This window comes from Arachis ipaensis, chromosome B3 (assembly GCF_059453495.1).
Source record: "Arachis ipaensis isolate K30076 ecotype BB chromosome B3, ASM5945349v1, whole genome shotgun sequence".
NCBI lineage: Eukaryota > Viridiplantae > Streptophyta > Magnoliopsida > Fabales > Fabaceae > Arachis > Arachis ipaensis.
In genome coordinates, this window is record NC_142438.1 from 144,970,556 (window position 1) to 145,042,644 (window position 72,089).

Below are 72,089 nucleotides of genomic sequence, written 5' to 3' on the forward strand. Positions count from 1 at the left end.
TTTGCATTGGTTTGTCCCTTTGTTTCTTCTTCCTACAAGTTGATACATTTCTCTTATTGGAGTTTAATTATTCAGCTCAATTAGTTCTCTCTTAAGCTCTGAAATAATAGAAACTTTAATTTTGTATATAAAGAGCGTTCAACGCATGTGCACATCCAAATGATAGCATGCGGCGACAACTAGGCACAGAACTAGGGCTTGAACCCAGACAAGTCAAATTTTGGTTTCAGAATAGGAGGACCCAAGCAAAGGTCAGATCTATAGATATATCATATATATGTATACGATTATATGCATTCAACATGTTTAACAATTGTGTTAGTTACTTTTCAGGCTCAAGCTGATAGATCAAATAACTGTGCTCTTCGGCGAGAGAATGAGAGAATGATGGCAGAAAACTTGATGTTCAGAGAGTCCTTGAAGAATGTAGTTTGCGTAACTTGTGGTGGTCCAACCGTAACGGAGGATGATTGCCAAATTCGCTTGGAACAATTCAAGTTGGAAAATGATTTTCTTGTGCAAGAGGCTAGTACTTCTAATTAGTTAGATAATTTAACATATTTTATTTAATATGTCACGTTTATATCTTATATTTGTTTTCTTACGACTCGTTTGCAATACATACGCCACCTCATTATTAATGAATGGGATTAATTTCAGTATAGGAAAATGGGAGAGCTTCTTGCAAGTTACAACATCATAGGTGCAGATCAAGTAGTGTCCCCTGTGCAATTATCATCAGTGTTATCTTCTCTGGCCAGCAGTGGTAGCATTACTACTCCTACTCCTACTCCTACTCCTACTCCTACCCCAACAGCTGCAATACCATGTTTGATTGATCCTCAGATTGAAACTTCTCTCTGCCAACGCTTCCATTCACTCTGCCGCCAAAACACTACTCCTACTCCTCCTCAAGGAGCTCAAAGTAGCAATAGTATTATTCGTCCTTTTAATGGCGATCGTGATCATCAAGATATGATTCCTGCTCAATCTGCTGCTGCTACTCCGAGTGCCGTCGCTGTTGCGGAGGTAGTGAGCTTCTTCACAGAGGAGGAGATAGTAAGAATGAAAGAGGCGGCGACTAAAGCCGTGGACGAAGTAGCGAGGCTTCTGCGGATGAACGAGCCTTTCTGGTTTAGGTCAACAGTTGATGGAAACTTCATTCTTCAGCGTCAAAGCTACGACGGCGTTTTCCACAATGTTGGGTTGAAGTGTGAAGCACGCAGAGAGGCATCAAAAGATTCACGAGTGGTGGCTATGAGCGGCAGGAAATTGGTTGATATGTTCTTAGATTCGGTACGCTACATCAATTAATTAAACCCTTATTGCGTTATTTATTCATTCATTATCGATCCAACTATATCTATTATTCTATACTCATAATAATTAACAAATTTTTTTCAATAATAGAAAGTGTTACATTTAGAATTACAATCCTGCTAGGAACGAACAAGGTTGTAGCCAACTTTTTTTTTTTCTTTTTTGAATGATTTGTTTTATTTTTTTTAATGGCTTTTATTTATATATATTTTTTAGAAAAAACGTGAATTCAAAATTTTAAACTATCATTAAAAATATTTAAATAAAATTAAATAAAAATAAACATCTAAAAACAAATATTTAAAAGTATATGTTAAAAATATCTAAAACTATAATAAAATTCAAAATCTAATAAAAAAGACACATCAAAATATAAGACAAAGAAACATTCAAAAACATATATAAAAATACATCTAAAATTTAGGAAAATGATACATTCAAAATCAGTTAAACAAATCATCTAAAATTAAACTAAGAAAAAGAAGAAGACTGTGTGTGGGAGAGAGAACGATGGCCAGGAATCGCGCGATGATGTGCGGCTGCAAATGACGGGAGAAAGGACGCCAAAGGGAGCCAAATCGTGCACTGATTTCACGGGTGAGGTATGAGAGAACTCCGAACATTGCAGCGGCAGCGCCACGGTGGGTTTGATCGCTTTTGTGTGAACAGCGACGCTATGGGGAGAATGACGACGGCATCAACGCGCACCTACGACCTCACAATGGAGAGGACGACCATGCGATGGATGCTGGTGACACGGAACGGCTGCGAGGGAGGACGCGCGGGGAGAGGCGGCTGCACGCGACGGAAGGCCGGAGAGGGCGGGAGCTGATTTGCACGACAAATGTGGCGCATCGAAGACACGACTACGGCGGGATAGACGGAAAGAGACAAATGTCAAATGCACAACTGATAAGAGGAGGAGCGGGAGAGAAAAGAGGCGGGCATATGTAGTGAATGGTTTGTGACTTAGGATTGTATGATACGAATACAGAACAAGCGCAAAACTAAATTTTTTGAATTTTAAAATCAGAATTAGAGAAGAGTTAACTGAGTTGTCTACAATTATAATTAGAAAAAGTACACGTAGAAAATGAAAATATTAAATAATATGAATAATAATAAATATATTAGATGTTTAATTTATTAAGTGTACAAATAATTATTCTAATATTAAAATTTATGTAAGTAATTTAAGAGTGTAGTGTATTTTTGTATAGTTTTTCTTAAAATTATGTTAAGAAAACTTAGATTAGATAGAATGTGATACACATCATGTCGGATTATCAGCACAACAATATGCAAAATGCAAAGAGGACGTGAAAATGGATCCTCTCTATTTTTTTAACACTTAGAGAGAATAAAGTGTGATCTCTCACTTTTAATTTTATAAGTGGGATCAAAAATAAATAGGAGAGAGAGAATAATGAAATATGAGATTAAACACTCGACATCATCTATTTTTTTTTTCATTAGAGAGAATCTAATCCCTACGTAGTGTTTTATTAAAAAAATATCAATTAAATATTAATGTTAAAAGTAGGATTAAGTACGATTTTAATTTCTAAGGTATAGGCTAAAAAAATTTTTTGTCTCTAACTTTTTTTTACATACAAAATCGTCCCTAAGGTTTAAAACAAAGTTTTAAAATAGCCATTTTTACTTAAATACTAAAATTTTGGACCAAATTACCTATAACAAAAAAAATTATAAAATAAAATAAAAAGAGTGTTTCTACTCTTGCAAAGTGGGAGGAAAGAAGGAGAGGGAGGAAGGGAAGAAGAAGAAGTTGTTCACAATCTACTTCTGTCTCTACTTCCGCCGCCTCCTCTATACAATTTTGGTCCTTAAGGTAAGGACGATTTTAAAACTAAGTTAAACTTTAGGAAATATTTTGTATATAAAAAAAAATTTATAACAAAAAAAATTTTTAATTTATACCTTAAGAACTAAAATTGTACTTAATTCTTAAAAGTAACTAGAGTCAGACAGTATAGAGTTATATGTAGGGTTTAAATAAATTTTTTCTTGTATTGTCTATAAGTAATATATCACTTTTTAAATAGTTTTCTGCAAATAAGGAGAAAATACTTATAGAAAAAAATCTAATACAGATACATATTTTAATTTCTTTGAATTTTTTTTGTGCTATAATATAATATTATAGTACATCAATAAAATTAAGAATAAAGTGACAATTAGGTCTTCGAAGATTTTGATTTTAGACTAATTAATTTTTAAAGAAAAAAAGTACCAATTTAGTCCTTCAGGATAGTAAACGGTGGACATATCATATCTTTCTATTAATTTATCAACTAAAACTTAACGGTGATACTTATATATACTGTTAATTACTATGACATGTCTATATATAAAAGATAGTCATATAAATAATAACTTTTGGAACAAAATTTCACTTGTTTTTATAGGATATGTGATAAATAGAGAATAGTAGATAATGAGTATATGAAAATTCAAAAGATAATAAATCCTTCACTGTTTAAAATTAAATCGTTTTCATGCTCATGTGATAGTAACAAGATATGCACCACTGTAAATAACGAAATACATGGACAATTCTATTTCGTTTTGTACTATTTATTTACAGACCGGTCACTATTTTGGAAGACCTAATTGGTACTTTTTTTTTCAAGAACTAATTAGTTCAAGGTCAACATTTTCAAAGATCTAATTGTTACTTTACTCTAAAACTAATATCATTTAAAATTAATATAACATCGCTACATCAATTAAAATTAAAATTATGCAAAAGTTGATATATCAATGACGATAAAAATTTATATGCAGTTCTTTTTATAGAAAGTTGCTTGTTAAAAATCGTTAAATTGTTTGATATGTTTGACTAACTTATTATTTAATAATTCTCAACTATTAACCTAAAGATAACTATAAGTGAGTTTTCACCATTTAGGGATAGTAATGAGGCGGGTAGGGGCGGGATTTTGCCCTACCTAACCCGTCCCGTCCTACAATAATCTGTATCGAACCCGTCTCACTTCTATTCGCGGATAGTAAAAAGTTAAATCCTAACCCGCTCTTGTGGGTATTCGTCCCGCCCTTATCCATTCCTATAATTATTAAAATCTAACAAATAAAATTAAATTTTAAAATTGATATAACCATCATTGTATACATAACATAAATTAAAGTAAAAATTTAAATATAACATTATTAATTATTTTACTAATTATTTTATATATATTATATATTAAAAGTATATATATTAGATATATTAAGAGGCGGATTTAACCTAAATTCGATCCCGTCCCACCCCGCTCAAGAACCCACCCCACACTGCACGGATAGAGACGGAGTTAATACCCACAAATTCAAGTAGTATTATCACTTCTAACACCATCACTAATAAAGACAATATAATAAAAAATAATCTAATTCTACATCTAACTCTGCTATTTACTTTGAAAATACTGGTGTTAATTAATAATTTTTTAATAGTATTTTTTGTACATAAATTCTATCTAATTCTCTCTAAAATAAGGGATAAGATATTCTTTATGACATGTCTAATTATTATTAGATAAAATAGATTAATTTATTATAATTAATATTAACTCTTAATTTAATAGTTAAAAATTTTATTTTAAATTATAGATATAGTATTAAATATAAATCATAAGCTTCTATGATTTTATTTTACAATATTATGCACATAAAAATAATTATTAAAATAACTTCTAGTGATAATGACCAAAAATAGATCAAATAACTTATAAACTAATTGTTACTGATGTCAAAATATATTCTCATTTTGGGAATTTCACCACTATTTTTTGTCTTTATTTTGACTTTGAAATTAAATTTTAAACGATTCTACACTTGAAAATATTGAAATAGAAAATTTTAGCCTTATGTAATTACTCTTCATCATCATAATTATAAAATAAAATTTTCTAATGATTCTTTATAAATTAAAAAAAAGTTATACTTTAATTAATTAGTTAGGTTATCATAACTTAAATTAAAAATTAATGTTAACCATGATAATTCATACATTTCATCTAATGATAATTAAACATATTATAAAAAATAATTTATCCATTGTTTTAGAAAAATTTAGATAAAATTTATTTTTTTGTATTTATTGTTCAACTAAATACTACATGATGCGTCGTATTCCTTTATTAGATCGAAAGGATCAGAGCGCAACATTTTGTATGCCTTATATTGTCTTGACAAAGTTTTTAAATATCATATTTTGTAATACTTAAAAAAAATAATTATTGTTGTAATTAATTTTTATTTTCCTTTGTTTTTGTTGTTAAATAATAGGAAAAATGGGTTTCCATTTTCCCAACAATGGTTAAAAAAGCAGATACAATCGAAGTACTCAACACCGGTTTGCCACAGACCCGAAGTGGAGCCTTGCAACTGGTAATTAGTAAGAATATAAAACATTGAATTAAAACCCTAAGTCTCTTTAGGTAATTAACATTAATATTGACGGTGCAGATGTATGCAGATATACATATTCTTTCACCGTTACTTAGATCTCGGGAATTCTTCTTCCTGCGGTACTGTGTGCAAGTTGATGTAGGTGCATGGATCATAGCAGATGTCTCATTTGATTCCTCCAGATTCCTTCATTCCCTCACTTGGAAGCTTCCCTCTGGATGCTTAATCCACGACATGAACGATGGATATTCCACCGTTAGTGTTAATTATTATTACTTACTATCATATTAATTTAATTTATCACATTTTTTATGCTATACTATGTATGAAAACTTCTCTTGAAAATGATATTAAATTAATATTGGCATAGATTACTTGGGTGGAACATGTGGAAATAAGTGACAGTATCCAAACGAATCCGATTTTTAGAGACCTAGTTTGTAGCAACAGTGCATTTGGAGCAGAAAGATGGATTCTGACACTCGAAAGGATGTGCGAGAGAATTGCATTCGCCTCAATGAACATGATGCCTAGTTGTGACAGTGGAGGTTAGTTTATATATAATTGATGATCCACATATATATAGCTAATGAATAATTAAGTATTTTTCAATTGTGGTTTTTTCTTTACAGTGATTGCTTCACCTGAAGGACGAAAGAACGTGATGGAATTTTCTGAGAGGATGGTAAAGCTCTTCTGTGGGTCTCTGGACATGTCAGGTAACATGGAGTTGCAATATGGGAAGAACAACAATGGTGTAAGAGTTGGTATTCGAAGAAGTATAGAGGCTGGTGTGCCTAAGGGCTTGATTGTCACTGCATCTATCTCCCTTTGGCTTCCTCTCTTGCCACAAGCACTCTTTAACTTTTTCAAAGATCCATCAACTAGACAACAGGTAATAATAAATTAAACAATAATAATCTTTAATTTTTCTTTTCTTTTATTTGATAGCCATCCAAAATGATCCTTTTTTCTTTGGGAACAAAAATTGTAGTGGGATGTTCTGTGCCATGGAAATCCAGTGACTCAGATTCAGCGCATCTCAAATGGAACTTTTTCTGATAACTTTACAACAATTCTTCGGGTACGTATTTTCAATTAGGGCTTTTATTTCATATATAAATCGTCAATTCTATTGTGACTATAACTTTGTTAATAAATTTTGCCTAACTTACTTTTTATAGTAAATTTTGATTTTTTAAAAATTATTTACTGTTATATCTTTTAAATTAAATATTATTTTTTAACATTTTCTAATGGTGAAAACTCATGTGTAGTCGACTTCACGTGAAGTTAATATTTGAGAACCGTTAAATAAGTTGAATGATTTAACTAAATTTTCATCTAACGGCTTTCAGGTGTCAACTTCACGTGAAGTCGACTTCATCTGAATTTTTACTTTTTTTTTTAATAAATAGACACTACCTTTTAGTCACCATAGCATTCACCTATATAAATATCAACTAGGGCTAGCTAGATACCTTTTTATTACTATTGTCTAAATAAGCAATAAAAATAAATTCTAAATTGATGATCCATGATGATGATGATGATGTATGTGGTGCAGCCTTATATTCCTACGGAGAACAACACGCTTCTTCTCCAAGAATGCTGCACGGATTTCTTGGGAAGCGTGGTGGTGTATGCTCCGGTTGATGTTGGCACAATAACTGCGGCAATCAACGGAGAGGACACCACCACGATGCCTATTCTCCCCTCCGGCTTCACCATATGCGGAGATGGATCTCCTCCGCGAGGAGCTTTCTTTGGCTGTGCGCTTCCAGAATCGAGACATTACGGTGGCTCCATACTAACGGTGACCGTACAGGTGCTAGTTAGTAACCAAAATGCGGTGGGGCAGTTCAACATGAACACCGTTGATGCTGTCAATGGACTCGCAGCCACCACTGTCAAGAAAATTAAAGCCGCCTTCAAATGTCCCTGATGATAATGAGTTGGTTTAATTCGTCTTTTTTTCTTTGGACATTGTTTAATTCGTCTTTTAATTAACTGTTATTGTTGTTTAATTTTGGGCCAATAAACCAAGTACTTGTGGCTTTCATTTAAACTTCTTGACAGCTATCATTTGAACTTATAATTTGCTTGCCAAGTTCGATGAATGTGGAACCAGAAATTGCAATCAATTACTTTCTTTAAATTCCCTAGCACATGGATGACGGAAAATAATATTTTATGAGTTTAATTTTAATATATTAATAATTTAAAATATTTTTTTTATTATTTATTTGATGATGTAATGTTATGATTGAATATGTTTGTAAAAATATTTTATATTATTAATATATTAAAATTAAATTTTTATTTTAAAATAATACTTTTTATCAAGAGTAATTATGTCAGAAGAAAATATTCAAATATATTTTAATATTTATTAATTATCATATAAAAAGACCTAATGTTTTAACGGTCAATAACGGTTAAAAAGAATGTATTTGAGTGTATTAATAGGTCCCTTATTTTTTGCTCCGCGAACATTTTCGTCCTTGACCATTGAAAAATACTTTTAAGTCACTGACCTTCACAAAACTTGGACAGACCAGTCCCTGACGGAGACATTTGGACGGATCAGTCCTTGACGGGAACATTTGGACGGAGGGACTGATCTGTCCAAGTTTTGTGAATGTCAAGGACTTAAAAGTATTTTTCAATGGTCAAGGACGAAAATGTCCGCGGAACAAAAGGTTGGGAACTTATTTATCATTTTCTCTCTTTTTAATTAATAGTTACTTAATTATAAAGAACAAACTTATTGATAATATTTTTATTAATTTCCAATTATTATTGATTGTAAAAAAACAGCCATGCCAATAAAACATTATCAATAAAGCCTTTTTTTGATAATTAAATGCCTGTCAAAAATGCTTTTAAACCATCTTCTAATCATTTTAGATTTTTTTTTTACAACTAGCAATGGTAAAATGTACCTTATTAAAATAATTACTTTTAATGGCTATTAAAATTATTTATTTTTCTTGTATAGATTATCCTAACATTGGAAACATTATATTAATGTTGTTATACGCCTATATATTTTTTCTAAAATCTAATTACCTTTGGTTGTCTATCTATAATGCGATACCACTTGTGCATACGTATATCTTTTGCCCAAGGTGTGGTGGGGATTTTTTTTATTGGAATAATTTTTAGTAGATACAAAACTTTGAGAATTTAATTTTATAGACACACTTGTAGTTGGAATAGAAATACATGAATCAATCCGTTGAAATAAAGAAAAATCAAAATTTGAATAGTAGTGTTTAGTTGCAAAATTTAAAAGCTACCGAAGTACAAAATACAACCTAACTATATATGCAAGACTCTCAGATTAATTTTAATCAATTATATTATGTGTATAAAATAATTAGTTATTAAATTAATTATTTATTTAAAAATAAATTAAATAATATATATTTATACATAAATATATAATATTTAATTTAATGATTAATTTTGTACGTACAACTAATAATATGTTTAGATTTTAATAAATTAATAGTATAATATTATCAACCGATTAGATATCTCATCACATGGATTATTTATTGATGAAAGACAACGACTAACCACTTCACAACCTTGCACACTAAGCTTTTAATTATTGATTCTTGTGTCTCATTACTACTACAACATAAACATTAATATTATGTATGCGTTGTCCGATTAACTATAAGAGGAATGATTGGTGAAGTAGATGGTATTAGGTATGTATAATTAAGAATTTTGTTATTATGTGACTTAAGGATATAAATTAAACATATCATAAAAAAAAATTATTTTTGTAATAAATAACATTAAAATATTTTTTTATGATACGTTTAATTTATGTACTTAAGACACATAATAATAAAACTTTATAATTAATAATAAATTTAATTATATCTTGATCCTGCTGCCGATTGGTCGTGCTTTACACATGGCCTCCAAAGGAATTAGTTTTGGTGTGGCTGCTCCTTCATCCTCCCTCATATCAATCTCTTCATTCTCTACTAATGTTTTCCATTCAAAGCACTGAATCAATAATCCCAAAGTTAAGCCCATTGTACGATACGCTAACCCTAATCCAGGGCAAGCTCTCCTTCCCAATCCAAAAGCAAGTAGCTTATTAGCTTCTCCATCTTTTTCAAACCTCTCAGGGTTAAAACATTCGGCATCATCACCCCAAATTTTAGGATCTCTATGAATAGTCCATGCACTAGTCAATACTATAGTGCCACGTGGAATTGTGAATCCTTCAATGTTGCACTCATCTGAAGATACATGAGGCAATAGCAATGGGCCTGGAGTGTACAACCGAAGTGTCTCATAGATAATGTTTTGAAGGTATGGAAGATTTGGAATGTCTGACTCATCTATTAAACGATCGCTGCCTACCATGGTATCTAATTCATTCATTGCTTTCTTGAATATTCCCGGATGATTTAATAGAGCAGCTAGTGCCCACTCCATAGTCACAGCTGTTGTGTCCGTTCCACCAATCAGCATATCCTACACACAATTCAAATCAAGTTGACTAACATTTACTTATTAGCTAGCAAGATTTATTTTAATAGAAATATTTGGTAACAAGAGAAAGTTAAAATCAGTTATTAATTATTGTAATAATTAATGAATGATAAAATAAAATAAATTTTGGCTATTTTTTTTATCTTTTTAATATTATCATTATTTTAATAAAATAGAAAGATCGTCATCAAAATATTTTTTATAAAAAATAAAAAATCTTAAGAGTTAATATTGCATGATTAATATTACGGTCAATATTTAATACAATAAAAAAAATTCAGAATTTTTAAAAATAAGAACATTCAAAATTCAATTAAAAAATATTTAAAATTCAAACTCAACAAATTAAAAACTCATCTTTAATGTGTTTTGTACTAAATTTATTTAGCAATTTACTATAGTATTAGTTGAAATTAGTTGCTATAGTATTAATATTTTAGTGATACTTTAGTAGAAAAGGCAGTTAAAAATTTCAGGGTTAAAAATTTGTTTGTAAGCAGTTGGATATATTTTGTTAAATTTTATATTTTATATATACGTTCCTATATATACACGTTGTATTCACATTAAATAAAAATTTAAGCACATAAATTGACTGAAAATATACACATTCATATGATATCTTTTAATTTATGAGTGTTGATTACAATACATTATCTAATGCAACTTATTAAAGTCACGTTTGTTCTCTCTCTCTCTCTCTCTCTCTCTCTCTCTCTCGCAACTTATTAATACAATTTATGATCTCTTTTAATGCAACTTATTAAATAATCTAATACAAAACACCTGTCTACATCTCAATTATATATTATCTTTACTTAAAAGATTATTTTAACTATTTTCTTTCGAAAGAAAAACCCTAAACGAATATAGATGTACCTGAATAAGCCCTTTGATGATAATATCAGAGTAGTACTGAGGCTGCAATTTTTGCTGAGTTAGGAGATTCCCAATCATGGTTTTCTTATTATGCTCCCCATTACGGTGCTCATCAATTAGACCCTGCAAGAATTTATCGGCACTCTTGTTAACCCTCTTCAGCCTTTTCTCCAAACCGTCGAAGTCAAACCACCGTAGTAACGGGAAAAAGTCAACCACCTTGCTTGCACCTATCAACGACAGTATCTCCGCGATGGTCTCCCTGAATTTCATGGCTTCCTCGGTATCCGCCACGTCATTGCCGCTATCATCGTCCCCGTAGTACCTCTTCCCGGAGATCATTCTCATCATGCTGTTGAACGAGATCTTGGAAAGCCATGGCCTCAATTTAACCCTAGTGAACTCCGTGCAGGTTTGCTCAACCAAATTCTTTATCACTCTCAGGGTTTCATCTTTGCGTGTTTCCGCGAAGGAGTTGATGCGATGCGTGGAGAGGATCTCGGTGGTGGCAATGCGGCGAAGGTTCCGCCAGTGATCGCCGTAGGAGGAGCAGCCCAAGCTGGTGCAGTCGTAAAAGAGGTGCTTTCCAACGAGGTTACGGGCTCTGTTGGCTAAAACGATGTCGTACTTGGTGAAGCATTGTTGAGCTAGGGTTTGGGAGGAGACAACAACAACAAGCTGTGAACCAATCCAAAGGGAGAAAATGTGGCCGTAGGTTTGTGATAGGGCGTGGAAGGAGCGGTGGAATGGGGACTTGAGGTGGTGGAGGTTGCCGATTATCGGAATGGTGGGTGGACAAGGTGGAAGGTTCAAGGAACTTGTTTTTCTGAACAAGAGCTTATTGAGAGTGAATACCAACAAAGCAAGTGAGAGGAGGGAGTAATAGATAAAGTGCAATGCTGCCATTGTTGCTTAATTACTACTATTATTATTAGTTTGTATACTAATGTTTTCTCTTAATTTAGCCTTATATAATCTGCTTGGATTGCCTCCTTGCTCTTTATAGCTATCCAATAAGAGACAAGGACACCTACACAAAGATTTCGGGGGCGCCATAATTATTAATTGGAGAATAAAATTCGGACACTTTATAATAAAAGATTATTCTTTCAATATAGCTTTACACGTATATATATTAAAATTAATCATCAAAATCACTCACCAAAATAAAATACATATTAAAATATAAAATATATATTAAAAATTAATTAAATCATACATATATTATACATAAATATATAATGACTAATTTTAATATATAAATAAAATTTTTATTTATTAAAATATTTGTACATCTTAATCGCAATCGCAAATTGAGAATTATAAATAGCTATTATTTATTTTATTTTATTTTTGTTTGTATTTATTAATTACCAGTAGAATAAAGACATAATATTAAATATAATAAGTATGTAATTATAGATATTATATATATAAAATTATAAATATTAAGTTAAATAAAATAAAAATAAAATATATTTTTTATTTTTAAAATTTATTAAATGTTCTAAAAATAACTCTAAGGTTCGAACTATTTTAATTTTATCCTAAAAATTTTTTATTTGTATTAAATATATTTCTAATGGTTAATTTTTCGAATAAAATTAGAACTAATTCAATAACAATTTTACAAAAATAATTTTTAACACAAGTAAATTAGATATAATTGTCATGTATTATTACTGAATTAGTTTTAAATTTTTTAAAAATTTAGTTGCTAAAAGTATATTTTGATGTAAATAAAAAATTTCAAAAAAAAAATTAAAACAAAATAAAAATTAAGAATATTTTAAAAATTTTTAACAAATTTTAAAAATAAAAAATATACTTTATTTATAAAATAATTTTAAATTATTATTTTTTAAATAGACTTTAGATGTGCACTACTTTTTATTAATTTTGGTAGTGTAAATTTTAAAATTTTTAATGAACAATAGCTCCTAACTAGATCAATTAAATATAATGACTAATCCTTTGGATTTATAGGTACGGTTGGTTTAATAATGTTATATGAAGAAAAAATTTTCAATATAAATATATAATAATTGATTATAGAGCTTACAGTGTCAATTAAATTTCCAGAAGGGGCTCTTGAGATTGACGTCGTGCACCAAAATCATCATTGATATTTTAATTGCATTAATTATGTCCTTGAGATTGGAAAAATTATACTATAGTGGTCTTTGACCCGTTTTCCGTTAACAACGCGCTGACGTGGCTTGATGACGTGAACATTTGGTGACACGTGTCACCTCATGGTTTGGCCACGTGTAACAGTATGATGACGTGTCAGTCAACAGCATGTGGCATGCTGACATAGACATGTATGCCACGTGTCACAATGCTATTTAGTCATGTGTCAGATTATGCCACGTGTCGCAATGCTATTTGTCCACGTGTCATCCACTATATCATCGTTACATGTGCATCAAATTGGTCCCTTACTTTGCATCAAATGACTCATTTTAGTCCTTAAAATTGAATGTCGTGCACCAAATTAGTCCCTTTATCAGTTTTTTCTCATTCTTTTATAAATTTAAAAATTTCAATATTTTTTTATACACTAATTTTAATTATATTTTTTATTATACATATTTTATAATAAATTTTTTAATTAATAATGTTAACTTGTATCATTAGTGTACATGTTAACTAAAACCAAAACTTTATTATTGCCTCTTGTGTTTATTTGTATCTGCTTTAATATTGTTCAAGTCATGGTTATAATAAATACTTATATTAATTAATAGTGTAATATATGAAAAAATCGCCTCACAAGTTATAGATAAAATGAATTATTATAATCGACAGTATAAATCTATCTTTTTAATTTAGTGAAAAGTTAATTATATGGGAAATCGGACATTCTTAAAATGGATGGGAATAATAAATTTATATTAGTTAATAAGTGCCTTATCAAGTATTCCTAAAATATTTATTAAAGTGTTAAATATTAAAAAAATTATATTAAGGAATATTATTAGGCAACTACTCCCATGAAGATGCCAAAAACATTTTCTCATGATGATCTTTGTTTAAAAAGTGTAACTTATTTATTTAGCAACACTTTAAATAAAGGTAACACTTTTACTTCAAATAAAATCAAGCCCTACAATCTATCATCCAATGGTCAAAATGATGTATCTTCACATGATGATAATCATTAAATTTTTATTGGAGTAGCTACCATATTATTATACTCTTAACTTACACTATTTATTAAATCAATATCAATATGTCACATAACTCTTTTAATAAAATATTGTAGAAAAAAATTGTATAATTAAAACTAATATTTTAAAAATATTTTATAAAAATACTTGTATTTAAATAACTTCTAAAAAGACAAAATTAAAATTAGTGTATTCAAATATATAATGAGAATTTTAAGTTTATAAAAAAATGAGAAAAAATTGATGAAGAGACTAATTTGGTGCACGATATTCAATTTCAGGGACTAAAACGAGTTATTAGATGCAAAGTAAGGGGACCAATTTGGTGCACATATAACGATGACATAGTGGATGACACGTGGACAAATAGCATTGCAACACGTGACATAATCTGATACGTGACAAAATAGCATTGTGACACGTGGCATACCCATCCACGTCAGTGTGCCACGTGTCGTTGACCAACACATCATCATACCGTTACACGTGATCAAACTATGAGGTGACACGTGTCACCAAAAGTCCACGTAATCAAGCCACGTCAGCACGCCGTTAATAAAAAACGGGTGAATAACTACTATAGTACAATTTTTCTAATCTCAGAAACGTAATTAATGCAATTGAAATTTCAGGGACGATTTTAGTCTGTCTTATTTTGATATTCACATGATATTATTTTAAAATATTAAATATTATTCGTGTGTGCAGTGTTACTTTATTAGAAGACACAATTAATATGTAACTGCTTTAGGTTTGAAAAGTTAATCAATAAATATATATCAGCCTATGCGTGCATATTTATTATACGTAATTGTTACCACTTTTTTACTCTTTTTTTCCTCTACCTTTTTTTTCGCTTTTTATGTCTTTACTCTTCTATCCATTATAAAAGTAGTAAAAGGAAAAAACATTTGTCTGCCCTTTACGTAACATTCGCAAGACCTTCCTTATTCTCGTATTATTTGGCTTTTCTTTTAAAATTTGTTTTTTATTCTAAGATTTAAACTTAAGACCAATTTATAATAAGGCTAAATAATTTACCATTTTGATCGACTAATCTCGCATTAGTTATTTATTATATAATATTATTTTTCAAATTTAACATTAAAAAATAGAAGAAATTAATTTTTAGTTAGTTAATAATAACATTAGCCAGTTTTTCATTTTTAATTCTAAAAATTTTTATTTTAAAGATTCAGAATTTATAATTTAAAATTTAGGATTAAAAGTTTATAATTTATAATTTAATATAAATAAAATAATTTAAAAATTTTTAGTTGATTTTGATGGAAAAAATTTACCCTCTAATATTAATCTAAAAAAATTAAAAAAAAATATTAGAGGTAAACATTTTTATTAATATTATCCACTCTAAACATTTAAATTGGTTATCAGAACAACATGTAATATATATAAAACATCAGATTGGTCAAAGTGGTAAGCCGGTTCATAATATCCACTCTTAATTATTTATCTAACATAATCTATTTTCCAAGAAAATAACATTTCCAATGGTTGTATAAATATTATTTGCAGTAAAATTATAATTTTAAAGTGGCCATATATCATAAGGGGGTAGTAATTAAGGGGTACGGTGCTTCAGTTGGCAATATAATTTTTCTTATAGTCGGGATCTAACGGTGATATTTAAAATACCACTATGTTGTTCTACTTTTGATCTTGATATAGCAAGTTACCAACAATACTGCCAAAGAGATTGTAAATGTATGTACTTTGTGGTGTTAACTAATATGGTTTTGATTTCTAGGTATGTTTGTTCTTTTATGGAACTGTTTAATTTGTTCATTGTTCATCTCTCGTATTAAAGGTCGTGGTAGAGTTACTGCATGCGACAAGAGTTACAAAAAAGAAAAAAAAGAGAGAGAAGGGGGGATTCTAGAGCCTAGAGTTTGGTTTGTGTTAACATCAAATGTTTAATGAATGGCAGTACATGGGGTATGTTGCATTGAAGAACCTCACACCGACAGTCTATTACTATTCTTGATCAGATTCATATATTAATTGCCAAAAGAATACTGCTATATATGATTTTAAATATGAACATATCCGTGGAGGAGACGGGGTGTTTATTGGCAGGCGGCGGCTAAGAAATAAAGTTTAGATAGATGGCAATTTTTAACCGTCGGATCAGATTGGATATGACCAAAATTTCGATTCAATCTGTACTAAAATCATTAAATCAGATCGGATTCAATATTCAGGATTTTTAAGTTTGAATTTGATCTGCATATTTGTTGCGAATCAGATTAGATATTAGATATATCCGCAAAACATTATTAAACATACTTTTCTTAAATAATAAAAATAAAATAATATATATGATAATTATTAGTTGAAATAAAACATAAATAAATATTTACTTATTTATTTATTTAGCTTTTACGGATTTACGAATATGCGAATATGAAATCTAAAATTTGATATTATTAGTTTGCGGATTGAATTCAATCTAATTTGATAGTTTGCGGATTAGATTAATATCCATAATTTTTTATATCAGATTCGGATAAACATCGCAAATATACAGATCAAATCCGATCCATAAACAATATACCATTTTCGTAGAGGAGTGACACAAAAAAACAAATCAAAATAGATGATAATTTTTAGACTGTCAAAGAGTGAGATAAACTAAGTTGAATTAAACCATATTCTTGAAGAGGGTAGCGAAAGAATGAAGATTAGATGGATAGATAACATATTTTAGATGGCCAAAAGTAAAACAACTTAAGTCACGTTAAATCTAATTCAAATTCCACTCATAATAAAAATTAAGTTTAATTCACAACTCCATTTATTAAAAATCAAACTTATTTGTAAATTAAAATTTAAGTTTGATTTACTAAAAACCTACAATGTAATTTGAGTTCATAAACGAACTCAAATGATATAAAGATATTTTACAATTTTATATAAATAAATTATAAAACTTATAAATAAAAAATATAAACTTTATGTATTATTTTTAAATAAGTTATAATTTATATTCTCTACGAAAATCATATGTAAAAAAGGACTAACTATAACATTTTATATCAAAATATTAATATATAAATACGATAATTATATGTGTATTATTTTTTTGGTGACTGATAATTATATGTATGAAATTATATATTATTATTATAAATTAAAATTATAAAACACATTATATATGCTTAATATAAATAATTTGATGTAGCTTATGAGCCAATAGATTAAGTTTATCTAAATTTAAACTCAAGTTTAGCTCACAAACTTATTAGGTTAATTTATTAAATTGTTAACTACTCAAATTCAAATTATTTCACAAATTAGCTTCGCTTTCCGCCATAAGAATCTCTCTCTCGTTTGATCGTTTCAAACATGTGTAGGAACCGGATGTGTCACTTGGTAGGGCAAATTTATTTATTTGGGAGATGGCGGGTAAAGGTAATTAAGGGGGATGTCACTCAAGAACCGACTTTTTAGTTGTTTAAAAGTCAATCCATATATATAGTATTAAATTTTCCTTTTATTTTATGATATAAAAAATAAAAAAGTATAAGGTGAATGCTATCTTATCCTCTCTAAAGTAACATGTAAGTTATCCTCTTTTATGTGTCATATTTTAATTGAGTGTTTATTTTAACCTGAATTACAACGATGATGAAGGAGTACAATGGGGAGGAGTAAACGTAATTAGAGAGAACTGGAGTACCTTTTTCTGAAAGAATGATTTGGGAAGAGAAAACGAAACACCAATGAGACAATGATGCTTGGGAAACGCAACGACGACAAAAAAAAGTGGAGAAGGTAACTCGGGTTAAAATAAACACCCAATTAAAATATGACACATCAGAGAGGATAACTTACATATTACTTTAGAGCCACCAATTTTGTTTACTGGAAAAATAATACCCACAAATACATGTTAGTTTTGTTTTTGGTCAAGCACAATCATAGTGGTTATGATGCTTAAAAAGTATAAGGTGGTTTCGACTTTCAATCCACTCGGAGTTGAGATAGCCCATGTAACTTGAATACACAATTAGTTCAAGACACCACAGCCCATTTATATTTACAATTGATCATCTACACAAAACGATATGTATAGAGGACTCAAGTGTATAAATCATCTAGTTGTTGGCCCAAAATAAAAAGTCCCTGGTTCCACAAAACCCTGGAAAAGAAAAATAATTTCGTGTAAGATGTGGAGCTAGTCCGTGTATATAAATAGGATCCATTTAATGGGGTGATAAAACCAAAAATGTACACGAAACGTTCTCTCCCAAGCCTCTGCATAAAAAACTAGCCGTTATCAAGATGAAGAAGCTCCCAGAGAAAGAACATACGCAAATTAAATATGGTGACGGGGGACATTCCGGAGATGGAAGATGATGTTTTTTCCTCAGAAGATGAGGAAATGCGCAGCAACCAGGAAGCCATCCCTGAAACAGAACACACCAAAAACAAAGATCAGGAAAATCGGACCGACAAACCAGACATCACAGTGGTTGATGTGGGGGAAGGGCATTTTAACATTATCATCAACGAAGCAGCGAAAACAGAATTAAGAAAACCGTGGTGGAGATCGCTTATAGTTAAACTACTGGGTCGCAAAATTGGTTATGCTGCTATGAAACGGAGATTTGGTGGTGTAGACGTCATACATTTGGGCAACGACTTTTACTTGGCTAAATTTTATGCTAAATTAATCCGATTATACGACTGGGTCATTAGGTTATTGGGTCAACTAGTGAGTCGCTGATTCACCCGGTTGATGCGATCATAAGTAAATAAAAATATAAAATTATAAAAATAAAATTAAAATTATAACGGATTTATTCACCGTTGACCGGATTAACTGCAGGTTTGGTCCAAATCACCAACCGAACTGGCCAGACTACCAATTTACTAGTTTTTCGGTCAAATTGGCCGATCTGGTCCGATTCTGATAACTATGCTCAAGAAGACATGGATCATGCCCTTCATGATGGTCCTTAGAAGATTTATGACCACTATTTGGCTGTCAGAATGTGGGAACCATTTTTTAATCCTCTCTTCACCCTCATTAACAAAATCACAACATGGATTAGACTACTCGACCTCCCGATTGAACTCTAAAACGAAAAATCCTAAGAAATATAGGAGATTTGGTGGGCAAAACTTGAAAAGTGGATTATAATACCTCATATCTCTTCAGAGATAATTTTGCTAGGCTTTGTGTTGAAGTTGACTTAACAAAGTCTCTCATGAGAAAATATATGGTTAATGAAAAATCCTACCAAGTAGAATATGGAAGAATTCACCAAATTTGTTTCACTTATGGGAAGGTTGATCATGAGCAAAAGAACTGTTTGATCTGGAAAAGAAAAGGACATGCAAATAGTGATGAGTAAAATAAGGAAGAGATAAAAAAAAGACAAAGAAGAGCACCCAAAAGGCAACAGGTTTACAAGTAGAAAGATACGAAGGAAGAGAAGGAGCTAAAGACAAAGGGAAAGCTATCCTGGAACAGGAAGACAACTATGGTCCTTGGATGATGGTTTAGAAACAAAGAAGGAGAAGATGAGATGGAGAAAAAGAAGGAGCTGGCCCTAGCAATGCTATCAGTAAAAAAGGCAAGAAAACCAACCAATCAAGGTACAATGTGCTTGAAATTGAAGACAATGAGGAAGACAAAGAAGAGAGAATATTAGAGGAGAACAACACAAAGATTAGACAAGTCTTGAAAGAGTTGATGCATGTTTTCAAACCACAAACTACCGGTAAGTGCACCGCGTCGTATCAAATAATAAACTCACGGTGAGTGAGTGTCGATCTCATGAGGATTAACGAACTAAACAAGCAATAGTTAAATGATTAATCTAGTCAGACAAGTTGAAATGAGAATTTTCAAGCACAAAAAGCATAAACAGTATAAAATCAGAGAATTTAGGAAAGCAAACAAAAAGCATGTGTGAGAAATAGTATGAGAAAAAAGTTAAGGCTTTAGAGATGTTCAGATTTTTGGATTAACAAATCTTGTCAACTACCCTGATCATGCAAAGATTTAATTCATAGCAAACCTTAAGTAATTGAATTCCAATTCCCTGGCAATTCAATCTCTTCTAACCTAGTCAACCGTCATTTCCTTGATCACTTAATTACGTTAGAAGGTTAAATCCAAATTCTGATTTATAAGCTACACAGTTCCTAAATACCCAAAAAATGATTCAATTATATGTCACGCATCGCATTAAATCCAGATAAATGAAGAACTATGAGGAAAGGGTTTCAAGATGTAAGTTTAGTGATTTAAATTTTCCAAGATTCAAAAGAAATTCAATTTAGAAAAGAGTTATCTTCCGATATACTCTAATCCCTAGGATGAAGAACGAAACCAATCCTTGAATTTAAATTAGTGCATTAATCAAAAGTAGAAGAATAAATAGTTATTAATTCATCAAAATAAACAGAGCTCCTAACCTTAACAATGGAGGTTTAGTTGCTCATGGCTCAGAGAAAATCCTAAGAGTGCAAAACGGAAGTGCGGAAGTGGAAGAGAAGAGCCCCCAGGGAAAATCTTTTTTCCTTTTATATCTAATCTTAGTTGATTCAAAACTTAATTTAAAACCTAACAAATCTTTTCTATTTTGTTTATTTGATTAAAAAAATCAAATCAAAGCTTCCTTGGGATTTGTTGCACGCAATGGGGACCACTCTATTCAGCGCACCTGGCGCTAAACGCCGGTTGATGGCATTTAGTGCCACCCTTCCAGTGAGCGTTGCATGCAATACGAAGTCCTCTACGCTAAATCCTGGGTCGTGGCATTTGGCGTCAACATGGCTGAATTGGATATTAAGGTTTAAGGTGTGGGCGCTAAACGCCGGTGATGTGGCATTTAGCGCCACCTTGACAGAAATGTCTTCTCTTACTTTTCGTCTTTCTGAACTCTGCCAATCTCACCTGAAAGGGAGTTAATTACTAATGGTTGATGAATCGGAGAGTTCAGAGAAGCGATAATTCTAATTGGTCCTCGTTATGGTGTAACAATATTTTGGAGAAGGTGAAATTCTTAATCTGGTTAGGTGCTCTTGATGTGCTTCCAACAATGAGTTTCCATCATCGGCGAGTCATGGCGGAGAATGATATCTATCCTAGGTGTGACAGAGAGGTAGAAATGGTTACCCATTGCTTGCTTCTTTATCAAAAAGCTAGAGAGATTTGGAATTGTCTCATGATTGATATTCTAACGACAATTATTGGTTTTAGATATTAGGTTCAATTGTTGATGAGGAACAATGAGATGATCATCGTCACAGGATTGTGGTGGATTTGGAGGCATAGGAACCATGATATATCTTTAATCCTAATGAATAATGGACTCCCATAATGGTGGCTGTTAGCGCTTGTAGGATGATTCATGATATAAAGACTCTTGCTAATATTCTTGAGAGACCAACTTCTCTGTTTGACTTGGTTGTGTGCTTAAGAATTAGAGGTGTTTGCAGTGCGGTTTGGTTCAATTTTTTAGAGAAAAGTCATCCGATTCAATCGTTTAATTAAACTGCGGTTCAGTTTAGTTCAATTTTTTACGGAGACCATCCGAACTAAACCAAACCAATTGAAATTGGATTGGTTTGATTCGGTATGTTCAGTTTTTTCAATCAATTCAAATAAAAAACTGTCATACTGTTTCACAAAGTCATAACATTGAAATCATAGAACACAAATGCCAATAACTAACAAAAGTCTTGATCCAATAAAATTCAACGACAAAAGAAAGTAAAATACGATAATTAAAGAAGTTTAAAGTTCAATAGTCAACATAACAAAACATAAAAATAAATTTTTAGCAATAGATAGCCACATTTTGGCGTCCCCTCTAGCAAAATAGTGAAACTTCTTTAAGCAAACTAACCTAAAATCAAAAGGCAGTTACATAATAAGAACAATAATAATAATAATATAGCACCAGTAGAAAAATATTCTAATCTAGTTATACATTCTAATATTAAAGGGAATAATTTATACCATGATAAGATGTACTCAATCAAATTCAACACCATAATCTTCTTCATTAGGATCAGGAGTGGGTGTAACTTCTACAAAACATACAAAACAAGTAACAATCATAACAAATAATATAAATAAAAACTAGATTGAAAATTATTCAAAGGTAATAAAAAAATTATTAGTCCAAGCTTGACCATACCTAATTCCAAAGCCAATTTTGTGTATAAATTAATGCCTCAGCTGTCATCGGAGTTAGAGAACTCCTATAATTATTCAACACCCTTCCTCCATTACTAAATATCGATTCTGAAGTTACTGTAGAAACTGGAATGGCTAAGACATCTCGTACAATCTGCCCAAGAATTGGATATTTAGTGGAATTCACTTTTCACTAGTTTAAAATGTCAAATTATTGATGCCATTTTTATGTGTATCACAAGCATAACTAGCCCCACACCAATTGCATTCAGCTCTAGAGTACTGTGGATTACTAGTTTCATATTTAGTAAAGTGATCCCATGTCCAAGATCTAGGTCTACAAGGCTTTATCTTACCTTCGTCGGTCTTAGTTTCAGTGGTGTCATCAACAAGAGCTTCTTCAACAACCTGCATCTTTCCTCGGCCTCTATTAGCAAGCTTCCTTGTGTTTTTAAGAGGAGCTGGCGCAGTAGGCAATACAATTGGAGATTTGATGCTTGCAGATTCATTCAGAAGAGCAACAATAGCTCCTATTGCTCCTCCAGTGTCGCCCCATATTCTCACTTGAACTAATATCAAACTGCATAAACAAAATCATTGAACAACAAAATAAAATTACTAGCAATTTTAAAAAATCAATAACAACTACAATGAATAAATACACTGAACAAATAATTAAACAAAATACTAACAAATACATCAACAACAAAATACTAACAAATACATCAACAAAAAAAATAAAGGAAAAACTACCAAAAGTACTCATGAAGTTTACGAATACTGACAAAAGTATCCATAAATTAAGAAAATTAACATTGTAGCCATGGAAAATGGGTTCCGTATGACAAAAGTATCCAAACTCTAATTTTTTGTTGATTTTTTAATAAAATTTCCAAACTACCCCCACCCTCAACCTCAACTCCACCGCCACAAATCCCTCATTTTCTACTTAGCTCCATCGGCCTTTCCCTGGCCTTCCCCATTGCACTCAAATCCCTCCTTCCTCTTTGCACTCAAATTCCTCCTTCTTATGGCCTTCCCCATCGCACTCACAGCCTTCATTTTCTACTCCCACTCTATCGTCTCCATGCTCTTCCTCAACCACCTCGAAAACCTCTAGCTCGCCACAGAGCATCACCCACCCTCTCAACCTCTTCATCTTCCTCTTTGGTCTCGATGACAAAGTGAAAGCAATCGAAGGCCTCCTCGATGGTAACATCATCGTTGGACCGAACAAGAGCTCCAAGACGCGGATGAAAACGTGCGGCAGGCAACGGAGGACCTTCTTTCCGACGCGGCTACAGTGCCGACACCAAATTGAATGGTGATGTTGTGCTTTTGGGGACAGAAGAAATGAACCTTTATGATGGAAATTCTAGACAGTAATGCAATAGAAGATTACAGTGCCAAGATTAACAACAAAATCAACCAATACCGATAAAGAATCAGATAAAAAACTATAAAAAGGAACAATTTTTAATCATTTTATTTATTTTTTCTTTTTTTTTCTTAATTTGGGGACTTTCTTTGTGTGAAGGGATGTGGTAAAAAAAAAAAAAGAGCTCACCATATCGAATTTCTCTGCTAGGAACCGGTTGAGGTCTTCCACCACTACCACCACCATTGATTTTGGTCTGGTCTGTTGTAGGAGTAGTTTCGGATTCCATGGTAAGGGTTTTAAAGGTGCATGTTGGGTTACAGAAGGTTGAAAAAGTGAGTTGAGGTTGAGGATGGAGGTAGTTTAGAAATTTTATTTAAAAATCAACAAAAAATTAGGGTTTGGATACTTTTGTCGTATGGAACCCATCTTCCATAGGTACAGCATTAATTTCCTTAGTTTATGGGTACTTTTTGTTAGGGTTTATAAATTTCATAGGTACTTTTGGTAGTTTTTTCCAAAATAAATTACTAGCAATTTTTGCACAAAAAATACATTGAACAATGAACAACAATTAGCACAACAATACATCAACAACAAAATATTAACAAATACATCAACAACAAAATAAATTACTATCAATTTCAGCACAACAATACATTGAACAATGAACAACAATCAACACAACAATACATCAATAACAAAATAAATTACTAGCAATTTCAGCACAACAAATCCATTGAACAATGAACAACAACCAACAACAAATACATTGACCAAATACACTAAAAAAAATACATTGAACAAAAATTAAATACCTGACCCGGAGGCTCCATATCTGACTCGGCGGCTGCTGTGCGCGAAGATGATGGAGAAGACGGCGTGGAGGAGATGCTGTTGTAGGTGCTGACTGCGACGACGAAAACAATGTTGTGGGTGGCTGGGTGCTATTCGCGAGGGTGTCGTATGGCGAGTCAGTGATGGTGCTGTGGATTGTGGAGGACGACAGTGCTGGGGTTCGGTGCTAGGGCTTGAGGTTTTTTCGCGAGAGTGAGGCTGCGGCGCTGCGCTAGGTTTAGGACTAGCAACGGTAGAGTACGACGGTGCTGGGGTCTGGGGCTGCCGCGCTGGGGCTTGAGGTTTCTTTGAGAGACTAAGAGACTGAGGCTATGGCACTGCACTAGGTTTAGGACTTTAGGTTAGATTATCTAATTTGGGGAGTTGGTTCAATGGCTTAGTTAGGGTTTTTTAAGTGAACTGGTTCGATTCAGTTCGATCAAGGTTTTCAATGTCAGAATCGAAAACTAGATCGAACCGCAAAAAAACACTACAAGAATTTCGGTAGATAGCAGCAAAAATTTTGCGACGGTTTTATAAAACTGCCACAAAATGAATAATTGTGGCGCATATCGCGGCGGTTAGGAGTGGGATTGTAATCAGCGTTGTATTTAGCAGCGGTTTTCCTAGAATCGCCGCTATATGTAACGTCGGGTGAATTATCATTTTACATTTTGTGGCAGTTTTCTTCCAACCGCCGCAAAATGCGGATAACCACATATTTCAATGTTTTCTTTAGTAATAACCATTTGGGTATAATCTAGTTAAGTTAACACTACTTTTTTAAACTACATATATTTAAATAATTGTTACTTAAACTCGTAACACTTTTTCTAGATTCGTTTTACGTAAAAAAAGTTCACAAGTTATATAAGTTATGAGAAAGTATGAGGAGCCAATATATGTTTTGTACAATGTGTTTTATAGGTAGTTAGTTAATTTTGAATAGTTTGTATTTTGAAATTTGAATCAAATTAGGATTACTGTCAGTTATGGAAACAAATAAACGACCTCCCTCTCTCAATACGGTGTGACCTCCTTTCTCCCTTTCTCCTTGAATCTCACCGGTACAGCGCCGCCACCATCAGCAGCCGGCGTCGGACATCACCCCGCCATTGTTCTGACTCGTGCCATCATCCGCTAACACCTAACGCGATGGGAGGACTCGCATATTGTGTGCGCCGAATGCGCGGCACCGCAGCAACCCAGATGTCCAGCGACTCTATCGCAGCCGGTGTGTGCCTTCTTCCCGACGTCGACATCGCAAGAGAAAGGGCTCTCGAGTGTGTTTCATCTTTCACGTTCATCACTCTGCGGAAGTTCCTTAATGGAGGTTAGTTTGGTTGAACCGCTGTGTCGTGTTCCATCTTCCAGAGGTAATGAGAATTCATCACATCCACATGAAAACGTAGCCAACCACTCCATCGTCGAGGGTAAGCAATGTAATAAGGTGAGCAACGTACGTTGAAAGCATTGATAATGGATGGTTATTTTCAAGCAATTTAGATGTTTATAATCAATCCAAGTGGCATGTTTAGTTTTATGTTTTATGCTTACCCAGATGCATCATAAACATTCATGATTCAACCATATCTGGGATGATTTTATATTCATGATATGCTTATATGTATGAAGCCCTTGGTTTGTATTAATTGATCATGGCATATTGCGTTGACGCTGGATGAAACTAGATATTTATTGGACTATCTTTTATTGATATATGAATTTATTTGACTAAATTTAAATTGCATGTACAAGCATGAGACTTGAATACTTTGGAGACCTTGACACCCAATAAGTAAGCACCTATGTTCCTGTGCATGATGGCAATAGATCCGTGGAATATTAGTAGTGCTGTATATTGAATATGAAATACAGCTAATGGTATTATTATTATTGAAATTATATTTCAAAAAGAAAATTAAATAGGCAAGAAAAGTAAATACTTCCTGCATGTTTAGATTAGAATACACATATGATCATACATCATATGGATATAGCTCCATCCCCTGAGAAATCACCATGGAGAGTAGCGAATAGTCCTTCTTCCCCAACTGCATCAATGCTTGCAAATGCTAGGAAGTCATTTATGGATAAGAATATCATTTAGATTGCTAGTGCTGGTCTTTTGATATTTATTTTGTTAGGCGTTTATATTTTTATGCTGTGGTGCTTTAAGCGAAGGCCAGAGAAGAAAAATGCCAAGAAGTAATGTTGGTATCTTCAAAAGTCCTTTACATAAACCTACTTGCAGTGGCACTTCCTTTGAAGCAACCAATCGGAAGAAATTCTTTGTTGGGAAACAGTATGCAGCCGAAGTTTTATATATGCATGTAGATGTTTATTTTTCATGTAAATGAGATGTTTATTTTTAATGTAAATGGGATATTTTAATGTATTTAATGGTCAATTTAGGATGGTCATTTTAGTAGATATATGGGTAATTATTTTAATTTTTATGTAGATGATTATTTTGACTGGATTGAATTTAGTTATATATAATTAAAATATGTTGGATGTTCAATTCATTAGGGATGCAGATGATTATTTTTATTCTTAAGTGGATGGTTATTTTTACTAAGGGTGAGTGGCGTGTGGCAAGCCAAGCAGCGAAGGTGGAGTGGAATGATTATTGATGAAGGTGAGGGTGGCCGCCGGTTGAAAAAGAAGAGGGTATTGAAATGAAATGTTTTAGTAAATTAGAATTTTGGATGGTTATTTTTTTGAAATAATTAATTGGATTTTTTAAAAATTTGAAATTTAAAATTAGGGGATTTGAAATTTGAAATTTGAAATTTGATGTAAAATAACTGAATAAGAAGTTTTGAATTTAGAGTGGACGGGTTTTTATTATTTATTCCTATTGGGCTAAATAATTAGCCCATTGTATATATTGTACAAACACCCCATTGGCTCCCTAGCGAGATTCATAAGTTATATATGTTAACTCATGTGAACAAATTTACCAATAAGATTTTCTCGTTTACTTTATTATCATTTAAATTTGCATTCAAATATAAATGTAAAAGAAGAAAATAAGTCATAGTCTGAATTTATAAAGTTAAAATAAAGTTCTAACGAGCATAAATTAAAGTTACTCTTCTTTGAAGTTATGCGTTACTAAACCTAAATCAAGAAACTCTAAAAGTATATAAACATGTAAAACTGCAACCCAAATCATTAAATTAAGGGAATCAACGTAACTCTTATAATAAAAGGTCAAAATTTCTCTTCAACATCGTATTGATCTGACGGAAAATACTCTGTCAAGAATCTATGGGCTTCACATTTTACTGGATCTGATATTTTATCTCCATATCATGGCTTTTTGTTCAGATTAAAGCACCTTTTCTTAACATGTATATTATCTTCTCTTTGTTGGTCTTCTAAAGCTTCATTGTCTTCTTTCGAAACCTTATTGAGATCAAACTGCATGGATCTGTCAATTCCAACAGAGGAGATATCATCTAAATTATCTTCTGAATCAGACTCTTCCCCATCTAGACTATCAGAAAATATTTCTCCAAAATATTCAGGTAATATTGAAAATATCCACATGCATACAACAAAATAAGTATACCTAGAAGAAACTGAGAACTCGCAAGTCATTAGATACTGACTTAGAAAAAAAAAACCGGACAACAATATGCTAAGACAATTTTAAAACTAAACACAAATTCCTGTGAATTACCATCTCCCTTGTTGGTAGTTTGGGCAAATTTATTAGATAGAAGCTCTGTAGCGAATGTTGTGCTTGCAGAGGATGATGAAAAGTCCTTAGTTTTTATTTGTCCTGTTCCACCATCATGTTATGTTCACTAATGTTTGAAAAACATAACAGTATTGGAATTGATATTGAATATTAGATATCAAGATTATCAAAACTGCAACATTAAGAACAACAACAACTGAAACAACATTAAAGATTTAACGTAAACTAACTTTTGATGAAAAATTGTTGAAAGAAACGGAAAATCTACTTTTACTCATGAAAATCCACAATATAATAAATACTTAACTGCAAATAAAAAATACACCAAGTTTTTGTAACCAAAGAAAGCAACGTACAACGTTGAGTTTATTTAACTTAGTTCATGACACAAAGATCATTTTTAAATTACGTTAAAATTCTTCATATAAGCATTAGCAACATCATTGATATTCTTTGAAGCATTTTCTGTGGGGACTTCTATATCATCCTCCCTTGTCAACTATAAATCTTCAATGTCACCTTTTGCTGACATGTTCAACCCTGGCTGTGGAGAAAAACCAACTTCAGATTCTTCATTCTCTTCTCCCATGTCATACAAATCTCGTGGTTTCACATGAACCACAACACTCCATTCCTTAGCTACTTCATCATCCACATAGCATACAAGCTGAGCTTCTGATGTCAATATGTACGGTTCATCGTCTTCTCGATCACCAGTGTGTATCGAACAAGAGAAATTAACGCTGGTAAGCTCTAAATGGTCTTATTTGATGCCTCTAGTGGTAGTGGTATCAGCCTAAACACATTTGAACAATACCACTGTGAAATGACAGCTATAATTCAATTCAATTATGTCCACAATTTTTTTGTAATACGGAACACTACCAACAGCCACTCTATTATCACGCATGCTTACATAACTTCTTGTATTAGATGATACATATGCTCAACTATTTTGGGTTTTCAACCCGTCTTCCTTTGTGATCGTTCTAAACTTGTGCCCGTTAACGTTGTATGTCCCAAAACGTCTTGCCTGAATCATGGGACCGCATGCATGCAACTTTTTCTTTCGAATGAAGCGTACTTTCCATTGGAGCCTCGAACCACATAATATTCATGCTTTATATTAAAATCGAATTTCATAAAATACAAATTCTAGCCTAAAAACACATTGGTCATGTTAATATTCTATCAACCTCATGCTTGAACCACCGAGAAAATTTTGCATGCACAACACTGTCTATCTTAGATTGCGACCTTGTTTGAGCTCGTAATCTTCGCTTTATTTTTTCTCTAAATATACTTTATGAGAGAAAAGAAAATTAGTCCAACTAGTCACTGGGTGAAAAGATTTATATTCGTGCTTTAAAAATACATGTGTATACTTACTCAACAAACGGAACCATGGCCTCGCAATTGACTAGAACATGACGATGTGCTTGATGTTTTTCCATGGAGTGAGTTCAAAATGCAAAACAGCCCCTAATGCCTTTTCAATAGCTGGGAACAAAGTTTTCCCTAAATTATGTGTAACATCAACAGGTTGATCGTCAACTCGGCCTGCTCGATTGATTCTAGTCTCAATATTATCCAAATATCTAGAACAGAAAGTCAAAATTTCCTCTGATAAATAGCCTTCCGCAATTGACCCTTCTAGTTGTGCTGTATTACGAAGATATTGCTTCAAACGACCTAGATACCTTTTATATAAACACAACATAATGCTCAGTATTTACACAATTAATTCAATTGATTGTATTAAAGGGATTTATTATCAAGCTAACCTTTCTATTGGATACAGCGACCGATAATGTAGTGGTCCACCAAGATTTACTTCATCAACAAGATGCACCATGAGGTGAACCATGACGGTGAAGAAGGATGGAGGAAAAATCATTTCCTTCTGACACAGGGTTTGCACAACATGATTCTGAAGGTCAGCAAGCTGCATAGGATTTATGGCTTTCCCACAAAGTTCTCGAAAAAATGATGACAAATTTGCAATCACATTGGACACCGGACTCGAAAGTGCATTCTTCACCAAAATCGGAAGTAATTATTCCATCAGAATATGGTAGTCGTGACTTTTCAACCCAGTCAACTTGCGTTGTCGCAAATCAACACAACGAGCAATATTGCTAGAGTAACCATCTAGAAAGACCATATTCTGCAGAGTCTTCAAGAATACATTCCTTTGTGAATTTGACATCGTAAATATTGTAGAAGGATATTTACCACCTTCACCTAGCCACAATTCAGGCCTTATGCCCATGTATTATAAATCTTTCCGAGCTTTAAGATTGTCTTTTAATTTGCCGCTATCATTTAAGATAGTGAATACCACATTGTCATAGACATTTTTTTCTACATGCATCACATCATGGTTATGATGCAACATCTGATCCTTCCAGTATGGGAGGTCAAGAAAACACTCTTATTTTTCCAATGCGAGTCATCTTCATCCGCATCCTGAGCATTGCGTTTTATTTTATGTCACAGTTGAAATCTTCCCAAATGAAATGTGCACATTAGACTGTTGCCTCAAAACATATATTCCGAATAACTTCTTCGGTGGATCTCTACCTTCGACTTGCCCATCAAATCCATTCCGGTCTAGTATGTATTTGTGTCCCTGATTCAAAAGGTGGCGATGGCCCATGAAACACCATCTTTTACTGTCTTTCAGACGATGAGGCTTAGCGTCCAAGTTACACGTAGGACAAGCTAACCCACTGTGCGTATTCCATCCTATAATTACTTCAACTCATCTACCAAAGGCAACAAGTAAACATCTATGTTATTACCTGGTATTTTCGGCCTAGGAATAAGCCTGGATAGAATGAAAGATGTCTGTTTCATGCAAAGCCAGGACGGAAGATTATATGTAATAAGAATCACAGGCCAGATGAAATACTTTGTGCTCATATTCCCAAAAGGATTAAATCCATCACTCGCCAAGGCTAGAAGAACATTGCGCGGATCCTTCGAAAAGTTAGTATTCTTTGCATCAAACTTTTTCCATGCTTCAGCATCCTTTGGATGCCTAAGCAAACCATTGTTATTACGCGCCTCTTTATACCATAACATGTCAGTTGATGTCTTGCTGCACATGAATAACCGTTGCAGTCGTGGTATGAGAGGAAAGTAACGAAGAGTCTTGGCTGCTATAGGTTTCTCATTTTTCTTCACAAGTACGTTGAGCCTAACAATAGAACCCTTTTTAGTCTTCTATTTTCATCTTAAACACCCACATCGCTTGCACCTAGTCAAGTTTTCATCATCAATTCAATACAGTATACAATAATTTGGACAATTATCTATCTTGGTGTATTCAATACCCAACTTTTTTATTGACTTCCTGGCTTCATACAATGTCTTTGGAAGTTTTGCTTGTTCGAATGCGTCCCACAGTAAGTCAAGAATTATGGTCATTACCTTGTCACTCACACCGCACATACACTTAATATGATAAAGGTTCACTAAGAATGATAATTTGGAGTACTTTGAGCATCTGGGATATAACTTCTGCTCTCCATCTGACAGTAGATCGTTAAAATCCTATGCCGCGCAATTTGGACCTTTATATAAGTACGGCAACACGTCTTCATCATCTTCGGCATGTTCTATTGTTGTTGTGTCTTCACTCCCATGTTGCAGCGTGAAATTGAATGCCTCATTTACCATTTGGTACTTTTGATTCACTTGGAATATCGGATTTTCATCTACTCGTCCCAATCCAGATCTCTCTTCAACCGGCTTCTCACCATGACGCAACCAAATGGTATATCCAGGAGAAATGGTCGTAACAACAGATGGTCGTATGCGTTCTTTCTTGTTTGCATAAGTTGAAACCCACATTTAGGACATGGACACTTTATCATGCCATCGGAGGATGCATTCGCAAATACAAAGTCTAAAAAACTATTCAATCCTTGCCTATATTCCATACTATTTTGTGACTTTGAAATCCATCTTTTATCAATATCTAGTATAGTATCAAATATATCGAACTAATTAATAGTGACATACGAATTATGAGAAAACAATCTTGTAAAAATGTTCATCCATCAGAACGATCCTAATTTAGTTTATTGCTTTAATTAAGTTTAGCGAATTGCAGTCACTACAAAATTTATATAGGTTTGCATAATATTTAAAATATCTTTCCTTCACTTACTACTATTTTAATGGAAATAAATGTGACCAACAATATTTAAATAAAATACAACAACCAATTGTCTTATGAAAATCTTTTTATGTTTTTTACGTTGTTATTATTTAAAATTCCGTCGATGTACGTTAAATATTTAAATGTGTAACTAATATTTTTATTAAATATTTTTTTAATTCTATTTGTTTTACGTAAATTATTTATTACGTGTCATAATACTTGGACGTATATATTTTTATTTTAGGTTAAGTATTATTGATTAATAATTAAATTAAACTCCAATATATTTTAAATATCCCACTATTCATGCACCTTAATTAAAATATTTTATATCACCTTGCATAGAAATTAATAGTAGTTATTTAGGAATGACATAATAAAATTCCTAGAACAATGATCATAAAAGATTTTTTATTTTTAATTTACATGTTTCAGTTATTTAGAAACTGTATATGATAAATGTTAGATATAGATATTATTTGGATTCGTACTAATTGACTTGGTTTTAACTTAATAAAATCATTAAGTATTTGCCAATTAAGGTAATTTTATTAGGACTAATTTATTTAAATTCTTGTTAATATTTTTGGCTGTATTTTTTATTTCCTCATATTTGTATTGCATTTTATTTTAATACAGGCAAACTTAATTTTCATTTTAATTAATCAATTATTCGGTCCTATTAGCTTTTTTTTTAGGATTTTTTTCTAAAATAAAATTAAAAAATAATTATTTTTCAAAATCCCATTTTTCAACTTTAATTTCTCAAATGCGATATTTTTTTTTATTTAGAGCAAGTACGCCACACTCACGATAAACTCTATCATTTTTATAGAGTTTGCCTAACCCCGGCGAAATCCACTTCAAATTCTAAAATAAAAATTGCTAACTCAAATTCTGAAGCTTCACAACGGACAATGGCAACCATTATCTTCGTCTCCATAGTACATAGAAATACACAAGACTACACAGGAATAAGTCATATTTTTATTAGGAAAATAATAATTTTTTTATTTATAATAGAAAAAAAATCCTTATATGAATTATTCCAGTATATTTGTATATTTGGTCATGTTAGCTTTTCTTTTATATCATCTTCCAACATAGTTTAACCCACCCTCACCCAGCAATATCCCACTATGTGCATGCTAGAATTATTTTTCATTCATTTAATTGTGGGACCCAATACAGCTTAGGAATATAGTCTTGTAAATTTCGCTGGTATTTGTGTTAACAACAATTAGGGAACTAAGATAGTTTCAGCAAAAAACCAGCCAAATGTCTCTGGATAAATCCAAAACCTCTACGTGGATGGTGCTTATACTAGGTATTAGGATGTATCTTTTCTTTATAAATTGGATGGTTTTGACTCTGTTTTTTGATTTATCATGTTTTAGGCATTTGGAGAGGGGAAGGAGGGTGAAGAGACGGAAGCTAATTGAATCAGTTTCTGTGATTCACGTTGCAATAATACTGAACATATCTCCTCCTAATTTGAATGTGGTGAAACATTTAATAACCAATATTTTAAATCATAAATAAATAAAACTGATTACTATGTTTATAATTAATTAAGTTATTCCATTCTTGGCTGATTTGGAGTAGGTTCCATATATTTTTTCTTGTGTTAATTGTTAACACATCTAACTAGTAGAACAAAAATGCTATTTATACACCAAAATCAACCATTAAAATCAGCTACTCATGTATTTGTATATAAATACATGTATAGTTTAATTTATTTTCAATGTTGTATTTATATTTCAACATGTATTTTATACTGATGGCTAACTTTGGTGGCTGATTTTAGTGTACACGTAGCATTACTCGTAGAAAAATTAGTAGAATAATTATTGAGGAATTTTTTCAATTTTTTTACGAAATTAATTATTATTTATTTAGCATTTTATGGTAAAATTTTGATCTGAATTTTTAATTTCTTGTTATAAAAAAATAATAAATAAATTTTTAATAAATGAAAAAGATCAATAACAATATTTTCAAAATAATAAATTTACCTTTTGATATATAAAAACACACATCTTTTAAAAGGTTTTTTTATTTAAACAAAATAATAGAAGATTAAATTTACGTGAATCCCCTTAATGAAATTTTAAAACGTGAATCCCATGAACTATATAATATATAAATCGTCCCAGGGTGATGTGAGTTAGATAATACATGAAACATGTTACCTTAGGACGATTTATGCATGAAATTTATTGGACAAATTCACATAAATCGTCCCAGGTCAATGTGTTTTTCAAGTTGTATGTAAATCGTCCCATCATGAGTTACGTTTTGTCACCTCAAACCCATAACCCTAGCACGATTTACGTGTAAATACATAACCTCAGCACCCAAGCACGATTTAGGTGCAAATCCAAAACTAATAGATATATTTAGACATAATTTTAATTTGTACTTCAATATTTTTAGATTGAATATTAATTTTTCAATAAATTTTGGAAGTGAAAATTTTAATTAGTTAAAAAAATGAATATAAAAAATGATTTTGTTATAACAAAGATTTATCTTCTAAAATAATTAAAAAAACTTCATTGAAAAGATTAATTATTGTGTATGAATAATTTTATTTTTATTTTGATGACAATATCTAAAAAAAATTAAAGAATTTAAATGTTTTAAAATAAAAAAATTATTAAAATGATCAAATAAAAATTAACATCATTAAATTTGTAATTTTTATAAAATATATATTTTATTATTTTATTTTTAAAAATTAATTTTTTATTTTATTATTTTATCAATTTATTCAATTTAAAAGATTTTAATCTAAGATTAAATATTAGAATAATTCTAAAATCGAATAATAGATTCTTTATCTAAATGACAGAGAATTGGATAACAAAAAAATGAAGTGAAAAAATTAAAATACATCGCAAATGTAGAATTTAACAAAAAAAATATAATATAATTGAGTTGAGTACTTGACGTACTAAAATTAATTTTGTAAAATATTTATTGTGTGAATACTTGTAGATATAGATCAAATCATTTCAATATCCTATTAAAATTAAAATTGAGTTTACCTCAATTTTAAAACCTAATTCAAGAAATAAAAATATTTTTATATTCATAAATTATTTAGACATATAACAAAAAAAATATAACGATCTGAACATAATATAAACAAACTTTGGACTTATACCAAATTTTGGATATAACTATCTAATACTTGATGAAAATTTTTAAATTGAATAAATTGATAAAATAATAAAATAAAAATTTAATTTTTAAAAATAAAATAATAAAAAATATATTTTATAAAATTACAAATTTAATAATTTTTATTTTTATTTTATCATTTTAATAATTTTTTTATTTTAAAACATTTAAATTCTTTAATTTTTTTAGATATTGTCTTTGAAATAAAAATAGAGTTATTCATACACAATAATTTACTCTTTTAAATGAAATTTTTTTTATTTATTTTAGAAGATAAATCTTTGCTCTAGCAAAATCATTTTTTATATTCATTTTTTTAACTAATTAAAATTTTCACTTCCTAAATTTATTGAAAAATTAATATTTAACTTAGAAATATCTAAGTACAAATTAAAATTATAGCTAAATATATCTATTAGTTTTAGATTTGCATGTAAATTGTGTTTGGGTGTTGAGGTCGTGTATTTGCACATAAATTGTGCAAGGATTGTGAACTTTAGGCGAAAAAAAAAACGTAACTCATGCTAAGGTGGGATGATTTACATACAACTTGAAAAACACATTGGCCTGGGACGATTTATGTGCATTTGTCCAATAAATTTCATGCATAAATCGTCCTAGGGTAACATATTTCATGCATTATCTAACTCACATCACCCTAGGACGATTTATATATTATATAGTTTAGGCAATTCACGTTTTAAAATTTCATTTAGGAGATTCACGTAAATTTGAACTTCTATTATTTTATTTAAATAAAAAAGCCCTTTTAGTTTTAAAATTAACGTATTATTAGAACCATTCTATTCATATTTCAAATTATAGTAATTAAATTCAAAACATAATGTTTCTATTTTTATTTTGAAAAAAAATTATAATTTTAAATCAATAAATACTATTTTATAATGAGCCACTACCTGATTTAGAATACAAGATCCAAAATGATATCATTTAGATTTTTTAATTATTATTTTATTATCTGAAATTATATATTTTTTAATTCTATACCATTTTTAAATATAATTTAACATATGATAAATAACATAAAACAATTAGTATTCATCTCTATCATTATATATAACGTCTATTCCAATTAATTTGTTCGGTAAAGATTTAATTATACTATATAACTTAAAAAATATAGTACCGCTTAAAGAAATGGCAATATAATAAAAATATAGCCCACAACACAAAATACACTAACTAATAAAATAACAAAAAAAAGAAAACCCAAAACCCCAGCGCGTCCCCCTTCCCCCAAAGTCCCTTCCTTTCATGAATGTTTTCAAATTTGGACCGTAAACCACAAAACCTCCATTTTCTAGAGTTGAAAAACCAACCCCCAACCCGATTTCTTCAACGGTGTCACGACCGCCGTTCGTGGTTGTCGTCTGTCCGAGGCTTCAAGCTGGTCGGCGTAGTCTAGTCTTGGTCTCGTTGTTCGTCGTCGTCTCGCTGCTTGCCGCCGTCTCGCCCGGTCGTTGCTGTCTCGCCGCTCTCTGCCGTCTCGCCCAGTCGCTGCCGTATTGCCGCTCACCGCCGTATCGCCGCTCGCTATCATCATGCTCTCCGTTGAAGGTTAGTGGCGTTATAGTTTCTGGGTTTTGTGTTGTTTGATGGTGTCCTTTCATGCACTGTTCATTGAATTGAGTCTGTTCTGAATGTGAACCCATTCAAATGATTGATTTTGGAAAGCTGTTGGTGAAATCATTTTTGAAGATGGAAAATTTACTAGGCGGTTGATGTGTTTTAATTTCTATGGCTTCTTTTGAAATATTTATGAAAATCTATTTGACCATTTGTGAGTCTGCTGTTGTGAACATATTTTGATTTCAGAAATACAGTGCTTATATGATGCTGTTTTCAGTAATGCTTCTTCAAATATTTTTCTTAGCTAATTTAGTTGCCCTAATTTACAGTAAAGTTATATATATGTGTTCCATACTCTCATAATTCATTCAGTTGGTAATGTTTTATGCCAAATTTATTATAATGGGCTTTGGGTTTTGGTCATTTTACCTAGTTGAAGTCTTACAGGTTGAAGAAAAAATTACTATAGTAGACTATAACAGGTTTTGATAATTAACTTTTGGCAATAATTTAATTTAATATTATTTTAAGTTTTATTAATTTTTTAGATGAAATTTTTAGATACAAAATTAAGATATTCAACAATTATTGGTGTAAATAATGTACAAATTAACTTTTGGTACAAATTACATACATAATGTACATGACAAAGAAGCACATATAATCTTATGTTACATCTTAGATGCAATTCTATTGTCGCGAATAATGCAGTTGGAAATAACTAAATCTTTAAGAACTAATCAAGAATCTTGGAAAATCTAAAAACATAATAGCCAAACTGGGAATGAACACATCAAAAGAAGTAACCAAATGAATCTGCTTGCTATCTTAATCTTTAAGCCACTATAATGTGCATCACAGCAACCTGTGTTGTTCATATCGGGCTAGACCTTGAACATGATGAATTACCTCGGCTGCTAAAATTCAAACGATCCCTCTTCAACAAGGCCTCCAGATTTTAGCAGCTTATCAGTGGTTTAACCTGGAAATAGTGTCAGTATTACAAATGACAATATCAATGTAGTGGATTGGTGAACTAGAGCCGTATATTTTGTTTCAATTAGAGTCTGTTCGGTTACATGACTTTGACCATGTCTTAAAATCCAATAATAAAAACTAGTTTCTTTTGGTATTTTTTTAGTTATGTTAATTAATGTTTAAAAATGTCTTCACATTGTGATAAGGTCGTGTAATGCACATTAGATATGACTGCATGACATGGTACACAGTTCATCATCCACTTCTGTGCCTGATTATCTTTTTGTTTAGTATGAAACATGTACAATTTCAAAAAAAGAAAATAAATTCTAATATTTTATTTATCATGATCTATCATGTAATGTACCTTATAGTGTCCTATATAGATATTCTTTTTTTCCCCTAATATTGCTGTATAGTTTGTATTCTCTATTTACTTTAAGGATTTTTTTTTAAGTTGTGCTTGTCATTTGTCTAGTAATATTGCTTTCTGTCAAGATTTGTAAGAATGCATAGGAAACCACGGTACAACATTGTATGGAAACCCCCAAAAGATGTCGGAACTAATGCCGACATTGAAGAGACTACGGTAATTGTTCGTGGTTAACCTTTCTTTACATAACCTTATATGAAAGTTATGTAGCATTCAATTCTATTCATTGAGCTGTTTTGTAACTTTTTCGTAAAAACTTACTAGTTTATGAATTCAATTAATATTCTAAATTAATTATTGTTGTTCGATATAATTCTAAATGATTTCATATTGTCTTAAGGTTGGATCCATTACTAGAGGAGCTCAGATATCACGTGAGCAACCACGTGATAGAGCTCTTCTATTTTCGTTCTCATCTAATAGAGCTCCAGCATCCCGTGTCAATGAACCATTTTGTGCAATGCGCAACGATAAAAGGCTTGCGCCGTCAAGTACAGCTGATGACCCTCAAACTCCCACAGAATGCACAGAGACTTGGCATCGCGATGAAGTGGCTAATAACCAATCAGAGGATGAGGATTATGACCTGGAGATGGATGAAGTTCCGTCGTTTGATGACCACATTAACGACTTGTTTGTTGTCCAAGAAGCCGAAGGTAAGAACAACAACAAGAAACGCAAAGCAGATTACTAGGAAGTTACTGTCATCGGTATATTTTTTCCTCCTAATTTTGTAAATATTTATTTTCAAAGTCCTTTACTTCTATTTTCCTTTTGTGCAATGATTAGATAGTAATTTTTTTCCATACACTTCTTAAAGGACGGCGTGAGAAAAACTTCTAAGCTAAAGGTGAAGGAAGCTATAGCACTTCCTTCCAATACAAAGATAATACTCCCATTTCACAAAGAGTTGTAACCAATTGGTCAGGCAGATGGCTTATTAAGTGGTTTCTTAGGGAGTTTGGGTGCTGATTATTCACACTTTCCCATATGTGAAGAGAGTTGGAAGCACGTCAACAAAGCTATAAAGGAACATGCATACGACATGATTAAGGTACATCTTTAAGTTTTAACATATTAAGCAAATTTAGTATTCAATTTTTTTGGGTAAGAACTTTTGCATGGGTAAATTATATTGCTGGTTAAGTTTCTATATTTCATTTTTCACATGTTTATGTAAGTATTTCTATATTATACGTAACTGCGACTTCTTGTACTGGATTTGAGTGTTATACTTTTTCAATTTAAAGTACCCTGTTTTTGTTGTGGATATTCTTCAAATTACCAGTCATATGCTTGTTAGTTGGTTTTGGTTAATGACAATGAAAAATAATTGCAGCGGGTCTTTCACTATGAGGACGATGTCGGAGGAAAAATAAAGCGCGAAATTATGCAAAGGATAGGAAACATCTGGAAGGATACAAGATACAACTTGTATCATAAGTGTTACAAAGAAACAAGGACCTTTGAGGAAAATCTTAAGCATCGCCCGTCAGGAATAGAAGAAAATCACTGGAAATGGTTCCTTGAATACCACCAGATGGAAGAAACAAAAATAAACCTTGGTATTTTTTATTATTTCCACAAAAACATACATGTGTATACATGTGTATTCCATAAAACACTTTAAATTAGAGCAAGCAACTTTACGCACATACTAGTGGCTCCAAAACATTGGCAAGAAAAAAGACGAAGTAGTAATAAGTAATTAATTGCATTAATATTTTGATTAATTTTCCTAAATATGGTGTTGTTATTTACATAATTGTATCGATATCAATGATATAGGAGAAAGACCAAGGAAGGCCTGTTGGTAGAGGAGAGTTGTTTATTATCACTCATAAGAAAAAAATGGCTCGTACATCCATCCCGATGCGCATGTTGTTAGTGTAAGTAATGTTTGAAAATTTTAAACTTAACTTATTGTATATATCGTGTTAATTTTAAATCATGCCTTTCCAATTTCTTGTATATTTGTAGGAAGCAATTTCGAATGTTGAGAGGCAGGATGAATCCTCTAAGCACCTTTCACAAAATGATTCGCTAGCACAAGTTCTTGGAGAGGAGCACCCAGGACGAGTTCGTGCCTTAGGTGCTGGACCATGTCCCACCCAAGTATTTGGTAACGCTGCTGGACAACCGTCGAGTTCTAGTGAGCCAAATAATGAAGAGTATGAGAGGAGGATTGCAAAATTAACGGCTAAGATAGAAGAAGAGCAGGCGAAGAGACAGTCGATAAAGAAGGTTTTGGGATATATAATCCAACAGCAAGGAGGCAACTTGCTAGCTGACATTGCTACAGTGCTGGATTATTTGGGCAGTACACTGGCCTCGTCGCGTGCAAGGCCATCTTCATCTAGCAACCATGACCCGCAACAAAAATAATGACTTTCAATCAATGTTATTAGATACTATTGAATTTAAGTTGGTTTAGTGCTTTATATTTATTTTCTTCAAATTATCAAATTTTACTTTATATTGAATGATGCACTTATGACAATCTCATTATATATGTTATATTTGCATATATATTATTTGGTTTGTTATGTTATTTAGTTGTTTTATTTGGTTGGAAGTTCTTTAAATTAATCGGTAACTAATAAATTAAAGTTGAATAAACATATTATTTTAAAAGAGAAAAATAATTAAAAAAAGGTGAAATTGTAATGGGAATACTGAATTTGGCAGCGGTTTCAATCGCCGTAAAACAGCTATTGTTTTCAGTTCCCTGCCATTTAGCGGTGGTTTGTAACCGCCGCAAAATTAATATACCTTTTTCGAGTCCCCTTCTGCAGCAGGTAAAAACCGTCGCAAAACTATTTTTATTACGCGGCAGTTATTTCAGCGGTTAACTAAAACCGCCGCTAACCGTTTACCCACAGCCTATCTTCTAGCGGGTTATTAACTACCGTAATATGTTTGGCGGCAGTTGAAAATCACCACAATTTACCGATAGTGTTGTAGTGAAAGAATAACAAAACATAATATTTTTTATTTTTTAATTTTTAATTTGTTTAGTTTTCGATTTTTTGGATTCGGTTGGTCTGTCTTGAACACCCTTATTAAGAATCATCTGAGTATGTGGATTAGTGGTTGCACGGGTTCATTGCCATTCGAGAGTGTTCAAAAAGGTGATATGTGAGACTCATTCGTTCTAGGGCTGTGTTTCTCACCATTTGGTGACTTTCAAGTTCAAAGAATAAAGAAGATGATTTGATTAATAAAGTGCAAGAGCTTATTAGTAAAATTTGGGAGGTTCAATTGAACTTTATCTAGGATAGTCGACTCCATGGCTAGGAGAGGCACGTTCAGCAATGCATATTCAGAATATGGTTACAAGCGTTGTGAGATTCTCTTCAGCTTAATGCGGTAGTTTAGTGGCTGGATACCTCTGTTTCTCATATCCTTGTTTGTTTCTTTCTTTTTTCTTCCTCTATTAAGTCAAAAATAAAAAATAAAAAAAATTCTAGCTTCCTTCATATAGCTTTAGCTTGAATCCGCTTAGTTAATTTTAAAAATAAACTATAATTTACACACACGAATATTCAGAATATCAATAAATCAACTCAGAAAAAAATAAAACTAGTGTTATATCTATAAAAAATAAATTTATATCAATAAAATTATTTAAACATTAAAAAAATTACTAAAGTCTGTTGCATTTTTTTTTGTTATTTTACAAACTTTTTTGCTTAATTTTTATAAAAAATAAAATAAAATTAGCCATCGGAGCTTGCGTATAAATTTCAATCGGCTGAATTAAATGAATGATGAGATATCATGGGACAATATTTATATAATTAAATGAAAGGATGGGATTGATAAATTTCATTCTATTGATATATGGTCTTTAGTCTGGAGTAGAGAAATGTTAGAGAAATATTAAGATTTATATTTAAAGTTATAAGTGAATATTGTTAGATTATTAAATTAAAAAATTAAATTAATAATTAAAAATAATAATAAAAAATAATAAATTTTTATATATGGTCTTCTAACATTTGTATATAGCATGGGACATGTGATACGATGAATATATAGACCAGGTTAGCATTTGTAATGAATTTATATAGTCTGAAGCTTCACTAGCATACACACCATCATCATATTTTTCTTCGACGCGTAGAAGACGACATATTTGTGCTAAATAAGGTATATTAGGATGGCTACTCCTATAAAAATAATTATTATTATATACATATTTTTAAATGATTTTTAATCATCATCTTAAGTAAAGATATGATTAGTCACCATATTCTTATATACCTATAATAAATCTACACGTGGAATGGTGTATCTGTCCATATTCTCATCACATAATAACCCGATACACTAGCTAGATAATAATAAAAATAAGAATAATAATTAATAGAAATAAGATACTGCTATTTTTATTTTTTAGAGTAAATTATTAAAGATAAATAAGTTTAAATGATACAAACCACAAATAAATTTTTGAAAATTTTAAAACTGATCGATGCCATAAAAATAAATAGATATTAAATAATATATTTTCTACAAAAAGGTTTTGAGATTAGATTTTTTATACAAATTTTTTTGTGAATATTATTCAAAAAATAAAATATTTTTGTCTTTAAAATTTAATAATTTTTATGTCAAGTAATTTTTTTATAAAAATTATTATAAATGACAAAATTTTTTTAAAAACAAATTTTTTCTCCAATTTTTTGTATACATTTTCGAAATAGTTATTTAAATATCTTCAAAAACTTCGAGTTAAATAGATAAATTATTTATTAAATATAAAATTTTTTTGTCATTTATAAAAAATATAATATTTTTTTTGTTATTCTTATCACATTTTTAAATCATTCAAGAATTTATATGACTTTTGTATCGTTTGGAGATAATTTTATCAAGATTATAATCTTTTTTTAGATATCATGTTAAATTGTTAAGAATTTATTTTATTTTTTATGAAGGATCACCATGTGTTCATAACATGCAGCAGAAGAAAATAAAGTAATCCTTAAAGATCTATTTTGTGCTTAAATTTTATCCCAATAATATATAGATAGTAGATCAGATCTAAAATACCTGAGTACGCTAGTAAAAATCATTTTCTCCTTCGATGGTACGAAGGCGCTATGCGTATCCACACCGAGACCAACCTTTGCTGTCAACTCCTTGACCAATGGACATCTGATCTAAATTGAGAAATCTCTTGCAACTCTTTGCACACCATAAAATTCTTCTCCAAGAATTAGGCTCACATACATTTATGTGCGTAGAGGTAAAGGAATAACAACCCTTGTTATTCTCTCTGTCTTTGTCATATTTTCCTCTACTCTTGGCATACATATATATAGTATGAGATTTGTTACTAGTTTTAAATTTGATTCTCAATTCAAATTTAAATTATATCTTGTTATTTTAAACTTGAATCTTTCAAATTTATGAATCATATCCTAACTCAATTTGAAACAGAATCAGTTAGGATCACATCCAAATTTAGAATTCAAGTTTAGAAATAGAATAACTAATTATTCTCAAATCTCATATAATATTCTCAATTATCATACTATTATTATATTCTTGGTGCTAGCAAAAAATATAATAATATTCCATTTGAATTAATATAATTATTTATTTAATCAAATCAAATTAATAATTAAATAATTCTACAGCAAAGATTAGAACACTCGTTAGTGTGTGACCCCATAGGTTCAATACTAAGCAGGTAGTAAATTAGTCATACTAAATTTACTAATCAAGGTTGGCGTCTAGCAACACTCCTCAACGACCCGATAGTATGAAGTAATATATTTTTACTAAGAACCTCAGAAGAACAAAGTATAATTCCTTCCATCTTTCCAGCTCTTGGTTAACCCTTAAAGTATGGTTTAATTGTCAAACTCTAACTTGTTACCATTATTATAATGAACTATGAATGACTTAAGAAACTCATTTCTTCATTCATTCAATCCCCTTGGCCAAGGTTTTATTCATTTCAGTCATTATAATCATAGAGCTCAAACTCTTTACCGAGAGTTGACGGATTCCTTATTGACTAATCATTAATTCTACAAGTATTTAAATCATACCCAATATCCATTCAACTAGCACCGTAAGGTATTAGGTGTCCGGAATCAAAGTATAATAAATACATTGTTAATTCACTACAAAAAAATTTGGTAATTACGGCGGTTTTTTAGGGTTATTATGGCGGTTTTAACTGCCATTATTACCATGAACGGCGTTAAAAAAAAACCGCCATAATTTGAAGCGCCATTTGGTTATTACGGCGGTTTTTCAAAAACCGCCACAATTACCTGGTTAAAACGGTAGTTTTTGAGTTGGGTTAAACGGCGGTTCAAACCGCCGTTATTTCCTTGGCAGAGTGGCATTTTTGGTTTGTTAAAACGACGGTTCAAACCGTCGTTATTTCCAGGATAAAATGGCGTTTTTGGTTGGTTAAACGGCGGTTCAAACCGCCGTTATTTCCTTGGTATAGTGGCATTTTTGGTTGGTTAAAATGGCATTTGAAACCGCCGTTTTTACCGAATTAAAACGGCATTTTTAGTTGGTTAAAACGGTATTTTGAACTACCGTTTTTACCCTGATAATGACATTTTTATTGGTTAAAATGGCATTTAAAATCGCCGTTTTTACCATGTTAAAATAACTTTTCATGTTGTTTAAAATGACAATTACAAGCCGCCGTTTTTACCGGATAAAAGTGACATTTTTTATCGTTTAAAAAGGTAGTTTTAACCGTCATTTTTACCGTATTAAACAAATAATTTTTTGTTTAAAATTTCACAATAACAAGAAATCATAGCCTATAAACAAAATATTAGGTAATTCATAAATAAAGTATTAAATATAATATAGAATTTTTTAGTATTAAAAATCAAAAGTAATAACTTTAATACAAATAAAATATAAAATATAATATAATTTTTTAATTCTAAATGTTTTCACTTAGATTGGCTCCAATTTCTAACAGTGTCAGATATATCTCATACATAAAACAAGGTAACTAACTTGGCTAATACCTTGAAAGTAAGAAAAATAACATAATATTATGAATATTATGATTTTGTTTCTTCCTGTGTATCTTCTATCTGGCTCCCCAAATTTAAAATATCTTCCTCCAAAATTTTGCCATCTGCTTAAAATAAAAAGTGTAAATAGTAGTAGTTATTCACTCTAGTAGTTATTGTAATTTAAGTTAAATTAAGAATTAATACTAAGTATGATAAATAACCCATTTTATCTAATAATAATTAAATATGTTACAAGTAATAAATTATCCTTTATATTACCCATTTGCATATTATGATTATAGTTTGAAGATTCAAAAAATAAAAAAGAAAAAGATATAGGTCACGTGTTCTGATATAGTTATTAGCAAGAATTCAAAAAATATATAGATGAAGATTCAAATAGAAAATGAAAAGGACTTTACCTAAGCATTGATTGATAACCTTATATATGCTTCTCACATTGAAGATTAGATTTATAGAGACATATATAATAATGTGACATATATACCTCGAAGCGTGAGGGGTCGAATTTGTGTGGTTGAGGGAAGAAATCAGCAGAATGGTGAATGCTTTGAAGAGTGGAAGGACCTTCTAGTTTTTGGAAATGTAGTAATCTTGAAGCTCCACATCTTCCACTACTTCTCTGAATGTGAATGACAGTATGCTTGCACTTCTCAACGTTTCTTGGATTACCTGATGAAAATTAAAACATAAATATATATTAATAAATTGGTTTAATGCATTAAAAATTGAGTTCACAATAATGATAACAAGATCAATGTTATTTTTTTTATTCGATATATATAGTAACAATAGTATATAACAGTAATTGGAAACATTGAAAGGGAACTGAAAAAGTAGACCTACTAACATTCGGTATCAAATATTCAGGAGTTTTTCTTTCCATTAGAATGATATTTTATGGCAAGTGAAAATGACTTGCGGCAATATCTAGAGGAAACAATTTTCACTTCAAAATATATTGATCAAATTTCACATATAAGACACTTATAATTATAAAAGGTTATTCAACATATGACATATCCCCTTAGAAGTAATGAACAAATAAGAAACAAGTTCAAAAAAGTCTAAAGTACTCACCTCAGTCATTCACCGACGAAGCATTAGATTCTGGAAAAATACCATTTGCCGCCTGCTTTAGCTTTACGGCCAAAAATTTGTTCTCACTTGCTAAGGAAGAAAGCTGTAGATAAATGCAAATATTTTTATATTTAAACAAGCAAGGAACTGTATCTTAAGAACTTAATATATTTAGTTTGCCTTTAACTAAGCTTGAATTTCATACCAAACTATCTTCTTTGCTGATCCAAAAAAAATTCAAGCAGATTTGGTATAGTTTTCTACTCTTCTTTTTTACTTCTTCAATTAAACAACTTGAATGTTTTAACAAATAAATATTCTATCAACTTAAACATCACTTGGGCCAAGTACACTGCTACTAAATTTTGTTCCTCTGAGTTTTTATTTAATAAAATTTATTGGAACAACTCCATGGACCAAATAAGTTCTTATTTGTTTAATTTTTTCTTGGGGAAAAAAGGGGGTCAATCTTTAAGACAATAGAAAATCAGAGAGATAGGAAAAAAGTTTCCTCATTCACTTGTTACTCACAAACTGACAAAACAAACAAAGCATCACAAACTGCAATATTCACTTATGAATAATAATCAGGTTGATCCTCTGCGTCAGATTTATTTCTCTGATAGTTGCTTACATTGGACCCTGAATATCAAATATTGTTAAAGTATTCAGGGATAGGAACTCACATTCAAAGGCCAGACAAAGTCATCATATATCCTAAGTATCCTTTCATGGACTGCAGCATCAAAAGCAAAAAGAAATAAGAATCAAGCTGAGTTACAACTTCATTGTACAATCCTAAAACTGCTATTACAATCTCAAAAACACCTTGTTGATATATTTGCAGTGTGCTAAATAAGTGTTACATTTACATTTTACAGTCCAATTTATCTGAATAACATCGTTAATCTTCATGTGCAAGTCTTTTATCTTTTCTGAACATGAAGGACACTTCTTATTGAATTAGAATAAAAGGTTTCAAGCTATTTGTTTTGCAGATAACATCCCTATAACTATGATTCCAAACCAGTAAAAAACCGCGTCAAATAGCAAAAACTCACATCTAAGGATGTTATTTTCAGGAATGGGGTCTGAGCAACCGAGTAACCAATTAGCTAGATTATCCAGAATCAAACACCCAAAACCTCCAAAATTGTTCCTATCCCTGAAGCTTGCATCACGATTCACTGAGAATATATTTGAAGGTGGAAGTTGCCATGCACTTAAATTCCTTTAAGTAATTTGAAATTGAAAAAAAAAATAACGATCTGAGTGTCAAATAAGATAAACCACCTTTTTCTTGCTCCAAGGTTCACTTGCATTCAAAACTTCATTATTTCGATCCTTCTAAACCCATCAAATTTCAGCTGGAAAAAAAATCATAATCCTTAAGCTGTTTGAAGGCTTTTTTCTGAAATTTAAATTGCTATCTAAGAAAAATAAATTAGATCCATGGCTTTTCCAAATTTGTGAAGTCTTTAGATGGAACCTAAGACAATGATCAATAGTTTCTATTTCAAGTTGTATCTTTGGTAAAGATGAGAGTTAGACATGTCTCTTTAGTAACGGAAGACACAAATAGGTAATCCATCAGAGAGAAAAAGCCACATACATCTAATTTCAAGAATATTAGTCGCCATAACCAAAGTCAGTTATCTATAATTCGAATTCCAAAAAGAAAGAGAGAGTAAGAGAATGCTGAAATTTATTCACTGATGTTACTAAACTACAATTCACTGAAAGTTATCTATAAAAAAGCAGAGGATAGTGGAATTCGTAGCTACAGCACCGTCCCTCTTTCCCTCCGGCCTCCGCCACTCTCATTCTCTGTCCATCTCTCCCTAAACTACAATCACATTTAAGAATCAAAATCGAAAACACCGACAAGGAAGCTTAATCCATAAGCCAAAACAAAAAAGTAAAGAAAAGAAAAAAAGCGAAGCTAAATTGGGAAAGTTGTATTATAAACTGCAAGTTGTAACTAGAGGCAACCATGGCAAGATTCGTCAACTATCGAGTAGGAAAAATCGAAAAATTGAAGAAAAAAAGGGAATAGGCATAAGAAATTAGGCACCTGAACATCAGGGGTATCGAAGTTCATGACTCAGATCTTGGCACCAACGTCACCCAGAATTTGGAGCTCCACTCGGTCGTTGAGCGAGGAGTCACGCATCAAATTAGCGGAGTAAAGTGAAGCATAACTATAAAAGTGAAGAATTAGAAACTGCAAAAGTGATCTTAAAACTTGTTTAAGAAAGAATAACAAACTACTATTTAAGATGGAAACAATGAGATAATAGATATGCATGTTCTAACGATGAAACATACTACTTCATTAGCATTTCAGTTTAGAGTTGTATATCAAGTTATTTCCATGAACATAAAGACTTGAAATATATAGTTTTTGGGTTAAGCCCACAAAACTTGGTACAAACTTAGTACATATTAATGAAAAGCACCTGTTTGCTTTATTCTCAGAGAGAAAGGAGGCCAAGTTGATACCTTCCTTGTTGTGATAAGGGATCTAGAGGGCATTGCTGCTACAGAAGATACTATGAACCTAATGAGGGACATCACATAGTAAATAAGACGGAGTAAATAAGGGATAGTAAATAAGGGATAGTACATAAGTACATAGTAAAAGTTGGTGAACCTGGTTCATTAGGATTTTCTCTCTTTCGCTACAATTAAATGGAATAGTGTTCTTAGTTCTTAATCAGTAACATAGGCTTTCTTAGCTGGACTATGTGAAAGACAACCAGTTCGTATTTTAAAATATAGAAATTAATCCAGCAACAACAATTATCTGAGCAATTAAGCATTGTGAATCAGAAACCTTGCCTTTTGCTCGTTTATGCCTTGAAAGATTTGTTACTGGTTTTAAATTTGATTCTCAATTCAAATTTAAATCATATCTTGTTATTTTAAACTTGAATCTTTTAAATTTATGAATCATATCATAACTCAATTTGAAACAGAATCAGTTAGGATCACATCCAAATTTAGAATTCAAGTTTAGAAATAGAATAACTAATTATTCTCAAATCTCATATAATATTCTCAATTATCATACTATTATTATATTCTTGGTGCTAGCAAAAAATATAATAATATTCTATTTGAATTAATATAATTATTTATTTGATCAAATCAAATTAATAATTAAATAATTCTACAGCAAAGATTAGAACACTCGTTAGTGTGTGACCCCATAGGTTCAATACTAAGCGGGTAGTAAATTAGTCATACTAAATTTACTAATCAAGGTTGGCGTCTAGCAACACTCCTCAACGACCCGATAGTATGAAGTAATATATTTTTACTAAGAACCTCAGAAGAACAAAGTATAATTCCTTCCATCTTTCCAGCTCTTGGTTAACCTTTAAAGTATGGTTTAATTGTCAAACTCTAACTTGTTACCATTATTATAATGAACTGCGAATAACTTAAGAAACTCATTTCTTCATTCATTCAATCCCCTTGGCCAAGGTTTTATTCATTTCAGTCATTATAATCATAGAGCTCAAACTCTTTACCGAGAGTTGACGGATTCCTTATTGACTAATCATTAATTCTACAAGTATTTAAATCATACCCAATATCCATTCAACTAGCACTGTAAGGTATTAGGTGTCCGGAATCAAAGTATAATAAATATATTGTTAATTACTATGACAGTCGCAGGTCAAAGGAAACTCTATTACTATGTTCATCTTGATAATATCCTATTGACAAATATACGGTAATTATAACCATTAGGAATTCTCAGAGTGAGTCAGTTCAATGGTCATATCTCTGTATGCACCATCTATATATATAATTTAATAAATGAGATCTATTAATCTTCATCCAATGAAGACCATTATATATATATATATATATATATATATATATATATATATATATATATATATATATATATATATATATATATATATATATTGATCTTTCCGGATTATTAATGTCCTTTTTAATAATCCTATGACCAAGAACAATTTAGATTAAATTATAAAAGATTTATCTCTCAATATTATGATCATTATCACAATGATAAATCTCCAAATTTAATCAAGGACCTTATTATATTAACATTTTAATATAATAACAATAACAAATTATTTGACACATATTGATCGGATTGTGGTCATACTCCTTATTCCCAACATTTTATAATGTTATTATATATAATTTTTTTCAATATATATTTACACGAATTTATAAAATAAAAGTAGCATACTGAAATTATTAAAAAATAAAAGTTACAATATTTATTTCCAATTAATATCATATTTCATGTTTAACTAATTTCTTGCTGATTGGTCTTGCTTTGCACATAGCCTCTAATGGAACTAGTTTTGCAAAGGTGAAACCTTTGTCCTCCCTCATATCAATTTCTTCATGATTGAGTCGTTCCCATTCAAAACATTGAACCAATAATCCCAAAGTCAAACCCATTATACGATTTGCCAATCCATATCCAGGGCAAGCTCTTCTTCCCAATCCAAATGCCATTAACTTGTTTGCTTCCCCTTCTTTCTCAAATCTTTCAGGCTTAAAACACTCAACATCATCACCCCAAATTTTAGGATCTCTTCTCATAGCCCATGAATTAATTAACACTATAGTGTCACGTGGAATAGTGAATCCTCCAATATTCACCTCATCTGAAGAAAAATGAGGCAGTAACAATGGACTTGGAGAGTACAATCTAAGTGTCTCATGGATAATATTTTGAAGATAAGGAAGATTTGGAATGTCTGATTCATCTACTAAACGATCTTTGCCTATGTGATTGTCAATTTCATCCTTTGCTTTCCTCAGTATCTCTGGGTGATTCAACAAAGCGGATAACGTCCACTCCATAGTTAGAACCGTTGTGTTTGTTCCAGCAAGCAACATATCCTAAGTTTAGTTTATTTAATTAGTAATGTCCAACACATTATGATAGAAACTCATATACAGTAATTGTCTTTAGGTAGAGCTGATAGTTAAAAATTATTAGATGATAATTTAGTCAAAATATATTAAATTATCTAATAATTTTGGTGAATGCTACCCAACCCCCTCTAAAATAATATATAAGTTACCTTTCATTACGTGTCACATTGTAATTGGTCCTTATCTTAACCATAGTTAGGTTATTTTATAATTTATTATTCTTAAAATATCAAAGCTCTACTTCCGTTACTTAAAGCACATTTCACTCCTTCATTCTTTGTTTATCACTTCATCACACGTTCATGACAAAAAGATACTACTCAAATGAACAAATTAAATGCGATATAAAAAATGATAGAAATTCATATGCAGTTCCTTTTACGTGAAGCTAATAGTTAAAAATTATTAGATGATAATTTAGTCAAAACAAATTAAATTATCTAATAATTTTTAATTATTAATTTCACATCAAAATAACTATATATGAATTTTCACCGTAAAAAATAGTTGAAAATATTAGCCATGCAAATTTAATTTACCAAGTTATTCATATGCACACCTGAATAAGGCCTTTGATAATATGATCCGTGTAGTAGTTAGGTTGCAATTTTTGAAGAAGCAAGAGATGTTGTATCATGGTATCGTTATTACCATGCTCCCCATTGCGATGTTCTTCAAGGAGTCCTTGCCAAAACATGTCAGCTTCTTCACCAACCCTCTTCAATCTCTTCACAAATCCATCAAAATCAAACCACCTAAGCAAAGGCAAGAAGTCGCTCTTGTTGTTCGCATCCACCAACGACAGGATCTCTCTGATGATCTCTCTGAACCGTCCTGCTCCGTTGTCATCCCTGGCGTTGCAGTCGTCTTTTCTGTATTCATTCCTCTTTCCGGAGACCATCCTCATCATATTATTGAGTGACATCTCCGTTATCCTGGGCCTCAGTTGCACCCTAGCGAACCCCATGGACGTGTCTGCCACCAGGTTTCTTATGAACCTGGTGACCTCGTCCCTTCGAATTTCGAAGAAGGAGTTGAGACGGGGCGTCGAGAGGACGTCCATGGTGGCTATACGACGAAGGTTGCGCCAGTGGTCGTTGTTGGAAGAGAACACCAGGCTGGTATGGTTATAAAAGAGGTACTTTCCGGTGAGAAAACGAGGGCGGTTTGCCAAAACGGTGTCGTATTTGGTGAGGCATTGTTGGGCTAGGGTTGGACAGGACACAACGACGACAAGGCGAGAGCCGAACCAGAGAGAGAAAATGTGGCCGTAGGTTTGGGAAAGAGCGTGAAAAGTTCGGTGGAGACGGGGCTTCAAGTGGTGTAGGTTGCCTATTATGGGAAGTGTTGGTGGACATGGTGGAAGGTTCTTCTTGTTACTGTGGCTTGTGTTTGTTTTGGTGAGAGTGATGATAATGATGAAGGCAACAATAATTGTGAAAAGGGAGTAATACAAAAAAGGTTCCATTAGAGAGGCTAGGTAGAGGTATATATGAGTGCTTCAATGCTTTGCTCAAAGGCATATGCAAATAACAATATTTTGAGGTGCTTTTATAGTTGAAATTATTACTGTTTCTTTCTCAAATGTCATAAAATTAGGGAGCTACTCAAATGAAGATGCAAAAAACATCTTTTTATGAAGATGCTTTGTATAAAAGTGTGATTTATTAATTTGGCCACACTTCAAATAAAAACAACACTTTTATAACATATTAAAATCTAACCCTACAATCTATCATCTAAGGGTCAAAAAAAAAATCATCACATGAAGATAATTATAATATCTTCATGAGAGTACCCACCTAAAATTATTCTGGCTTGTTTCCCAGCCTGCTGAAGTGAGGAAGAAATTAAAAAAAAAAAAAAAGAGAAAATATGTGGTGGATAGAGGATGTTGTATTTAGTAATGGTAAAAAGACCAAAACAAAAAACAATAATTAAAATTTATTTTATTTAATATTTATTAATTATAAAATTTTAATTATTTTTTATTAATTTATTTTATTACTAAATATTATCGTTTTTGTATATATCTCTTTACTTTACCAAACACGTATAGTCCTTTTTGTAATTAAGTTGGATTACTAGTTGATTGATCTAGAAATATTTATTAACCAAAACTACTTGTATTTCCAAAATTATATTTTCTCTCACTCTAATTTTCGCGCTGTGGCTAATCGCTATATATCATTAGAGAAAGTATGGAGAGCTAATGGACGGAGATTTCGTGAGTATTAGAGATATAATCATTAGAAAAGTCTAAAGGCTAGTAACATTGTTAAATTTTGGCCAGCATATAACTAGTAAAAAAAAAAGTGAGCTATTGAATAAAATCTCACACCAATCTCATACTATTAAAACCATCATTGATGGCTATAAATTACAAAAATTGCTGGCCCCTAGCATTCCTCATAATCATTAGTGTTACTTTTTTTCCTCATAATCATTCATAAATTGTGACGAGAATTCAACGACGTTGTTAAGGGATGAAGAAAAAGAGACTGTGACCGACGACGTTGGCGCTTCTTGCCACTACGGCGATGGCGATGCTGGGAATGAACGAAATTACGTGACGGAGAAAGAATGGAGGAATGGAAAGATGCTTCGATTAACGGGAGTGAGATTTTGATATTTTAAAAAATTATATCATTACCCATCTCAAATAATAAATTATAAAATAACCCAATTATGGTTAATATAAGGATCAATTACAATGTGACACATAATAAAAGATAATTTACATGTTATTTTAGAAGATGTTGGGTAGCATTTACCTTTATATATACGTTTCCAAAAATATTTGATAACAAAAAAAAATCATCCAAAAACAACCATAACTTGTCTTATTCACATTAAATAAAAATTTAAGCACATAAATTGACTGAAAAACATAAATTAACTGAAAATATACACATCCGTATGATGATATCTTTTAATTTATGAGTGTTGATTACAATACATTATCTAATGCAACTTATTAAAGTCACGTTTGTTCTCTCTCTCTCTCGAGCAACTTATTAATGCAATTTATGATCTCTTTTAATGCAACTTATTAAATAGAGAAATGCTAGGGGCCAACAACTTTTGTAATTAATAGCTATCAAATAGTTATCAATGATAATTTAATGGTGTAAGATTGGTGTAAAATTTCATCCAATAACTCACCTTTCTCTGCTGGTTACATGCTGATCAAAATTCAATAAAATTGATGGCACTAGACTTTTTCTATTAAATAATCTAATACAAAACTCCTGTCTACATCTCAATTATATATTATCTTTACTTAAAAGATTATTTTAACTATTTTCTTTGGAAAAAGAAAAACCCTAAACGAATATAGATGGTACCTGAATAAGCCCTTTGATGATAATATCAGAGTAGTACTGAGGCTGCAATTTTTGCTGAGTTAGGAGATTCCCAATCATGGTTTTCTTATTATGCTCCCCATTACGGTGCTCATCAATTAGACCCTGCAAGAATTTATCGGCACTCTTGTTAACCCTCTTCAGCCTTTTCTCCAAACCGTCGAAGTCAAACCACCGTAGTAACGGGAAAAAGTCAACCACCTTGCTTGCACCTATCAACGACAGTATCTCCGCGATGGTCTCCCTGAATTTCATGGCTTCCTCGGTATCCGCCACGTCATTGCCGCTATCATCGTCCCCGTAGTACCTCTTCCCGGAGATCATTCTCATCATGCTGTTGAACGAGATCTTGGAAAGCCATGGCCTCAATTTAACCCTAGTGAACTCCGTGCAGGTTTGCTCAACCAAATTCTTTATGACTCTCAGGGTTTCATCTTTGCGTGTTTCCGCGAAGGAGTTGATGCGATGCGTGGAGAGGATCTCGGTGGTGGCAATGCGGCGAAGGTTCCGCCAGTGATCGCCGTAGGAGGAGCAGCCCAAGCTGGTGCAGTCGTAAAAGAGGTGCTTTCCAACGAGGTTACGGGCTCTGTTGGCTAAAACGATGTCGTACTTGGTGAAGCATTGTTGAGCTAGGGTTTGGGAGGAGACAACAACAACAAGCTGTGAACCAATCCAAAGGGAGAAAATGTGGCCGTAGGTTTGTGATAGGGCGTGGAAGGAGCGGTGGAATGGGGACTTGAGGTGGTGGAGGTTGCCGATTATCGGAATGGTGGGTGGACAAGGTGGAATGTTCAAGGAGCTTGTTTTTCTGAACAAGATCTTATTGAGAGTGAATACCAACAAAGCAAGTGAGAGGAGGGAGTAATAGATAAAGTGCAATGCTGCCATTGTTGCTTAATTACTACTATTATTATTAATTTGTATACTAATGTTTTCTCTTAATTTAGCCGTATATTTTTTGGTTGGATTGCCTCCTTGCTCTTTATAGCTATCCAATAAGAGACAAGGACACCTACACAAAGATTTCGGGGGCATAGTTATTAATTGGAGAATAAAATTCGGACACTTTATAATAAAAGATTATTCTTTTAAAATAGCTTTACACGTATCACTAGAATAAAATACATATTAAAATATAAAATATATATTAAAACTTAATTAAATTATACATATATTTATACATAAATATATAATAATTAATTTTAATATATAAATAAAATTTTTATTTATTAAAATATTTGTAAATCTTAATTTGAGAAAATCATAAATAATTATTATTTATTTTATTTTATTTTTTTTGTATTTATTAATTATCAGTAGAATAAAGATATAATATTAAATATAATAAGTATGTAATTATAGATATTATATATATATAATTATAAATATTAATTTAAATAAAATAAAAATAAAATATATTTTTTATTTTTAAAATTTATTAAATGTTCTAAAAATAACTCTAAGTTTTAAATTGTTTTAATTTTATTTTAAAAATTTTTTATTTGTATCAAATATATTTTTAATGGCTAATTTTTCGAATAATATTAAGACTAATTCAATAACAATTTTACAAAAATAATTTTTAACACAAGTAAATTAGACATAGTTGTCATGTATTATTATTGGATTAGTTCTAAATTTTTTAAAAATTTAACTACTAAAAGTATATTTTAATGTAAATAAAAAAAATTAAAATAAAATAAAAATTAAGAATATTTTAAAAATTTTTAACAAATTTTAAAGATAAAAAATATATTTTATTAATAAAATAATTTTAAATTATTATTTTTTAAATAGACTTTAGATGTGCACTACTTTTTATTAATTTTGGTAGTGTAAATTTTAAAATTTTTAATGAACAATACCTCTCCTAACTAGATCAATTAAATATAATGACTAATCCTTTGGATTGATAGGTACGGTTGGTTTAATAATGTTATATGAAGAAAAAATTATTTTTCTATATAAATATATAATAATTGATTATAGAGCTTACAGTGTCAATTAAATTCCCAGAAGTGGCTCTCGAGATTGATGTCGTGCACCAAAATTGTTTCTGAGATTTCAATTGCATTAATTATGTCCTTGAGATTGGAAAAATTACACCATAGTGGTCCTTGACCCGTTTTCTGTTAACAACGCGCTGACGTGGCTTGATGACATGGACATTTGGTGACACGTGTCACCTCATGGTTTGGCCACGTGTAACAGTATGATGACGTATCGGTCAACCGCATGTGGCATGCTGACATGGATATGTATGCCACGTGTCACAATGCTATTTAGTCACGTGTCAGATTATGCCACGTGTTGCAATACTATTTGTCCACGTGCCATCCACTATATTATCGTTACATGTGCATCAAATTGGTCCCTTACTTTGCATCAAATGACTTATTTTAGTCCCTGAAATTGAATGTCGTGCACCAAATTAGTCCCTTCATCATTTTTTTCTCATTTTTTTATAAATTTAAAATTTTCAATATTTTTTTTATACTAATTTTAATTATATTTTTTATTATACATATTTTATAATAAAATTTTTAATTAATAATGTTAACTTGTATCATTGGTGTACATGTTAACTAAAACCAAAACTTTATTATTGCCTCTTGTGTTTATTTGTATCTATTTTAATATTGTTCAAGTCATGTTTATAATTAGTACTTATATTAATTAATAGTGTAATATATGAAAAAGTCGCCTAACAAATTATAGATAAAATAAATTATTATAATCGACAATATAAATCTATCTTTTTAATTTAGTGAGAAGTTAATTATATGAGAAATCGGACATTCTTAAAATGGATGGGAATAATGAATTTATATTAGTTAATAAGTGTCTTATCAAGTATTCCTAAAATATTTATTAAAGTGTTAAATATTAAAAAAATTGAATTAAGGAATATTATTAGGCAACTACTCCCATGAAGATGCCAAAAACATCTTATCATGATGATCCTTGTTTAAAAAGTGTAATTTATTTATTTAGCAACATTTTAAATAAAGGTAACACTTTTACTTCAAATAAAATCAAGCCCTACAATCTATCATCCAATGGTCAAAATGATGTATCTTCATATGATGATAATCATTAAATCTTTATTGGAGTATCTACCATATTATTATACTCTTAACTTATACTCTTTATTAAATCAATATCAATATGTCACATAATTCTTTTAATAAAATATTGTAGAAAAAAATTGTATAATTAAAACTAATATTTTAAAAATATTTTATAAAAATACTTGTATTTAAATAACTTGTGAAAAGATAAAATTAAAATTAGTGTATTCAAATATATAATGAGAATTTTAAATTTATAAAAAAAAAGAAAAAATGAGAAAAAACTGATGAATGGACTAATTTGGTGCACGACATTCAATTTCAGGGACTAAAATGAGTCATTAGATACAAAGTAAGGGACCAATTTGGTGCACCTGTAACGATGACATAGTGGATGACACGTGGACAAATAGCATTGCGACACGTGGCATAATCTAATACGTGGCAAAATAGACACGTGGCATACCCATCCACGTCAGCGTGCCACGTGTCGTTAACCGACACATCATCATACTGTTACACGTGGCTAAACTATGAGGTGACACGTGTCACCAAAAATCCACGTTATCAAACCACGTCAGCGCGTCGTTAATGGAAAACGGATTAATGACAAATTTTTCCAATCTCAGAAACGTAATTTGTGCCATTAAAATCTTAGGGACGATTTTAGTGTACGACGGTCGATCTCGGAACCACTATGGAATTTAGTCTGTCTTATTTTTATATTCACATAATATTATTTTAAAATATTAAATATTATTCGTGTGTGCAGTGTTACTCTATTAGAAGACACAATTAATATGTAACTGCTTTAGGTTTGAAAAGTTATTCAATAAATATATATCAGCCTAAGTGCATATTTATTATACGTAATGGTTACCACTTTTTTACTCTTTTTTTCCTCTACCTTTTTTTTCGCTTTTTATGTCTTTACTCTTCTATCCATTATAAAAGTAGTAAAAGGTAAAAACATTTGTCTGCCCTTTACGTAACATTCGCAAGACCTTCCTTATTCTCGTATTATTTGGCTTTTCTTTTAAAATTTGTTTTTTATTCTAAGATTTAAACTTAAGACCAATTTATAATAAGGCTAAATAACTTACCATTTTGATCGATTAATCTCGCATTAGTTATTTATTATATAATATTATTTTTCAAATTTAACATTAAAAAATAGAAGAAACTAATTTTTAGTTAGTTAATAATAACATTAGCCAATTTTTCATTTTTAATTCTAAAAATTTTTATTTTAAAGATTCAGAATTATAATTTAAAATTTAGGATTAAAAGTTTATAATTTATAATTTAATATAAATAAAATAATTTTAAAAATTTTAGTTGATTTTGATGGAAAAAATTTACCCTCTAATATTAATCTAAAAAAATTAAAAAAGTATTAGAGGTCAACATTTTTATTAATATTTTCCACTCTAAACATTTAAATTGGTTATCAGAACAACATGTAATATAAAACATCAGATTGTCAAGTGGTAAGCCGGTTCATAATATCCACTCTTAATTATTTATCTAACATAATCTATTTTCCAAGAAAATAACATTTCCAATGGTTGTATAAATATTATTTGCAGTAAAATTATAATTGTAAAGTGGCCATATATCATAAGGGGGTAATTAAGGGGTACGGTGCTTCAGTTGGCAATATAATTTTTCTTGTAGTGGGGATCTAACGGTGATATTTAAAATACCACTATGTTGTTCTACTTTTAATCTTGATATAGCAAGTTAGCAACAATACTGCCAAAGAGATTGTAAATATATGTACTTTGTGGTGTTAACTAATATGGTTTTGATTTCTAGGTATGTTTGTTCTTTTATGGAACTGTTTAATTTGTTCATTGTTCATCTCTCGTATTAAAGGTCGTGGTAGAGTTACTGCATGCGACAAGAGTTACAAAAAAGAAAAAAAAGAGAGAGAAGGGGGGATTCTAGAGCCTAGAGTTTGGTTTGTGTTAACATCAAATGTTTAATGAATGGCAGTACATGGGGTATGTCGCATTGAAGAACCTCACAGCGACAGTCTATTACTATTCTTGATCAGATTACTGCTATATATGATTTTAAATATGAACATATCCGTGGAGGAGACAGGGGGTGTTTATTGGCGGCGGCTAAGAAATAAAGTTTAGATAGATGGCAATTTTTAGCTGTTGGATTAGATTATTGGATATGACCAAAATTTCAATCCGATTTATATTAAAATTATCAAATCAGATCAATTTAATATCCAGAATTTTTAAGTTTGGATTTGATCTGTATATTTGTTGCGAATCAGATTAGATATTGGATATATTCGCAAAATATTATTAAACATACTTTTCTTAAATAATAAAAATAAAATAATATATATGATAATTATTAGTTGACATAAAATATAAAAAAATATTTATTTATTTATTTATTTAGTTTTTGCGGATTCACGAATATGCGAATATGAAATCTAAAATTTGATTTTATTAATTTGTGGATCGAATTCAATCTAATTTGATAGCCTACGGATTAGATTAATATCCGTAATTTTTAGATCAGATTCGGATAAACACTGCAAATATATAGATTAAATTCGACCCATAAACAATATATCATTTTCGTAGAGGGGTGACACAAAAAATAAATCAAGATAGATGATAATTTTTAAACTGTCAAAGAGTGAGATAAATTAAGTTGAATTAAACCATATTCTTGAAGAAGGCAGCGAAAGAATGAAGATTAGATGGATAGATAACATATTTTAGATGGCCAAAAATAAAACAACTTAAATCACGTTAAATCTAATTCAAATTCCACTCATAATAAATATTAAGTTTAATTCACAACTCCATTTATTAAAAATCAAACTTATTTGTAAATTAAAATTTAAGTTTGATTTACTGAAAGCCTACAATGTAATTTGAGTTCATAAACGAACTCAAATGATACAAAGATATTTTATAATTTTATATAAATAAATTATAAAACTTATAAATAAAAAATATTAACTTTATGCATTATTTTTAAATAAGTTATAATTTATATTCTCTACGAAAATCATATGTAAAAAAGGACTACTATAACATTTTATATCAAAATATTAATATATAAATACGATAATTATATGTGTATTATTTTTTTGGTGACTGATAATTATATGTATGAAATTATATATTATTATTATAAATTAAAATTATAAAACACATAATATATGCATTAATATAAATAATTTGATCGAGTAGCTTATGAGCCAATAGATTAAATTTATCTAAATTTAAACTCAAGTTTAGCTCACAAACTTATTAGGTTAATTTATTAAATTGTTAACTACTCAAATTCAAATTATTTCACAAATTAGCTTCGCTTTCCGCCATAAGAATCTCTCTCTCGTTTGATCGTTTCAGACATGTGTAGGAACCGGATGTGTCACTTGGTAGGGCAAATTTATTTATTTGGGAGATGGCGGGTAAAGGTAATTAAGGGGGATGTCACTCAAGAACGACTTTTTAGTTGTTTAAAAGTCAATCCATATATATAGTATTAAATTTTCCTTTTATTTTATGATATAAAAAATAAAAAAGTATAAGGTGAATCTATCTTATCTTTTCTAAAGTAACATGTAAGTTATCCTCTTTGATGTGTCATATTTTAATTGAGTATTTATTTTAATCTGAGTTACAACGACGATGAAGGAGTACAATGGGGAGGAGTAAACGTAATTAGAGAGATTTTGAGTACTTTTTTCAGGAAGAATGATTTGGGAAGAGAAAACGAAATACCAATGAGACAGTGATGCTTGGGAAACGCAACCGAGAAGGTGACTCAGTTAAAATAAACACCTAATTAAAATATGACACATCAGAGAGGGTAACTTACATATTACTTTAGACCCACCAATTTTGTTTACTGAAAAAATAATACCCACAAATACATGTTAGTTTTGTTTTTGGTCAAGCACAATCATAGTGGTTATGATGCTTAAAAAATATAAGGTGGTTTCGACTTTCAATCCACTCGGAGTTGAGATAGCCCATCTAACTTGAATACACAATTAGTTCAAGACACCACAGCCCATTTATATTTACAATTGATCATCTACACAAAACGATATGTATAGAGGACTCAAGTGTATAAATCATCTAGTTGTTGGCCCAAAATAAAAAGTCCCTGGTTCCACAAAACACTGGAAAAGAAAAATAATTTCGTGTAAGATGTGGAGCTAGTCCGTGTATATAAATAGGATCTATTTAATGGGGTGATAAAACCAAAAATGTACACGAAACGTTCTCTCCCAAGCCTCTGCATAAAAAACTAGCCGTTATCAAGATGAAGAAGCTCCCAGAGAAAGAACATACGCAAATTAAATATGGTGACGGGGGACATTCCGGAGATGGAAGATGATGTTTTTTCCTCAGAAGATGAGGAAATGCGCAGCAACCAGGAAGCCATCCCTGAAACAGAACACACCAAAAACAAAGATCAGGAAAATCGGACCGACAAACCAGACATCACAGTGGTTGATGTGGGGGAAGGGCATTTCAACATTATCATCAACGAAGCAGCGAAAACAGAATTAAGAAAACCGTGGTGGAGATCGCTTATAGTTAAACTACTGGGTCGCAAAATTGGTTATGCTGATATGAAACGGAGATTTGGTGGTGTAGACGTCATACATTTGGGCAACGACTTTTACTTGGCTAAATTTTATGCTAAGAATATAGTTATTAGAACTAATTAATCCAGTCATACCACTGGATTATTAGGTCATTGGGTCAACTAGTGAGTCGCTGATTCACCCGGTTGATCTGGTCATAATTAAATAAAAATATAAAATTATAAAATTAAAATTAAAAGTTAAAATACATATTTTTACAAATATATTAATAACAATTAAATATCAAGTATTAATTCTTAGATATAATTATGACGTAAAAGAGATAATAAATTAGTCATTAGTACAAAATACTTTCTCAATTCAAATGAATAAGAGAGAGAAAAAAACATAATACAATCAATATATTAAATTTGGTATCTATGTGAATTCATATTTACAAAAAAGTAAAAATAAAATTCATTCAAAGTTATTATATAATTATCTTTTGTCATATATAATAATAAGGAACATGCTGACAAAGTGGTAAGGGAGAAGGCATTGCATGCAAAAGGTCCTTTATTTGAGTCTTCCATCCAACGTTTTTTACTTTAATTTTTGGACAGCGGAGCTCCCTCGGTGGTTCGTGACACGCGGGTGCATCGTGGATCCGCATGGGTCAACAGCAGTTCAAGATACGAACCGATCGATTTTCAACGGATTTATTCACTGTTGACCGGATTAACTACAGGTCTGGTCCAAATCACCAACCGAACCGGCCAGACCACCAATTTACTAGTTTTTCGGTCAAATTGGCCGATTTGGTCCGATTCTGATAACTATGCTCAAGAAGACATGGATCATGCCCTTCCTGATGGTCCTTAGAAGATTTATGACCACTATTTGGCTGTCAGAATGTGGGAACCAGATTTTAATCCTTTCTTCACCCTCATTAACAAAATCACAGCATGGATTAGACTACCCGACCTCCCGATTGAACTCTAAAACGAAAAATCCTAAGAAATATAGGAGATTTGGTGGGCAAAACTTGTAAAGTGGATTATAATACCTCATATCTCTGCAGAGATAATTTTGCTAGGCTTTGTGTTGAAGTTGACTTAACAAAGCCTCTCATGAGAAAATATATGGTTAATGAAAAATCCTACCAAGTAGAATATGGAGGGATTCACCAAATTTGTTTTACTTATGGGAAGGTTGATCATGAGCAAAAGAACTGTTTGATCTGGAAAAGAAAAGGACATGCAAATAGTGATGAGTAAAATAAGGAAGAGATAAAAAAAGACAAAGAAGAGCACCCAAAAGGCAACAGGTTTACAAGTAGAAAGATACGAAGGAAGAGAAGGAGCTAAAGACAAAGGGAAAGCTATTCTGGAACAGGAAGACAACTATGGTCCTTGGATGATGGTTTAGAAACAAAGAAGGAGAAGATGAGATGGAGAAAAAGAAGGAGTTGGCCCTAGCAATGCTATCAGTAAGGAAGGCAAGAAAACCAACCAATCAAGGTACAATGTGCTTGAAATTGAAGACAATGAGGAAGACAAAGAAGAGAGAATATTAGAGGAGAACAACACAAAGATTAGACAAGTCTCGAAAGAGTTGATGCATGTTTTCAAACCACAAACTACTGGTAAGTGCACCGCGTCGTATCAAATAATAAACTCACGGTGAGTGAGTGTCGATCTCACGAGGATTAACGAACTAAATAAGCAATAGTTAAATGATTAATCTAGTCAGACAAGTTGAAATGAGAATTTTCAAGCACAAAAAGCATAAACAATATAAAATTAGGGAATTTAGGAAAGCAAACAAAAAGCATGTGTGAGAAATAGTATGAGAAAAAAGTTAAGGCTTTAGAGATGTTCAGATTTTTAGATTAACAAATCTTGTCAACTACCCTGATCATGCAAAGATTTAATTCATAGCAAACCTTAAGTAATTGAATTCCAATTCCCTGGCAATTCAATCTCTTCTAACCTAGTCAACCGTCATTTCCTTGATCACTTAATTACGTTAGAAGGTTAAATCCAAATTCTGATTTATAAGCTACATATTTCCTAAATACCCAAAAAATGATTCAATTATATGTCACGCATCGCATTAAATCCAGATAAATGAAGAACTATGAGGAAAGGGTTTCAAGATGTAACTTTAGTGAAATAAATTTTCCAAGATTCAAAAGAAATTCAATTTAGAAAAGAGTTATCTTCCGATATACTCTAATCCCTAGGATGAAGAACGAAACCAATCCTTGAATTTAAATTAGTGCATTAATCAAAAGTAGAAGAATAAATAGTTATTAATTCATCAAAATAAACAAAGCTCCTAACCTTAACAATGGAGGTTTAGTTGCTCATGACTCAGAGAAAATCCTAAGAGTGCAAAACGGAAGTGCGGAAGTGGAAGAGAAGAGCCCCCAGGGCAAATCTTTTTCCCTTTTATATCTAATCTTAGTTGATTCAAAACTTAATTTAAAACCTAACAAATCTTTTCTATTTTGTTTATTTGATTAAAAAAATCAAATCAAAGCTTCCTTGGGATTTGTTGCATGCAATGGGGACCACTCTATTCAGCGCACCTGGCGCTAAACGCCGGTTGATGGCGTTTAGTGCCACCCTTCCAGTGAGCGTTGCACACAATACGAAGTCCTCTACGCTAAATCCTGGGTCGTGGCATTTAGCGCCAACATGGCCGAATTGGATATTAAGGCTTAAGGTGTGGGTGCTAAACGCCGGTGATGTGGCGTTTAGCGCCACCTTGATAGAAATGTCTTCTCTTACTTTTCTTCTTTCTGAACTCTTCCAATCTCACCTGAAAGGGAGTTAATTACTAATGGTTGATGAATCGGAGAGTTCAGAGAAGCGATAATTCTAATTGGTCCTCATTATGGTGTAACAATATTTTGGAGAAGGTAAAATTCTTAATCTGGTTAGGTGCTCTTGATGCGCTTCCAACAACGAGTTTCCATCATCGGCGAGTCATGGCGGAGAATGATATCTATCCTAGGTGTGACAGAGAGGTAGAAATGGTTACCCATTGCTTGCTTCTTTGTCACAAAGCTAGAGAGATTTGGAATTGTCTCATGATTGATATTCTAACGACAATTATTGGTTTTAGATATTAGGTTCAATTGTCGATGAGGGACAATGAGATGATCATCGTCACAAGATTGTGGTGGATTTGGAGGCACAGGAACCATGATATATCTTTAATCCTAATGAATAATGGACTCCCATAATGGTGGCTGTTAGCGCTTGTAGGATGATTCATGATATAGAGACTCATGCTAATATTCTTGAGAGACCAACTTCTCTGTTTGACTTGGTTGTGTGCTTAGGAATTAGAGGTGTTTGCAGTGCGGTTTGGTTCAATTTTTTAGAGAAAAGTCATCCGATTCAATCGTTTAATTAAACTACGGTTCAGTTTAGTTCGATTTTTTATGGAGACTATCCGAACTAAACCAAACCAATTGAAATTGGATTGGTTTGATTCGGTATGTTCAGTTTTTTCAATCAATTCAAATAAAAAACTGTCATACTATTTCACAAAGTCATAACATTGAAATCCTAGAACACAAATGCCAATAACTAACAAAAGTCTTGATCCAATAAAATTCAACGACAAAAGAAAGTAAAATACGATAATTAAAGAAGTTTAAAGTTCAATAGTCAACATAACAAAACATAAAAATAAATTTTTAGCAATAGATAGCCACGTTTTGGCGTCCTCTCTAGCAAAATAGTGAAACTTCTTTAAGCAAACTAACCTAAAATCAAAAGGCAGTTACATAATAATAATAATAATAATAATAATAATAATAATAATAATAATAATAATAATAATAATAATAATAATAATAATAATAATAATATAGCACCAGTAGAAAAATATTCTAATCTAGTTATACATTCTAATATTAAAGGGAATAATTTATACCATGATAAGATGTACTCAATCAAATTCAACACCATAATCTTCTTCATTAGGATCAGGAGTGGGTGTAACTTCTACAAAACATACAAAACAAGTAACAATCATAACAAATAATATAAATAAAAACTAGATTAAAAATTATTCAAAGGTAATAAAAAAATTATTAGTCCAAGCTTGACCATACCTAATTCCAATTTTTTCAAATTCTTAATGAGCTCCTCAAGAATAAGCTTTGGAGAGTTTCAAAGCCAATTTTGTGTATAAATTAATGCATCAGCTGTCATCGGAGTTAGAGAACTCCTATAATTATTCAACACCCTTCCTCCATTACTAAATATCGATTCTGAAGTTACTGTAGAAACTGGAATGGCTAAGACATCTCGTACAATCTGCCCAAGAATTGGATATTTAGTGGAATTCACTTTTCACTAGTTTAAAATGTCAAATTATTGGTGCCATTTTTATGTGTATCACAAGCATAACTAGCCCCACACCAATTGCATTCAGCTCTAGAGTACTGTGGATTACTAGTTTCATATTTAGTAAAGTGATCCCATGTCCAAGATCTAGGTCTACAAGGCTTTCTCTTACCTTCGTCGGTCTTAGTTTCAGTGGTGTCATCAACAAGAGCTTCTTCAACAACCTGCATCTTTCCTCGGCCTCTATTAGCAAGCTTCCTTGTGTTTTTAAGAGGAGCTGGCACAGTAGGCAATACAATTGGAGATTTGATGCTTGCAGATTCATTTAGAAGAGCAACAATAGCTCCTATTGCTCCTCCAGTGTCGCTCATATTCTCACTTGAACTGATATCAAACTGCATAAACAAAATCATTGAACAACAAAATAAAATTACTAGCAATTTTAAAAAATCAATAACAACTACAATGAATAAATACACTGAACAAATAATTAAACAAAATACTAACAAATACATCAACAACATACTAACAATACATCAACAACAAAATACTAACAAATACATCAACAAAAAAAATAAAGGAAAAACTACCAAAAGTACTCATGAAGTTTACGAATGCTGACAAAAGTATCCATAAACTAAGAAAATTAACATTGTAGCCATGGAAAATGGGTTCCGTATGACAAAAGTATCCAAACTCTAATTTTTTGTTGATTTTTTAATAAAATTTCTAAACTACCCCCACCTTCAACCTCAACTCCACCGCCACAAATCCCTCATTTCCTACTCAGCTCCATCGGCCTTTCGCTGGCCTTCCCCATTGCACTCAAATCCCTCCTTCCTCTTCGCACTCAAATTCCTCCTTCTTATGGCCTTCCCCATCGCACTCACAGCCTTCATTTTCTACTCCCACTCTATTGTCTCCATGCTCTTCCTCAACCACCTCGAAAACCGCTAGCTCGCCACAGAGCATCACCCACCATCTCAACCTCTTCATCTTCCTCTTTGGTCTCAATGACAAAGCAAAAGCATTCGAAGGCCTCCTCGATGGTAACATCATCATTGGACCGAACAAGAGCTCCAAGATGCGGCTGAAAACACGCGGCAGGCAATGGAGGAACTTCTTTCCGACGGCGGCTACAGTGCCGACACCAAATTGAATGGTGATGTTGTGCTTTTGGGGACAGAGGAAATGAACCTTTATGATGGAAATTCTAGACAGTAATGCAATAGAAGGTTACAGTGCCAAGATTAACAACAGAATCAACCAATACTGATAAAGAATCAGATAAAAAACTATAAAAAGGAACAATTTTTAATCATTTTATTTATTTTTTCTTTTTTTCCTTAATTTGGGGACTTTCTTTATGTGAAGGGATGTGGTAAAAAAAATAAAAAAGAGCTCACCATATCGAATTTCTCTGCTAGGAACCGGTTGAGGTCCTCCACCACTACCACCACCATTGATTTTGGTCTGGTCTGTTGTAGGAGTAGTTTCGGATTCCATGGTAAGGGTTTTAAAGGTGCATGTTGGGTTACAGAAGGTTGAAAAAGTGAGTTGAGGTTGAGGATGGAGGTAGTTTAGAAATTTTATTTAAAAATCAACAAAAAATTAGGGTTTGGATATTTTTGTCATATGGAACCCATCTTCCATAGGTACAACGTTAATTTCCTTAGTTTATGGGTACTTTTTGTTAGGGTTTATAAATTTCATGGGTACTTTTGGTAGTTTTTTCCAAAATAAATTACTAGCAATTTTTGCACAAAAAATACATTAAACAATGAACAACAATTAGCACAACAATACATCAACAACAAAATATTAACAAATACATCAACAACAAAATAAATTACTATCAATTTCAGCACAACAATACATTGAACAATGAACAACAATCAACACAATAATACATCAACAACAAAATAAATTACTAGCAATTTCAGCACAACAAATCCATTGAACAATGAACAACAAATACATTGACCAAATACACTAAAAAAATACATTGAACAAAAATTAAATACTTGACCCGGAGGCTCCATATCTGACTTGGCGGCTGCTGTGTGCGAAGATGATAGAGAAGACGGCGTGGAGGAGATGCTGTTGTGGGTGCTGACTGCGACGACGAAAACAATGTTGTGGGTGGCTGGCTGCTATTCGCGAGGGTGCCGTATGGCGAGTCAGTGATGGTGCTGTGGATTGTGGAGGATGACAGTGCTGGGGTTCGGCGCTAGGGCTTGAGGTTTTTTCACGAGAGTGAGGCTGCGGCGCTGCGCTAGGTTTAGGACCAGCAACGGTGGAGTACGACGGTGCTTGGAGGTGCTGGGGTCCGGGGTTGCCGCGCTGGGGCTTGAGGTTTCTTTGAGAGACTAAGAGACTGAGGCTACGGCACTACACTAGGTTTAGGACTTTAGGTTAGATTATCTAATTTGGGGAGTTGGTTCAATGGCTTAGTTAGGGTTTTTTAAGTGAACTGGTCCGATTTAGTTCGATCAAGGTTTTCAATGTCAGAATTGAAAACTAGATCGAACCGCAAAAAAACACTACAAGAATTTCGGCAGATAGCGGCGAAAATTTTGCGACGATTTTATAAAACTGCCACAAAATGAATAATTGCGGCGTATATCGCGACAGTTAGAAGTGGGACTGCAATCAGCATTGTATTTAGCAGCAGTTTTCCTAGAATCGCCGCTATATGTAACGTCGGGTGAATTATCATTTTACATTTTGTGGCGGTTTTCTTTCAACCGCCGCAAAATGCGGATAACCACATATTTCAATATTTTTTTTAGTAATAACCATTTGGGTATAATCTAGTTAAGTTAACCCTACTTTTTTAAACTATATATATTTAAATCATTGTTACTTAAACTCGTAACACTTTTTCTAGATTCGTTTTACGTAAAAAAGTTCACAAGTTAAATAAGTTATGAGAAAGTATGAGGAACCAATATATGTTTTGTACAATGTGTTTTATAGGCAGTTAGTTAATTTTGAATAGTTTGTATTTTGAAATTTGAATCAAATTAGGATTACTGTCAGTTATGAAAACAAATAAACGACCTCCCTCTCTCAATACGGTGTAACCTCCTTTCTCCCTTTCTCCTTGAATCTCACCGGTACAGCGCCGCCACCACCAGCAGCTGGCGTCGGACATCACCCCGCCATTGTTCTGACTCGTGCCATCATCCGCTAACACCTAATGCGATGGGAGGACTCGCATATTGTGTGCGCCGAATGCGCGGCACCGCAGTAACCCAGACGTCCAGCGACTCTATCGCAGCCGGTTTGTGCCTTCTTCCTGACGTCGACATCGCAAGAGAAAAGGCTCTCGAGTGTGTTTCATCTTTCACGTTCATCACTCTGCGGAAGTTCCTTAATGGAGGTTAGTTTGGTTGAACCGCTGTGTCGTGTTCCATCTTCCAGAGGTAATGAGAATTCATCACATCCACATGAAAACATAGCCAACCACTCCATCGTCGAGGGTGAGCAATGTAATAAGGTGAGCAACGTACGTTGAAAGCATTGATAATGGATGGTTATTTTCAAGCGATTTAGATGTTTATAATCAATCCAAGTGGCATGTTTAGTTTTATGTTTTATGCTTGCCCAGATGCATCATTAACATTCATGATTCAACCATATTTGGGATGATTTTATATTCATGATATGCTTATATGTATGAAGCCCTTGGTTTGTATTAATTGATCATGGCATATTGCGTTGACGCTGGATGAAACTAGATATTTATTGGACTATCTTTTATTGATATATGAATTTATATGACTAAATTTAAATTTCATGTACAAGCATGAGACTTGAATACTTTGGAGACCTTGACACCCAATAAGTAAGCACCTATGTTCCTGTGCATGATGGCAATAGATCCGCTGGAATATTAGTAGTGCTGTATATTGAATATGAAATACAGCTAATGGTATTATTATTATTGAAATTATATTTCAAAAAGAAAATTAAATAGGCAAGAAAAGTAAATACTTCCTGCATGTTTAGATTAGAATACACATATGATCATTACATCATATGGATATGGCTCCATCCCCTGAGAAATCACCATGGAGAGTAGCAAATAGTCCTTCTTCCCCAACTGCATCAATGCTTGCAAATGCTAGGAAGTCATTTATGGATAAGAATATCATTTGGATTGCTAGTGCTGGTCTTTTGATATTTATTTTGTTAGGCGTTTGTATTTTTATGCTGTGGTGCTTTAAGCGAAGGCCAGAGAAGAAAAATGCCAAGAAGTAAAATGTTGGTGTCTTCAAAAGTCCTTTACATAAACCTACTTGCAGTGGCACTTCCTTTGAAGCAACCAATCGGAAGGAATTATTTGTTGGGAAACAGTATGCAGCCGAAGTTTTATATATGCATGTAGATGTTTATTTTTTATGTAAATGAGATGTTTATTTTTAATGTAAATGGGATATTTTAATGTATTTAATGGTCAATTTAGGATAGTCATTTTAGTAGATATACAAATGATTATTTTAATTTTTATGTAGATGATTATTTTGACTGGATTGAGTTTAGTTATATATAATTAAAATATGTTGGATGTTCAATTCATTAGGTATGCAGATGATTATTTTTATTCTTAAGTGGATGGTTATTTTTACTAAGGGTGAGTGGCGTGTGACAAGCCAAGCAGCGAAGGTGGAGTGGAATGATTATTGATGAAGGTGGGGGTGGCCGCCGGTTGAAAAAGAAGAGGGTATTGAAATGAAATGTTTTGGTAAATTAGAATTTCGGATGGTTATTTTTTTGAAATAATTAATTAGATTTTTTTAAAATTTGAAATTTAAAATTAGGGGATTTGAAATTTGATGTAAATTAACTGAAT

The 72,089-nt window shown here is 31.6% G+C and overlaps 3 protein-coding genes across 3 annotated transcripts; 1 reads left to right on the forward strand and 2 right to left on the reverse strand.

Annotated features, from left to right (window-relative positions):
• The first annotated feature begins 666 nt into the window (after positions 1-666).
• On the forward strand, positions 667-7,983 carry LOC107631472 (homeobox-leucine zipper protein HDG8-like). The gene is made up of 7 exons (XM_016334929.3): positions 667-1,296; positions 5,632-5,733; positions 5,812-6,009; positions 6,125-6,302; positions 6,387-6,649; positions 6,749-6,838; positions 7,322-7,983. Exons 1-7 carry the CDS (start codon positions 670-672, stop codon positions 7,697-7,699), a joined length of 1,836 nt encoding a protein of 611 aa, XP_016190415.2. The 5' UTR covers positions 667-669; the 3' UTR covers positions 7,700-7,983.
• A 1,368-nt stretch (positions 7,984-9,351) lies between these two features.
• LOC107631471 (isoflavone 3'-hydroxylase) lies at positions 9,352-12,133 on the reverse strand. The gene is made up of 2 exons (XM_016334928.3): positions 11,158-12,133; positions 9,352-10,260 (listed from the first exon to the last, which is right to left on the reverse strand). The coding sequence occupies exons 1-2, from the start codon at positions 12,061-12,063 to the stop codon at positions 9,649-9,651; spliced, it is 1,518 nt and encodes a 505-aa protein (XP_016190414.1). The 5' UTR covers positions 12,064-12,133; the 3' UTR covers positions 9,352-9,648.
• A 39,059-nt stretch (positions 12,134-51,192) lies between these two features.
• Positions 51,193-56,137, reverse strand: LOC107634717 (isoflavone 3'-hydroxylase). Its single transcript, XM_088507706.1, has 4 exons — positions 55,179-56,137; positions 55,012-55,031; positions 52,406-53,345; positions 51,193-51,810 (listed from the first exon to the last, which is right to left on the reverse strand). The coding sequence occupies exons 1-4, from the start codon at positions 56,097-56,099 to the stop codon at positions 51,193-51,195; spliced, it is 2,499 nt and encodes an 832-aa protein (XP_088363832.1). The 5' UTR covers positions 56,100-56,137.
• Positions 56,138-72,089: the final 15,952 nt, after the last annotated feature.

Coding starts and splice junctions, on each gene's coding strand:
- LOC107631472 (XM_016334929.3), top strand. CDS start 670: ATGGGAGAGCTTCTTGCAAGTTACAACATCATAGGTGCAGATCAAGTA. Junction 1,297..5,631: donor TTGATATGTTCTTAGATTCG/GTACGCTACATC, acceptor GTTAAATAATAG/GAAAAATGGGTTTCCATTTT. Junction 5,734..5,811: donor GAAGTGGAGCCTTGCAACTG/GTAATTAGTAAG, acceptor TTGACGGTGCAG/ATGTATGCAGATATACATAT.
- LOC107631471 (XM_016334928.3), bottom strand. CDS start 12,063: ATGGCAGCATTGCACTTTATCTATTACTCCCTCCTCTCACTTGCTTTG. Junction 10,261..11,157: donor TCATCAAAGGGCTTATTCAG/GTACATCTATAT, acceptor AATTGTGTGTAG/GATATGCTGATTGGTGGAAC.
- LOC107634717 (XM_088507706.1), bottom strand. CDS start 56,099: ATGGCAGCATTGCACTTTATCTATTACTCCCTCCTCTCACTTGCTTTG. Junction 55,032..55,178: donor TTCAGGTACCATCTATATTC/GTTTAGGGTTTT, acceptor AATTTTGATCAG/CATGTAACCAGCAGAGAAAG. Junction 51,811..52,405: donor TTATCAAAGGCCTTATTCAG/GTGTGCATATGA, acceptor AACTAAACTTAG/GATATGTTGCTTGCTGGAAC.